Source organism: Lipophrys pholis (genome assembly GCF_963383615.2).
Source record: "Lipophrys pholis genome assembly, chromosome: 19".
Taxonomy (NCBI): domain Eukaryota; kingdom Metazoa; phylum Chordata; class Actinopteri; order Blenniiformes; family Blenniidae; genus Lipophrys; species Lipophrys pholis.
Window position 1 is genome coordinate 1,239,569 of NC_137647.1, and position 72,089 is coordinate 1,311,657.

The following is a 72,089-nucleotide window of genomic DNA, read 5'->3' on the forward strand; positions in this document are numbered from 1 at the left end:
CGTTTTATCGTAGCTGCACAGCCTCTATTTGGGTTTAGCGATTGTTATTGCAGGTTGTCTTTGGTCGTCATGACAACGCCCGTCCACGAACAGGTCGGACGCCCGACTTAGAGCCAAGAAGCCTTCATGAATCAGGCCTGGGTTTTCCAGCACATCCCACAAATGCTGGACTGGATACTGACTGGAAACACGCCACCTCAAACTGGTCGCTTTACTCAATCTACAAAGCAGCACCAGTGTAAAAGCCATCGGAAAAACACACACAACTAGTTAAAAACTAGTTAAAAACTAGTTAAAAACTAGTCTGAAACACAGAACAAAGGCTCCAACACGTTTAAAACCTTCATGCTTCAGCAGGTTAAAAGTTACTGAAGTGAGTTTGTGTTTGAGATTTGATTCGTCATGAGCGTTACTCTCTAGAATGTTCTGCTCACTGACTGCCTGATTTTATCCACAAAGTCATAAATTAGAAAAAAATCGACCCTCGCTGCCACTGACTCTGGGCAAGTGTTGTGTTTTTAAGATGTTTTTTCTCTCTTATCTGTTTTTATCTGTTTTTTACTGTGAAGCACTTTGTGACTCCGCGTCTGTGAAAAGTGCTTTAGAAATAAAATCAGTGGTCTTAATGTAATGGCTGACCAGTGAAACATCAGGTCATAAATGCATGTAAGTGCAAATCAACATGCTGTTTATGTCAACGCAGTGTTTTGGGTAATCAAGCAGTTCTCAGAGCTCATCTACTCCAAATCCTTTTCATGTACTTTGTTTTCAGTACGTCGCCGCGGTAATACTGCAGAAATACTCTAATTACATGTTCCTGATGGCCGGCTGTCAGTTTGGACACACTTTGTTGGTATTATGAACGATGGAAGCTGCAGGACCTGCAGCTTCTTCTTCTCCTTTGTTGTTGTTGTTGTTGTCTCTTCTTGTTTCATTGATTTTGCCAAAAGTATTTGCTCGCCTGCCGTCACACACACATGAACTGCTCCACCTCCCCTGGTTAGACTTCGGCGGGGCTCCGGTTGGAAGTCACTGGGTTCGGTGGATGAACGAGGGACTGATTCATGAATGACTGGTTCAAATAGAAACTATGGATGTAAAAATAGATGAAGTTCATGTTGAGATGAGAAGATCTGCAGCTTCAGAGCCTCTCAGACGTGAAGCCGGACGACAGGAGGTTTTTCTTCGCTGTACGTTGTTTCAGCCCAAACTGCAGCTCCTCCGGAGGAGAAACGGCGAAAATGGAGGCGAAGCTGCGTGGGCAGAGTGACATCAATGGTCTTTCCAAGGACCTCCCAAGGTGAGCGGGTGGGGGTGGAGGTGGGGGTGGGGTGTGTGTGTGTGGGGGGGGGGGGTACCTCCACCATCCGCTCGTCTTCTGCTCCGACCGCAGCCTCTTTAAAAAGCCACCCACAGGGGCAAAAAGACGGACGCCGCGACGCCATTGGCTCCTCCGGTTGCTATGGAAGCGCTCAGTCTCTCTCTCTCTCTCTCTCTCTCTCTCTCTCTCTCTCTCTCTCTCTCTCTCTCTCTCTCTCTCTCTCTCCCTCTTTCCTTTTCTTCCTGGTTTCATCCAGAGGATGTGGTGACGCCTCGACGGGAAGACGGGCAGGTGATTTGTCACATGTGCCTTAAATTAGAGTCTGATTAAAGTTTAATGGATTTTAATGATCTGAGTGAGGAAAGTGGGTCAGACACAAACAGGAGGGAGGATTCCTCACATCTATAAAAACTGCAGGGCTGGAAGTACTCCGGTTCTATTTGGTGAAATGTGCAGATAATTTACAGCGTCAAATCCTGAAATCGTGAAATCGTGAAAACACAACTTTCAGAGTTTCTTGGATGTCTGTTGACACGACGACAAACTTTCTGAAAACGCTGCAGATTTTTCAGTTTACAGTAGTTTACAGTAGTTTACAGTAGTTCTAAAACACGTACAAGAAGTGTATCTTATGTAGTTTCAATTATAATTTAGGATGGGAAACTCTTCGTTATATTTTTAGCCGAGGTTGTACCTGATAGAAATACTTTATTACTCCCAGAGGGAAATTCCTTTAATTCCTTCCTTTAATTCCACAACGAAAACACAACATACTATAATACTATTTCAAAACACAGCAAATACTATTCCTAGGGAGGAGTTATAGAGTCTTATGGCCACAGGAAGGAAGGATCACTTTAGGCTTCTTGTACGGTGGCCTGGAAGTCAAAAAACACGACAAACTTCAAACGACCCTACCAAATGAAAAAACAATTCCAACTCCAAAAAATACCACAAATTAAAGAAACACTACCAAATAGAGAAAAAACTACAAACTAGGGCTGAACGATTAATTGCATTTGCGATAATATTGCGATACGATAAAACAGGATTTTCTAATTGGAAGGGCTGCGATTTGACTGATCACTTGATCTGATCACCTGATCTGGTCATGTGATCTGGTCACACTTTGAAAGACTTCATGTAAAACAGCAGGAGAATTCTGAGAATCCTGCGTCTGAATGACTCTAATTGTTTATTATTTCATGAAACTTCTGCTGCTTCTTGTGGGCGGAGCCTAAACTACAGGAGTCCGCACAGCATCATGGGACATTGTCTCACAGTCAGAACCATTAGCGTTAGTCTGTATTAGAAAAGGTTGGACTCGCCTTCTAAGAGCTTTCTGCATAACAAACAATGAAGGTGCCAATTTAGTCCACAGTGAAACTCACAATGTGCATCGAGGACGCCCTCCAAGTATCCGGATACGTGGAGCTGATTAAAGTGTCCGGCCGGCGGCCTGGCTCCGCCTCTTCACCACGCCGCCGGCGTCAAGCGTGACACAAAACCACGGAGGGGTGAAGGCAGGTTTCAGAAGTGTGCAGACTGCTCCTCACCAAGGGCTCATTTCATCACACGTCAACAAAACACTGATGAAACTGAAACGTTTCATCTGCCAGTGAGGAAATGTTTCTGGACCTGCTGCAGGAGGAACCAAAGGTTTGGGTTCGAAGACACTCAGGTGGTTCTGGAAGGTAGAAAAAGCTCTAAGGGTGGCGGGCGATGGCGGGCGGGGGAGTGAATGAGACTCAAACAGAAGCTGGGGGTCGTCTGCATGTTCTCTCTGAGTGTTTCCATGGAAACGCTGAGAAGAATGAAGTTTCCCCGTTGGGCCACTAGTTGGTGCTGTTGTTAGTCTCAGTACTGAAAACACACACACACACACACACACACACACACACACACACACACACACACACACACACTGAGGGTTTGGTCGTGGAGGAGCTTCGGCCGATCAGAGGAAATAATCATGATTAAAGTCTAAAGATTCGAAGCTGCTCTGCATTCCAGCTCCTCTTTCATCCACCGATCCTCGGTCGCCACCTGCCTTGTAAAGGCTCTCGACTCGAGGTAATCAATCATTCATCACTAGATTCTAATGTAACACCCGAAAGCCCTGTAGCCGCTCGTGCACACACCAGGGCTGCTCACTGTTTCCAGCCCAAACAGGGTGGAGCCCACACACCTCAGGCCTTGGTCCTATCTGGTACTAATTCTGATATTGTTCTACATGCGACTGCTTTGTCATCAACGTGTGACTGACGGCTAAGCACCGGAGGAAGCGGCTCCTCATGTCCTCTAGATTCCGTCGCTCATTTTCAACAACCACTTTAAAATGAATCTACACGCTGACCTGTGTTGCCAGATATGGCGGCATCCCTCAATTGTAGAGCCAAACTCTCTTAACGTTTAACGTTGTTAATTTCATGCGTTTGTGTGTTTATGGCCTGTTCTTTATGACGCAATAGTTTGAGGGTTTGAACGTGATTCCTGAGGTTTGAGCTGGTTCATGCTGAGGTGTGTGGATTTGACCTTGTTTGGGCTGGAAACAGTGACTCACATCTGGCAACCCTGGTTGCTGACCGGCAGGGTTGGGGAGTAACGGACTACATGCAACGGCGTTACGTAATTAGGATACAATTTTTTTTTAACTGTAATCCATTACAGTGCATAAAAATGTGTAATCTCGTTACAGGTATATTAGATAAAAGCTGGGATTACAATAGAAAATCAGATGGTATAAAGTAGAAATGCAGCTGACACATGCGCCTCCACTGGCACTGCGACGCTTCCCGACACTTTCAGGCAGACTGCAGCAACAAACCCACTCCTGAAGCGAGGCGTTGCCATGGATACCGCCTCAGCTGCTCTGGTCATGGCCGTTCCCGGGGAAAGAAACTGACATCATTTTATTTTGAAGTGAGAGAAGACTCTTCACCTCTCTGGACAGTGAGGATTATGTCCCCCAGCAGTGAAGGTGTGTCAACGTCTCACCTGAAGAAACATCAACAGGTCGGAAACAACCCGCTCACTTTCACTGACACACACCTGGACTCTGTCAACTAGTTTTATTAACTCACTAACCTGTCAGTAACCTGCCAGTACCATTACTAGTGTGGATAGTAGTCAGCCATTCTCTAGACCTTTAGAGGAGCTCATGTTTTAGGGATTAATTGGGGCGAAACGCACCAGAACTTTTCTTTAAGTCTGTTAATCGACTCAGTAGAAGGTTGGTCATTTAACACTGAGTACTCCTACACCCAGCAGTTTGTGTACGCTGGTATAAGATCCATCAACACACTGAGCAGACGACACATTCTATTCTTTCTTGTCTTTATTTTTTATGTTTGCTGGTGAAGTAATCCAAAAGTAACTAAAAGTGCTCTGGTACCTTACATTTTTATTTTAGTACTTTTTTTGACAGGTAACTTGTAATTGAAACAGATTACAGTTTTGAAGTAACCTTCCCGACCCTGCTGACCGGCGCACCATGTTTAAATTGCGTCACATCATCTTCTGAGCTCTGGGGCCGGAAAACATCCGGTCCAATCGGGTTCACACGGCAGGTCGTGTTTGAAATGATCACGCCAAAAAAAAAAAATAGGATCTCAGCAAAAAATTGGAATTGAGCATCAGGACCTGCGGAGTGGGCGGAGCCTGTGAGCAGAACATCAGAATTGAGTGGCTTCTCCCTGCAGCGTGAACGAGGCCTCACACACCAATGCTACTGGGACAGTAGCACTACTGGGTCCAGTGTCTCTTCCTTTGATGCACAAGCAGTTCAAGGTGGCGGATCAAACGGTCAAAACTGGTATTTGAAGATAAGCTGCTCTGCGTCCCTACAGGACAGGACTTGGTCCAATGAGGGCCTCTGGCGGCCCGGAGCCCAGTCTTCCATCACCTCCATCACTTCCTGGTCTGAGCTACAATCCAGTTATTGAACACTGCGTGTTTTCACTGTTTCTGACCGGGTTCTAATTAATTTATTACCTCCAGGACCTGGATCAGATCAAGGCTACTAAGCTGTGTGTGTGTGTGTGTGTGAGTGTGTGTGTGTGTGTGTGTGTGTGTGTGTGTGTGTGTGTGTGTGTGTGTGTGTGTGTGTTAGTCCAGTGATGGAGGCTGTAAAGTCCTGGGATCAGCTTCAGCCCTCAGTGATCCTGGCCTGATTAAAGCAGCAGCGGTGGAAGTGTCACTCATCAGGCGGAGAACACCTCACAGGAGAGACGGAGTGGCGTTGACGCCGACTCTGACCTTGTTGGAAACACTGCCGGCACTGTAATAAAGTCACCCTGCACTGTATCAAGCAGCTGGGAGTAAATCATCCGCAGGAACTAAACTCCACCTTGTAATAATCCATTATACGTGTTGATCATCCGCTAATTGGAAAATAAATGTTGCCTAAGACACTGAAGCGGTAAATATGGACGCCGGTGCCATGCATGTGTAATTGATTTCCCGCTCTCAATTTCCAAAGGATAACAGAGGAAATGAATTATTCAGAGAGTCCACACCTCTCAATGGATGGCTGACCTTTAGGAAGGACTTTAGCCACGCTTGTTAGCACCTGCCTGATAAACTCACAGCTTTCAAAAGGGCTCCAAAATTCACCCCCCCCCCCCCCCCCCCCATCACCCCCACCCCCCACCACCCCCCCCAATTCACTTTTGTGGAAACTTCAATTTGTCATGAAAATCTCCATCAGCTAAAGCGACTGATCACATTAGATCGGACCGATTGTAGGCTCATTACGCTCGATGCAGATTGAGTCATGCGGAACGTCGGTTCTGCTCATTTAGTTCTGCTGAAAGTTTCCTTCCACCCGAGGAGGCGGGTCTCCCGGAGCAGACTGCAGAACTGTTCTGGGCGCCTCAGGACCCGTTTATGAGTGAAGAACCTTTTGTTTTCCTAATTTTCTTTTCAGTAAAGTTTTGGGTTTTACACGGCAACGTTATGAAAATGACATTTCCTGTCTCCCAGGGTAGCACTTTTCGAAAACCCTCCGGAGTGGTGGAAACGCTCAAGGCAACTTTTCTGAAACGCTGCGCGTGACCACCGTGCTGGTGGTGAATAATTCTTGGTCCAGTGATTGTTTCACACGTTCATCTTTTTTCAGTGTTTCTGCCGTGTAAACGGACGTCGCTTTCAAAACGTTGCCGTATGAACGCAAAACTTTTCGGAAACAAAAACACAGAAACGATTTGTTTTCACTGTTTCAGGTCAGACTGAGGATGTTCAGATGAAAAGACTCTGATTCTAATAAGCGGCTCGACGTTTTTGTTGAACCTCTATTAAAAACTAAAAGCATCATAATCCCCTGAAGGCTCTGATACTGCAGCTTAATTCTAATCACTTCTTTTCTTTTTTCATTTTCATTTTTATTGTTTCCCTCATATAAGTCCATAACATAGAAACATAAAATACTTTGAAACAAGATTATTTTAACTTCAGGTACAGAAAATAGGTAAGACAAAGGAAACATGACATGGAATGGGAATGCATTAGGGAAGAAACAGTAATAAAAATAATTAAACAAAACAAAATAAAATAAATAAAAAGATTACATTACATTACATCAAACTTAACATCACACCAAAGTGCTGAAATCAGAAGAGTCGCACCTTTAATGACGAAGAAAACCAACAGTTTGTTGATGAAAGAGATTTGTTCTGCTGCTCCTCCGTCTCGATGCGTTCTAACACGAGGAGCGGCGATATTCCCTCCATCAGTCTGAAAGAGAATAAAACATTGGTCCAATACGCATGTTGCTCCTTCCGAGTGTAACTCCCAGCATGCCGCATGTATAAAATCCAACATCGTCTTCTTTTCATGCATTTCTGAGGAGCGGACTGAGATCTAAAGGCCAGCGGTTCTTTCATCGCTCAGCGGTTTGTTTGCCTCTCTGAAGCCCGGTTCTCTATTTTCCCCTGCTTTTCTTTTGAATTGATAAACCATCTGCTCCCGTGACGGCTGAGAGCAGAGTGTCATCAGCCGCGGTGCTCGGATGCTCGCAGATGCTGCTGACAGGCTGCCAGCCGGAGAACCGGAGTGCCGGAGAGCCGGAGAGCCGGAGAACCGGAGGGCTAGAGAGCCGGAGGGCCGGAGAACCGGAGGGCTGGAGGGCCGGAGAACTGGAGAACCGAAGAGCCGGAGGGCTAGAGAGTCAGAGAGCTGGAGAACCTGAGCGCTAGAGGGCCCAGAAAGCTGGAGAACAGGAGAACAGGAGGGCCAGAGAACAGGGGAACCGAAGAGCCGGAGGGCGAGAGAACTAGAGAACCGGAGGGCTAGAGAGCCAGAGAACTGGAGAACCGGAGGGCTGGAGAGCCGGAGGGCCGGAGGGCCCAGAGAACTGGAGAACCGGAGGGCTGGAGAGCCAGAGAACTGGAGAGCCGGAGGGCCGGAGGGCCCAGAGAACTGGAGAACCGGCGGGCCAGAGAACTGAAGAACCAAAGAGCCGGAGGGCGAGAGAGCTGGAGAACCGGAGAGCTGGATACGAGTCCTGCTTCGCACTGGAAGTGATTATTTCCTGGAAAACTTCTGGTGCCGTTTCTCTTTCCTTCTCTGACGTGTTTACTGTCAGAATGTTGGACGATCACCTTTGTTTCTCAGTAAATGCTCATACAGTGGTTTGCTCCGTCAGGTCACAGCAGGACGGTTCTCTGTGTGGACGTCGGCGGTGCAGTGGTGCAGTGGTTTGCTCCGTCAGGTCACAGCAGGACGGTTCTCTGTGTGGACGTCGGCGGTGCAGTGGTTTGTCCCACCGCATGACATTGAGGCCCTGTTTACATTCTGGGTGTCAGATTAACTCGATCGTTTAGCTCTGAAAAAGCATCTTTTTGGAAATGTTTCCACCGTGGAACTTTTTGAAAATGCTCCAAATTCGTCGAAAATGTTTCCAAAATGAAAACGCGTTTTCACTTGAACAGTCGTGTAAACGGCGTCAAAAAGCAAAGTGACTGACTCACTGCTGCCACCTGGGACAGGAAAGTGGAATTACCTCCATCTGAAATACCTTCAAAGCTCTTTCTTTAATACATGACAGCACACGGGTGTAGTTTCATTACAAAAACCACCAACAGCACCAACTAGTGGCCAAACAAGAAAACAGCCCCTCCCACCCGCCATTTTTAATCTACAAGTGCTGCGGCTTTCGTTCTCCCTTTTTGTTTCCTTTCTCTACAGCCACAGATCTACCTCTTTTAATCTTTTATCTTTTTAAATTTGTATTTATTCTGTGTTTTTCACTCGGGAGCTGCCACTCAATCTCATTGTTTCGTTTTTTACGACAACGACAATAAAGGCTTTTGACTATTTGACTGTTTGACTGTTCGACTGTTCGACCGTTCGACTGTTCATTGTTTCTGACAACGTGAGCTGCATCAGTTTTTCCGATGTTTTTTTTAAACATCTTTGAATGCATGTACGCGACACCAAGTGTGTGTCACAGTGGTGAAGTGGTGAGCTCTGTCGCCTCACAGCAGTAACATCCAGGTTCAATTGTGTTACATTTTTTGGAAATTACAATTTAATTACAAGCATCACTTGAGTCTCAACGGGGGTGGGGGGCGCTTCGCTTTAACCACAACAGGTGACATGTTTCAGTTGTGTGTGTGTGTGTGTGTGTGTGTGTGTGTGTGTGTGTGTGTGTGTGTGTGTGTGTGTGTGTCTGTGTGTGTGTGTGTCTGTGTGTGTATAAGACGCGTAATAATCTGATTGTGTGTATTTTGCAACGCTGGCAGCTGATTGGCTCCCTCCTAAGTGAAAAAAAAGAGCTGATCCCACAAAACCTCCTGGAAAACGGGTTCAATGAAGCAGGAAATAGCGGTCAGGTAATTACACATGAAATCATAATTGAAACAACAAATGGCTCTGACCACTAAAAAAAAACAACATTTGTGTTCTTCATGAGCAGTTCTTCAGGAGACGAACTCTGGCAGGGTTTCTGGGTTGTGATGGAGGTTGTGAGGGTGGCCTGTTGTTAGTTTGATGTTTATTTAATTTGGCTGAGGCTACAGACTCCATCTCCTCCCTTCATTATGCAAACCAACACAGAGAATAAGCATATTTTAAACGGCGCACACAGCCCTCTCTTAGCTCGGGAAATTTATTTGCAGGGGAGAAAACAGGATTTTCAAAGCCTCTTGTGCACACGGCTCCTTATATACCTTTTTAAATATTCCATAAAGACTTAGAGGCTTTCTGGTGGAAGCAGCTTGAAGTGAAAATGCGAAGAGACTGCAGACGATCGCCCTCAGCTCTCTGTCTCGCAGTGTAAATAGCTTTTTGGGGAACATCATCATGCTGCAACATGTTTGCTTGAAGTGACAGACGCTAGTTTGGTTGATGAAGAGGCAGACTTGCATGTTGGGGCACGCCGCCAGCTGCGAGGGGCCGAGGCGGCGAAGGAAGCAGCGTGTAAAACACAAAAGCTGCACGGGGAATTCTCCGTTTTGTTCCATTATTCAGCTGCCTTCCTTTGAAATTGGGCTTATGTATGATTGAACAGGGCTTAATTTTAGATTCGGATTTTCTGGGAAGAGCTCTCACTATTTTAAGCCCTGACTTCTGTCATGCTGGCGGAATCTCTGACACGAGGACAGCTGGTAAACGACACGGTTAATATGCACTCTGCATGGTCACCTCGAGAGGAGACGGCAGCCTCTAATGCTGCGGCCGCGGCGGCTAAGCCGCGGCAGGAAGGATCGATGTGGCCCTCAGCACGTGTAAATATTCATGTCAATATAAGTGACATGCACTCGTGGAGAAAACTAGAATACATACTGCAGCAAGAGTGGAAAATCATTTGCTGAAGGTTAAATACAGCCCTGGAAGAGCAACACATTTAGGTCTGCATATAGAAGCGAAGGGAAGAGATTTTCCTGTTTTCTGCAGGACGTGGTCTCTTTTCTCGGCCAAAAACAAAGTCTGCCAGTTTGAAAATGTATAGATGGAGCCACTCCACTGGATCCTCTAGATGGATATTGTTTTGCACAAAACGAGCCTTTGCAGTGGTGTGCGGCGCCGTATAAATGCTGGATGAGGGGCTATAAGTGAAAGTTCAGTATGATAAATGTGGCTCTTTTTAATGTGCAGCACTTCAAACAGACACGGCTCAGCTCTCAGGGAACATCCGCTGTTCCCCAGAGGCCACTCCAAACATATTGACACTCTTCTTTAGTCATTTCCAGACGCAGGCACACACATCCAACATTTGGAATTTTACTTTTCTTCTTATAGTAATATAGTGTCCGAGTTACTTATTGTAGAGTTTCTCCTCAATAGATTCTAGTTTAATGAGGTGATGTCAGGGTGACCCAGTGGAGTAGTGGTTAGTGCTCTCACCTCACAATGGGAATCTAATGGGTTCAAATACCATTTGTGTGTGTGTGTGTGTGTGTGTGTGTGTGTGTATTCTACAATTTCCCGTCCTCTTTATTGAAACGGGGTGAGAGGTTGTGACTTCCCTGTCCTCAAGTTACCGTTGTGTCATTTCTGCTCATAACACGGTGTCACTCTGTTTCTCTGCATGTGAGACGCCGGCCTAACGAAGGATAGCCCTGAAGAAGAGAAGAAGAAATGAGGAGCCGCCGCCGCCGCCGCCGCCGCCGCCGGAGCACAAAGTGCCTCCTCCTCCTCCTCCTCTTCTTCCTCCACTCCTCAGGTAAAACAGAGCAACATATCTGCATGCAGACGGTCTGCCCCCGGCTTAGGAAAAAAACTCAATATTGCTAATTGTTAGTGTGAAACCCCCACAGTGCACGTCTATATTATGTTTGAATTCCATTTTATTATGTTATGTTAGCGGCGGTACAGGGATGAATTCATAATACATTAATCCGGAGGATTACACTGGCCTCCAAGGAAAGGAAAGGAGCTGATGGAGGGATTAGACTCTGAAAGAAGCAAACATACCTGTAGGGTTAAACTGATATATTGCTTTCATTGTGCTTATTTATCTTTGATCTCTCTGGTTCTGGTCTCGGGCCTGTTTAATGAGATATCTTCATCACGGTCCAGCCGCAAGTCTTCATTTCCCTCTAAAATAACTGTTGACTTTCAGTTTATTTCAGGAGAAATGAACAAAAATTTGTGGAGAAATTAATAGAATCAACACTTTGCGGGTTACCGGTTTAATTCCAAGTATAGAGGGCGTCACAGTGGTGTAGTCGTTTGAAGTTTTACCTCATAATAAAGTCTCCGGTTCAACGCCGGGTTAGTCTTTCTCTGTGGCGTTTGCACCTTCCTCCGGTGAGTTTTCTCCGGTCCAGAAGCAGAACGCTCAAGTGATTTGATCTGCGATTTAAGGAAAAATACTCAAATTCCCGGGCGTCGCGGTGATTTAGTGGTGAGCATTTCCAGCGTACAGCGAGAGAAGCTGGGTTTGATCCCGGCTTCCTGTGGGTTTTGCATATCCTGCTAGACTACTGGTCTGGGCGTTTTGGCTTCAGCGCTCTACTGCCGTAACCTTAGTTCAATAGTTGTGGCCTCGGACCCCCGTGGTCCAGCGACAGATCACAGACTTGCCCTGCTCCGACGCTGGATATTTACACATAAATTAAACTAGAGCTACACTCGGTAGAGCACACACCGTCGCCAACGCCACATTTGTTTATGGAACTGAGTTAGCATTGCTAGCATGATAGCAGTTAGCTCATATGCCTGTCAGATGCCTGTCAGGTAGGGTTAGCCATCACCGAGTGAAACACTCAGCAGGGAGCGTCTCCATGGCAACAGACGCTGATCTCCTTTAATTTCCTCCATACTTGGCGGTATTATTTTGACAGCCACCGTTATAACGATCCAACTTGGTGGTTCGTCCACCAGAATGTTCATGTAACGATTTCCTTCTCGCGCTGTCCACGTGTGGAAGTGAGGAGGTGAAGATGCTCGTCAGTTAAATCCGTTGAACTCGTACTTGTTAGATTTAATCTCTTTGAACCTTCTGGCTAAGATAAGCTCCACACAGTAAGAGACGTAAGAATCCTCAGCATCACTCATTAGAAACGTCTTTACCCGGCTGGTTAGTTTCCAACCAGATGAGTATTTGGACTAATCGGGAGCTTGTTTTAATGAGGGAAAGGTGGATGATTAAAGTCTCTCCTTGAAGGGATGCAGGTGGGAGGCGAACACCTGATGAGGCAGACCTGACAAGGTCGTGTTTTCCTCAGACTTGATCTTCATCCCGGCGATAACGCGGCGGTCTGACATCCCATTAGCTCGCGGCGGCGCTCTTCTCCTTTGTCCCGATGCAGCTCGTGGTCAGACGATGTGTTTGTGGTTATTTACTGCCTCCGGAGGAGGGTTTCCTAATGAGTTTCCTGACCCCGCTGACCTCTCCTCTGGCACGCCGGGACTCGGCAGACACAAACAATTGTTGGTTAAATTGTTCTTCATCTCTGCAAGAGTCGGATTTGTTTATATCAATAAGGAGGCAAAGTGGCTGTGATTTGATATTTTCTCTTTCCTCTCTGGTGTTTTCACACGAGATTAAATGTTTTAATCCCATAATAATAAAAAAACCAGTATATCCTGCCTCCATTTGAAGAAATGACTAACGCTGTACATTCCCACTGGCAGTGGTCTTGAGGTGTTGGCTGAAAGCTAAATGGCTGTGGAGATTTGGAGAAACTTGTGTCGACACTCAGGAGGAGGCGGAGCTTAACGTCACAATGCGACGGACGCGTCATATATTCCAATACATGTCCCAATACTTCGATTGACCCAATAACCTTGTAATCCACTGGTTTCCATGGTGACAAATGTGGCGTTGACGAAGGTATGCGCTCTGCCGGGTGCCCGGTCTAGTATTCTAACAAACAAACAAACAAACCCTCGCCTCGTGACCGCTGGAGGGACAGGAAGTCATTCGTGCCGTTGGTGGTTGTTGTGTCTTTTTCCAAGATTCTGATTGGCCGGCGTGGCTTTTTGCTTCCCGTTACACTGCCCCCTATAGGTTTGTCACGCTCATATCAGCTCTTAGCCAGGTTTTTGTGCGGGTTTGTGCAAATGATTTAAACGATGTGGTCTGAACAATGTTATTTTTGAAAACGTAGAGGGGGAAATATCCGTTTTTGTAAATACTCGACTGTGTAAACGTGGCCTGAGAGTTATGTGTTTGTGTATATCCCCCCCCCCCCCCCCCCCACCCCCCCTTTTGGAGGAGTTTGAGTGGTGCCCACCCTCCTTCTCTTTGGAGGAGTTTGAGTGCACCCCCCCCCCCCCCCCCCCCCCCCTGGAGGATGCCCGGGTGCTGGCGTGTTGACAAGAGCAGCTGCCTCAGTCAACCCTGTTCACTGATAAGAAGCAGCACATCTAAAGACTGAATAATGGCCTGCTGTCCCCCCGCCTGCAGATCACTCCCAGGCTGCAGGACGGCGGGGGACAGGCAATCAGCCCTCAATCTGCGGGCATCCAGAGGCGTGGATGATGTGTTTACACTGACATCAGCACAAGCGGGACACCTGTACGACACACACGGTGGCATGTGCTGCCCACAACTGTTGAGCAACGCTGCACTTCATCTTCAGTGCTGCTTACACCTACTGCACATCCTGTAGACTCCCTCCTCTCTGTGATAAATCCTGTGTGTTTCACAATATTGTACTCCCCCCCCATCCACCTGTATCAAAGCCTCCCTTTTTACTTCTTTTGGCAAGAAAGAGTGAAGCCCTTATCTCTGTCCTTCAAATGTCTTGTAAACAGGATTTGATGGACTGAAGCTCGTGGAGGTGTGGAGAGCAGTGATGAGCATCGCTCGCGCTCAGCAGTCCAACAGAAACTTCTCTGTGTGAAACTCGGTCTCTGCACCAGCAGCCTCGCCGGCTGTCTGCCGCCGGCATTATCAGCGGCTGACAGTTTTATAATTCTGCGGGGATAATGAGATTACGCGCTGCAATCTCTGTAACGGCCAGTCTGAATATTGCATTCCAGTATGTCTGTAGCACCGGAGTCACATTAAGTTCCAGCCATTCTCAGATTTAAGGCTCAGTTGTTATACGGGGAATTATACACACTTCTGCTTGCCGACGCGGGTATACCATTCGGCCGTAACATTATGACCACCGGGGGAAAAGTAAATGATCTGGTTGAGATGGAACCTACTAGTGGGAACCGCCTCTAATTAAGGTCACGTTTACATGACGTGTAAAGTGACAACACATTATGCTCACATTTTGAAAACGATGTCCGTTTCTATGGAAATAGCAGAAACGCTGAGGACAGTGTAGTTAGCATGTTGGTCCACTAGTTGGCGCTGTTGTTAGTTTTAGTACTGAAAGCACACACACACACACACACACACACACACACACACACACACACACACACACACACACACACACACACACACACACACACACACACACAGCAGAGCTCTAAACATGAACACTGAGAGAACACAGACATTCTAGTGACCACCAAGTTGGATTGTTCTTACGGTGACTGTCAAAATAAAACTACCAAGTTGGATTGTTATTATGGTGACTGTCAAAATAAAACTACCAAGTTGGATTGTTAATATGGTGACTGTCAAAATAAAACTACCAAGTTGGATTGTTATTATGGTGACTGTCAAAATAAAACTACCAAGTTGGATTGTTAATATGGTGACTGTCAAAATAAAACTACCAAGTTGGATTGTTATTATGGTGACTGTCATAATAAAACTACCAAGTTGGATTGTTATTATGGTGACTGTCAAAATAAAACTACCAAGTTGGATTGTTAATATGGTGACTGTCATAATAAAACTACCAAGTTGGATTGTTATTATGGTGACTGTCAAAATAAAACTACCAAGTTGGATTGTTAATATGGTGACTGTCAAAATAAAACTACCAAGTTGGATTGTTAATATGGTGACTGTCAAAATAAAACTACCAAGTTGGATTGTTATTATGGTGACTGTCATAATAAAACTACCAAGTTGGATTGTTATTATGGTGACTGTCATAATAAAACTTACCACTATGAAAATTTTATGTTTTCACTTAAAAAAACACTGTGGTGTCAACAGGGCCTCATGTTGATGTGTTACAAGCAGAAAATGTGGTAGCATTAATGTTTGTCTGATAAGAACTATATTCAACGAAAGGCCAGAGAACCTGAGAGCATCTCCAAACTCTGCTGTGGTCAGTTTCTATCAAATCAATAAAAGCAGGCTCAAGTTCAAGACACAAGGGCAGGTCATGATAGACTGGCTTCCATCTTATTTTGTAATTCATATTAAATACATTTAGTTCTATTAATGTGTCCTTGAATGACGGATATAAATTTGAGCTCCACTTCTTGTTCTCAGCTGCTTGTGGTCGTCTTCTTACTGAAAGGTTGTGGGTTCGATCCCCAATCAAGCCCTGTGAATGTGACATTTGACACGAAAGCATTAAAGAAATGTCCCATTAACATTCAGCTTTACCATTTCCCTTTTGGATGAAGTAAAATTCACAAGTCACAAGTACGAAAGCTCATTTTCCTGGTGAATATCTTCCATCTGGCTCAGAAAAGGAGACTTCTTGGTCGGTAAATGTGAAAAAAAAAGTGTGAAAACAGCATAAAAACGTAATCTTGGATTAATGCAGCTGTTTACTCCGAACTATACTCTTATAGAGGCAGCAGCTGCACCAGTGTACTGTATGTGTGATATATCTGAAAATCCCCAGCGCAGCATATGGAGAAAATGAGTAAAACCGAGCAGGAAAGTGCCACCAGGAATACTTAAAGAGTTCCCAGAGTTTCCTCCACAAAACTCTGAACTTCCCTCAGAAATGGATTTGAGCTGGAGCTCAGCCACTGTAACCGCCGCGCCGCCGACTCTTATGCACCTTCTTTTTTTTTGGGGGGGAAAAAGGTAATTAACTGAGCCGTAAAAAAGCCCAGACAGTTTATTGGACTGGCAGAAACAAAACGTATTATCTGATGAACTCCTTTCTTGTGACTAACTCTTGCTAGTTGCAAACGGGACTCTTCCTGAATTTTAATTGCAGATATTGCATTCCTGTGGTGGAGCGTTGCCTCCAGAGTCGACTCTGTTGAGGACAAGTTGCACTTTTTGTTCACAAAGAACTCTTTATTTTGGACATTTTGCTAACTCGTGTCTTTGTTTTTGGATTTTGAACGAATTGAATATTAGTCAGAAAATCCAGCAGTTTGGACCTGAGCAGGGACGGGCACCTTTTGCATTTGAACCATTACAGTACCGATACCCAGTACCCGGGAATCGATACCGGCACTCAACGGTACCAATATTCAGTACTTTTGTTTGTTTATGTGGTAATAGATGTTAAATCGTTTAAAAAATTCAATTTAACATATTTATTTCTCAGTATATAAACTTTAAGAAAACATCTGGTGAAGAAAGTTGAATTTGTCTGCAGTGTCCTGAGGCTCTGAAACCCAAGTTACATGACTACTTTTAAGTGAAATCGCTTAATTTTTTGGCGTTTAATTTTTTGGAAAAGTTTCCCTGGAAATGACAGAAACAGTGAAATCAATCAATGTAGTTATCATGTTGGGCCACTAGTTGGTGCTGTTGTTTGTTTTCGTAATGACACCACACACACATGCTGCAGAGAACAATCTGACAGACGACCAGGTCGGATTGCCAACTCTTAAACTACCACGTCATCGTTTTCAAAATGTTGCCTTATAAACCAGAAACGTTTCGGAAACGAAAACCCAATCAGGATTTTTTTGACCCTTTAAAGCTGCCGAAGCAGATCTGGTCCTCCAGTTGACCCAAACAGTTAAAGCTGCACAGGCTCATCTTTAACCCTTTTAAACTTTTCTTTCAAACTAATAATGTATTCATGCCAATCATATAAACCATTATTGAATGTATTATATAGGCAGACTAGCTACAGCAACCTAAAGCCGGGAGACGTTCTCATTGTGTTTTTGAATCTGAAAAGGAACATGATGAATCGAAGCTATAAAAACTCCTCGGCTGATTCCTTTGCCGTCAGTGAAACTTTTTGGACTCTGAAGTGACGTGAGGATGTTTGCTCATTGCAGGAAGCCTTCCTATACAATGCAAACAGCCCCCCCGCCAGCTTCCTGCGGCGCCTCGGAGAGCCGTCTCAGAGGCATCACACGAGCAAAGAAGAAAAAACACACAATCAAACATTGGTGACAAAGTGATTCAGCCTCTGTGGTGATATGTAGCCAGCTGCCACCATGGCTGTTTATCCCTCATGCATAATTCATTGACAATGCATGACCCATAATGCATCCTCTATCCATTAATGAGACAATGCTCATTACTTTCCCCTCTGCTTATCGCGCAGCTTCACAACAAAACAAAATCAATCTGCGTCACCGGCTCCTGTTTAGGTCGGGGGAACAAAAAAAAAGCCAAATATTGCTGAGCAGTGTGTCTTCTGTCTGTGTTTAAGATTCAAAGAGTCCCTTCTGTTCAGAGCAGAAACAACAATCCCAGCAATCAATCTGATTTTTAAACAAAGCCAGGCTGTTTGGAGAAGATGGGTGTCCCCTGTATACTTACCAGAGCCTGCAATGAGGACTGAGATCAATAACAGATACTAAGAGACTCCTGCATCCAAGACAAATGTTGTTCTTCTGCACTGGTAAATAATGAAGCAGGAATAGCTGGATTTATATCTTGTCCAAAGCTGACAGAGAAGTTTGTTGTTTAAAAATCAGCGTCACAGTCCGGCTGACGGAGGAGTCAGCTGCGTCTGAGTCTGCAGGGGAAACTGGCCTCATTACGCCGGAGCGAGAGGCCGTCTTTATGGAGCGACACACCATTCTTTCTCTTTCTTTTCAAGGGATTTACAGACATGTCTCAAATATGATGTGTGAGCAGTTGTGTTGACTGCACGTACCTGCAAAACGGCAACCTGGTCCTGACGCACACCGAGCCCGAGGCCAGGTGGAATCTGTTCACAGCAGAACATACACAATCAATACACAATCAGGTTATCCACTTGTTTCCCCACTGCTGGGTAATTACTACCTTAAACAGCCCGCGGGGCTCTGACATGGGAATTTTTCGTAATCCTCTGGGTGTCTGAAGCCCAGAAATTAAACTCAAAAACAAACTTTTCTCGGCCATAACCAAGATCTGATATGGAGACTAAAACCTTGTTTACACGTTTCAAGTGAAAACACATCGTTTTTGTTTCTAAATACTACGAAACCTTTACATTATCACTTGATCTCAGCGGAGCTTTCAGGGAGCTACAGGGTCATAATCACAGCCACCGTCCACCCAAACCACCTCCTGCCATTAAATACAACCAGGCGTCAACGTTCAGTGGGAAAACTTCAGTAATATAGGAGTTCTTGGAGTCATAATTAGATATCTGCGATTCTCAAAGTAAACCAGATGATAACTTTTGATGCCATTGGGACTGCAGAAGATACAGAATCCGGTTACTAAAGATCAACTTGGTTCCACATGAGCCACTGATAGAATACTGCCAAACACATCAGCTCCTTTGGAAAGGATTTACCTGCAAGGTATGCAAACGTATGCAAAGGGAGCTCAGAAGTGGTAAATTCTACATCCTCAGTTTGAAAAAGATTGAGACAATGTGTGAAATGAAATTTACAAATGATGGCAAAATCTTGTCATCTGTGATAATTTGCTATATGAAAAAACGACCATATGTGAAAATCCTAAAAGCTTCCATTAAAAAACTACAATAACTGGCAATATGATGTTTATTAAAAGTCATTTTGAGAAACACGTGAAGCGGACACGTTTTAAATCAGGATTTGAAAGAATCAAGATGTTTAAGTACATCTATTAACCATGAAGTACTATTACCCCGAAGCTCTGAAAAGACTTCAATGTTCGTGTAAATGTATTTTGCCGAGTGAGAACCGATGGTGGTGAGGTTTGGGTCGTTGACCCGGCACTAAATCTCTCAGAAAGCTCTGGAAGAGTATCAGAACGTCCTCCTGGGAACAGATGTGCCCCCGATCTGAGAGTCCTTCTCGTCACTTCAGCCCCTGGATGAACCGCGACAGCTGCCGCGCCCCCGGCCTCCTGACGGAGCAGAGCCGGGCTGTTGGTGAAGACTGATTTCGTAGGTTGATGATTTCACCAACAGGATTTCGTCCACTGAGCCAGATCACATTCCTCGTTCCAATCCCCTCCCCTGGTGAACGAGTGTGAGGGTGAAGCCGGCTCAGCCCAGGTGAGCACCGTGACGTGGAGGCCGCGGGGTGTTAATTGAAAGTCGGACTGTGTTTCCTGGCTCAGACGTCCGACCAGACCAAATGAAAACCAGAGTTATTTAGTGAAACCTCAGTCTTTGTCGGGGCAACGCCGCTTCCACGGCCGGCGCTTTGCTTCGCTCAAGCACTGTTTGGCATCACAGTTCTACGGCGGCCCAGAAGGGTCACCACCACTCACAGGCTGTTTTGTCAAAGGAATCCGGATCCATCAGACCAGACCACCTTCTTGTGTTGCTCTGAGGTGTGATGCTCCATTGTTGATGATCTGTAGCTTCAAGGCACAACAATCTGCAGACTCACAATAAACATAACAAGTTCCTAGCTCCTCCTTGATTTTCCTCATTTGAATATTGGATCATAGGAGCTGCATTCAGAATCTGCTGTGTCTGTGTGAGCTGGACTGGCTCCGCCCACACATGCCCATCTTGGTTGGGATTGGCTAAACCCCCGATGACACTATATAGGGTTTGATTTCTGATTGGCTGGTTGGAGCAACACACTTTTTAAAACCTGAAACAAGCCAGGGAGAGAGAGGACAGACTGTCTTCACTTCTGGGACGTCAGTCCAGGTATGGGGACGAGTAGTACTGCTGGAGAACCTTTAGAAAGTGGATTTTACAGAATGTGACTCCTTTAAAGTTACACCATGTTGAATTGTTGTCATTCCACTTTGCTGCATTGGGGGGCAGCAGTGAGTCAGTTACGTTGCATTTACACCCCATTTACACCACAACGTTTCAAGTTTCATTACAGAAACAAGCAACAGCACTAACTAGTGGTTCAACATGCTAACTTTTACTGGCCGTGGTGTAAACGGGGCCTGAACCAGAGAAGCTGCTGTTAATGTCAGGACTTGATCATGAGCTTTCTTCTCATCTTGTGCCTGATGTTGTTTCCAGCACACAGAAATCTGTGAGGACCTGAAAAACACATGTGAACTTGAATCTGTGTGAGAGTGCGACGTAGCACATGTTGACCGAGACCATGAACGGCTACAGAAAAACACCCTCAACCAATGAATTGACGAGAAATCAGGATTATCAATCAGCGTATGGTGGATTTCGTCTTTGTGCAGCCTCAGCAGAACGTCGGACCGGCCGGCCTCCGGATTTGAAGTGTGATCGGCGGCGAGGCTGTAATGACGGTCCCCAGGTGTTTCATGCAGATCCGTCTCGTATTCGGCTCCTCTGACGGAGCAGCGCTGCGATTCAGGCTGCAAATTCTGCCGGGGATGATTACGTCCGAGGCAGAAAGGGACAGCTGCCAACCGACGGAGCTTTCAGCCATTCACAGAGCAAATGTGGAGAGTGTTGATAAAAGACCCCCGCACACACACACACACACACACACACACACACACACACACACACACACACACCGGAGTGTGTGTACTTCAGCTTTCCTCCGCTGGACCTGATCATGTGTCCTGTAACATATAGCTGAGACCACAGCTGACGACCATCTTAGACATTGTTTTCCTCCCATTGAGCTGAATAATCACACTTTATTCTTATTTAGCTGGGAGAGTTGTTGATTAGAACACAATGATCACCTCACCTCCAGGAACGCAGCAGAGGGAAGAAAGTCATCTGATGGTTTGAAATCATAAAGAAATTCTATATATTTAAGCTATAGATTCCATAACTAGATGTTCTGTGCTTTTTAATGCAGGTCGCTTCTCTTAAAGTTCCTCCAGCAGAACAACCTTCAACCTGGTCTTCCCATAAAGGAGGTTCTGTCCAGAGAACCAACCAAACCAGAACCTCTCCTCTCATTCCAACCTGCAGGTTCCTCAATCCTTCACACCAAAGTCCAGAAGTTTCCAGACAAACCATCAAACTGTTGATGTTTCCTGACTGACGCCATCTTGGGAAGCCCGCCCCAAGGGATTGTGGGATATCCAAGATGGCGTGGCGGCGGCGATCCAGGGGACAAACCGGATCTTGCTTCAGGAGTTTCTGTGACGTTAGGAAGTCGACAAACCCGGGTATCTTTCGCACAAAATCGAAATGCTGGAGATACCAGTTTGTCTGAGTGTGATGAGGAATTCCCCTCAGAAAGGTTCTGACGACGTTTTAGACATGAACATCAACAAGTACAACTGGATCCCAAATATTTCATTTTTCCCGTGTGGATTCTGGGAGAGGAACTTTAATGTGAAGTGGAAACATCTACATAATTGGCTTCTCACGTATTCATATGGCTTCTCCTCAGCTGAAACCCACAATCACGAGATAAATCAGGACTTCCAGGTCGAGGGGACTTGATTGTGAGTCCGTTCACATGCAAGGACACAGTGGGGATGAAATGCTGCTCCGCTGAGGCCGCTGCTCTCACAATTAACATTCAAGGACGCGGTCAACATGGGGTGCAGAGGCAAACAAAAACAAGGCAGGAGCAGGGGAACTAATATTAATACAAAGAAAGAAGCGTAAAGCGAAAGTATTTCTAGATTCTGATCCCAGAGGTTAATGTTGTGACGCCTCGCTATATGAATTTATTATTGTGATATCAACAAGTGCGTGAGTGATTTGTTATGTTCCCGTGCACTGTGCTTTAATGCTCTGCAGTTCAAAATGACAATATGAAAACAAGGGTCAATAATTACTTGACATGCACCATCTGACGATGTTTTTCTTGATTTATTTTATTTTATTACTGTTATTCATTTATTTATTATTTGAGAGGAAAACTTTGTTGTTAATTTTCTTTTCTTTTTTCTTATTGTTTTCGTATTCGAAATAAACATTTCAATCAGACACGCACCAATACCAGTATCGTATCGGGTCTGGTACTGCACAGAGTACTCGTAAAAGATCCTTAATCCAATTATTACTCGATGTCATGCGTCAGCAACGTCGCCCCCTGGTGGACAACAGAGCCTGAGCGATGTCCACGGTTTGGAGATTCTTTAAAATGAATTAGAATAACAAAAGTACGATGGACTGTAAATTATGTTTTGACAAAATGTCAAGAGGAGGAGAAACATAGTTCATACAACAACAGAAACTTAAATCAGCAGCAGAGTCCGCCCAACGTCGCGCAGTCGTTTACCTGCTCAGTGGATCCAGTTGTGCTAAGCCGCGCTACATGCTACATGCTAAAGAGTTCAGGGCTCACACAGTACCGTTGCTTTAAATTTCTGAAAATTATCGGACAAATAATGTGCTTAATACACCACCTAGTGTCAAGAAGCATTATTACAAGTTCTGAAAAAATCTCTGCAGCACAACACAGAACATTAAAGCTCCTTCAAGGTAACATCACACGTTTTGTTGGTTTTTATTGACGGGTTCAGGTCATTTTAAACTTGCTTTTGTTTTTCTTAAAATGTGCTGCAAATGCCTAAAAAACCACGAGGCGCTTCGCATTGGAAATCGATGTTGTGTACTATTGACTTGGATGTGAGCATGCAAAATAATTCAGCATCAATATCAGCATCAGGGGGACCTCGTCCATGCAATCAAGCAGGTTGCACAGAAGCAACACAAACACACTCCAAGGACACTGTGGCACTCAACATGCATGTGCACAAAGCAGTGGACGCCACTGCACCGATCAGAAGCATTAAATAGTAAATATTTAAATTCAAGAGGCAGTTCATGCTTTTAAAATGTGTTTACTTTGAAATTCAAGTGTTATTTAAACAAAACTTTAAACTAGTTCAAATGATCCTGAATAAACCAGCAAACGTTTATAGGGAATGTGTGTGTGTGGATCATTTGATGTGTGTGTGTGTGTGTGTGTGTGTGTGTGTACCATTTTAAAATAGCAGTGTCTTCTTTACTTCACTGCTGATTCAGTTGATATATGTACTTTTCTCATTAATGGCGAGCTTCGGAGACGCTCAGCAGACAATCTGACACTCCTCTAAATTTATGTCATGTCTGTTTGACACAGATTACGACCAGAATCCTGTTAGAACCGCCTCGCAGATTGTGACACGCAATAAATCTGTGCGATTGCTCTTATCACGGCTTGTAGAGGCTTTTAAGAGGCACACACACACACACTTTCCCTGCCGCTATGAAAACTGTTGACAGCTGGCTTTGGGAATCATCCAGGAGTTACTGAGTCTGTACAAGGAGATTTCACTGCTGATTGTTTAAAATGGGAATAAATCACAGAGATGAATTTGTCCAAACCTGAAAAAGTAAAAGCGATTTATCGGCACTGCTGGAAATTTTTTTTTGAAGTAACACTTGGGAATCGACACGAGACCTGGAACTCTGTTAATCACGTTGCTGTAACGTGTTAAAGAAAGATTTTTAGAGGTGTGTCAGATTTATGTAATTCCACTTTGCTGCTCCGGGGGGCAGCAGTCAGTCGGTTACTTCACTTATAGGCCCTTTATCTACGGCAACGATCCAAGTGAAAACAAACAGTCTTTTGCGTTTACACGGCAACGTTTTGAAAACGGTCTATTTCCATGGAAACGGAAGAAACGCTGAAAATGATGCCGCTGGCGTGCCGGTTCCATGTGTTGGCGCTGTAGTTTGTTTAATGGAGTCAGACGCTCATGCAGCAATACGCTGTAGTGATTGGTCATGCTGGAGAACAACCAAGTGGGATCGTTGTCACGGGCGACCAGTGGCGGCGTTTTCAAAAAGTTGCGTTTCTTCCTCCCGTTTCCATGGAGACAAAATTTGGAGCATTTTCAAAAAGTTCCGCCTTGGAAGCCGTTTTCAAAAAGTTGCATTTTCAGTGGCTCCGGGCACCGTTACCATGGAAACAGTCACTCAAACGCAACCAAAGTTCTGTGTTTCCTCTTCAGTGTGTCTGGGAAGTAGATATTTCCTCTCCCCGGTAATGTTTTCATCTCATTGGTATGATTGGCCTTGTGCATGTGTGAAGGACGCTAAAGAAGAGAGGAATATTAAGGTGAAAGAAACACCGTTTAAATGTTTAAAAGTACAACTGTCTAAAATCACGGCGGGATCAGCTAGCGGTAGCGTCACGTGGAACTCATTTGCTTTAACATATTTGCCATTTTCATGCGATAAATGATAAAATAATAAGCTTCAGCACTAATCGAAAGTAACAAGTGATTTCTGAAGATTGAATATTATTTAAACTCGCTTCACGTTGTTCAGTTATTACTTATGTCAATCAATTTCTATTTAAAATGCGGTTCACGTTGGACGAGCCTCCATTTTATTGTTTCATCGAAACGCGTTCCCTGAACACACAGAGAGAGAACCTGCACAACATCACCCGGACGAGCCCGTTAGCTTTTTAAAAACAATCTGCATGAGGATTATTGAGTTGGTTTAAAGTCGCCCTCCCTGGAAAAATCGTTAGGATTTATGTTCAACAGGTCAGATGACCTGAGCCGTGATGAGAAACCAGGTGAAGGACACACTGCAGATTGTAATTCACTGCTTGCCCTTCCTTCATCCTTGCTTTCTGCTGGCAGGAGAAGTTCAACTATAGAAAGAAAGAAAAAAAAAAAGGAAAGAGAAGCTTTCAGGGGCTTGTTCTCGCAGCCTCGGTGTCCTACTTTAAATTCTCTGTCAGTGCGGCTGGCGTCTTTGCTCCGTGTGCAGTCAGCTGCTGCCGAGCCGGCGCAGCCACGTCAAACACACACTGTGCTAGTCATTAGTGGAACAACGGCCCAGGCTGATGATTAAGCCCGGTTCTGGATTTTCAGAGGAAGTTCTTCAGCCGTTTCTTAGCTTTATGATTAGACGAGGAGTCGGCCCCGCGAGCCGCCGCCTTTCCACGGGGGTAATTTAACTGCTCCACTGATTAATGTCCAACACAGGTGAGGTGATTTGTGAGATGTTTGTTTAAATGCCACACACTTGTTTATCATGGGCTCCGACTGGGGAGGCATACATCAACAGCCCAGACATTGTGGTGAATACTAAAAGCAGGCAGACACACAGCAGAGTAAAAGTTGTCTTTACATTGAAACTGATCGTTGACTCCCGAAACGACCAAAATATGCAAATTAACACGAACGCCGATGACATTTTCTCTCATTTAGGCTTCATAGAGAAACAAACTGATGAAGTGTAACTGCTGGCTTGTATGTGTGCAATCATTTCTCTATAATTGTGGACATTTAAACAGCTTGAATCTTTGTAATTTGTGCCGTAATGATAATGAATTTAGGTGTTCTGGTTCTACCCGTGTCCAGATCTGTGTTGTATCGTGTTACATTTACTACGTTTCATTTGTATAAGGAAGTTTTTTGTTGAATTCTAGTAGTTTTAATGCATCATGTCTTTACTTAGATATGATTCTGAAGCAAAAAATACAACTTTTACTCGATTACTCAATTTATTTTATTTCTATTTTTCTATTTCCTGTTCTCTTTTACCCTTTTATTTGTTCCCCGTCCTCCTTTTTTAAAAAAAATCTTTTTTTCCTTTCTTATCTTAACATTTTCTTTTCTCTTTAAAATTTTTCCTTTTTCCCCGCCTTGTCTGATTTTATAAAAAGAAGGTTTTACATAAAATAATTTGAGAAAAATACAATTTACAGCAAAATTCGTGGAGATAATTTCGCTTCAATATTCTATTTGAAAAGATGTATTTATTTAAAATTCTAAGAAATGCTATATTGCTTCATTGTCCCCAGCAGGGTCCTGGACCCTTCAGTTGAAGCCGTACTGGTCTCCCAGCAGGTGTGGTTCCCACCGTGAGACTGATCCTGGGTAGAAGGTTTCATGTTGTGGTGTCTGCGGGGCTGAACTGGGTATTCCAGTCTGTATGGAATGATGAAGCTGCTGTGTGGGTCTGGCTCCTGTCCAAGGCTGTTAAACCTTTTGTTCCTTCACCTTGTGCAATGGGATCGAGTCGAGAGCTTTTTCCGATTACAGAAGGATCCAGGTCTGCAGAAGGGTCCAGGTGTGCAGAAGGGTCCAGGTCTGCAGAAGGATCCAGGTCTGCAGAAGGATCCAGGTCTGCAGAAGGGTCCAGGTGTGCAGAAGGGTCCAGGTCTGCAGAAGGATCCAGGTCTGCAGAAGGGTCCAGGTGTGCAGAAGGGTCCAGGTCTGCAGAAGGATCCAGGTCTGCAGAAGGGTCCAGGTGTGCAGAAGGATCCAGGTCTGCAGAAGGATCCAGGTGTGCAGAAGGATCCAGGTCTGCAGAAGGGTCCAGGTCTGCAGAAGGGTCCAGGTGTGCAGAAGGATCCAGGTCTGCAGAAGGATCCAGGTGTGCAGAAGGGTCCAGGTCTGCAGAAGGATCCAGGTCTGCAGAAGGATCCAGGTCTGCAGAAGGGTCCAGGTCTGCAGAAGGATCCAGGTCTGCAGAAGGGTCCAGGAGGGTCCAGGTCTGCAGAAGGGTCCAGGTCTGCATGGTGCTGAATTCTTCAGTTGGAACAGTTTTAGTGTCGACAAACCATCTGAACCTTCGTTACTTGTTCAAACTTGTTCTGTGTTTCTCATCATTTCTTCGTCTGCCCCTTTGATTTATTTCTCCCTCCGGCTCGGTTCACACGTCTTCAAGTGAAATCACGAAACTCTCAATGCGATTTGAGGTCTGATTGACATTGACATGAAACTGAAACACAACTTTTTGAAAACAATCCGTCTCCGTCTCCGTTGTCGATGACGGAGACGCTGCAACTGCAGATGAGAACCGCAACCGGAGTAACTCGTCATTCTGCACATGCTCAGTAGCTGTACAATCAGAAAGTTTCCTCCGTTGTGTCATGACTGCCAGTCCATATTCTAATGGGACTTTTATTTTGACAGTCACCGTAATAACAATTCCAAATTCCTATTTTCTGTCCACTAGAATGTCCGCGTTCTCCTGTTAATGTTTAAATTGTTCTCTGCTGTGTGTGTGAGTGGTTTCAGTACTAAAACTAACCACAGCCCCCACTAGTGGCCCAACATGAAACTGCCATTGTATTTTGCAGTTTCTGTGTAAACAGACATCTTTTTCCAAACATTACCGTACAAACGCAAAGTTTTCCGAGACAAAAAAGAGAAAACCGATTCGTTTTCTCCGGTGAGGTGGTTGTATATCCGGGGTCTCAGTGTGCTTTGCCTCCCAGATTGTCTCCGGAGTGTCGGGCTCCGGCTGTGGACTGAACGCCCCATGTAACCCGGAGGTCGGTGTTGAGGTAGTAGTTTAGTCACTGGCTGAATGTGGGACGAATAGATTCCGACGATTCAGCAAAAGATGAAAAGTACAAACGACTTTTGCACGCTCTGGTGTTTGACATCTGTTGAACGTCGCTCCACGTTTTTCCTCACTTGAGCCGAGGATCTGAGGACAGAAGGTGTTTTATATGCTGCGCAGATTGCAAAACCCTTTGAGGCAAAGTTGCGATTTTAGGTCGTATAAATTAAACTGACTGAGCACTTCGGTCAACCCATTGTGCAACTTTCCACCAATCCGCTGCAGAGCGCGATATCATTCTGAGGTTAATTAACTAATGCAGAACAAAGGGAATCCGTGAGGAGACCTGTCTGCCTGCAGTGATCGCCCAGTGACCTCGAATCTGAACTCCCAGCCAACTCCTGCAGAGGGCCACGTCGCATTGTACATCTCCATCGCAGTAATCACATGACATTTAAAACCGAGTGTGAATTACGGCAAACTTGCAGCGAGGCCCGTAATTAATCACGGTAACGTATCGTCCAGTGGAGAGGACTGACTTTTAAGGTTGACTGTTTGGGTTACGTGGCGGCGCCGCGCCGCGGACGCTCTCAGACCTTTCCGTGTCGGAGAAGCCCCTTCAGGTAGTGTCAAAAGATTAGCCAGCCGAGGCACATTAAAATGAACAAAGTGCTCAGCTCCTCCCATTAGCTGGAGAAATTCTTTGAGTCCACGACCCTCTGGGAAGCCTGTCTGAAGAAGAAATAGCTCTCCTAATTAAGTGAAAGGATTGTACGCCGAGTCAAGAGTGGTGAAGCGAGTGGACATAAACTTTGACTAAAAAATAAAAGATTTTGCAGCAGAAGCACTTTTCTTTTATGAAACCCAGGGGTGGGAGAGAACAGAACGGGAGAGTCGTGTCTTGTAACGTCTTATCGTCCACTGACCCCGTCACGTATTCAGAAAGTGCTGGAGTGCACGTCGTTTGACAGCCGCGCTGAGGACCATGGGGAAATGCTGAGGCGGCCACTGCGGCCCCGCAGCTGATTAACTCCAATTGAAGACTCATTAACATTCCTGCCGGATCATCACATGCACAGTTGTTGATGAAAATCAGTACTGACAAGTCTATAATTATAGGACACTTCTGAATTGGTCTGGATGACCGACTCCTTTCGGGATGAGGGCACGATGATGGGAAAAAATAAATAAATAGCAAAGAGTGAGGACGAAAAGTGACATTTGCAGACTTGGGCCTGTTTCCATTGATTGCTTTGTCAACATGTAATCTCAGCATGGCATCACAAAGGGGAAGGTCGTCCAAGCAGGAGCACCCAGGGGGAAGATCTGAATAATGGAGGTGGTCAAAGGGAAACGTAACGCCAGCCACAGAGAGAGGAAACCTATCATGATTTTTTTTTTATTTTTGTCAGTTCCCGTCTCCTCCATCTTTGGTCTTGCTCCAGTGCCCTTGTCGCCTCGTTTCCCTCTGTGCTTCAGCCTGTCCCACTTTCACAATGGGAAAGATTTACCACTTTGCAGACGAGGGGAGCACAATTTCTGTGAGATGAAGGCTATTTATTTTCCCCCCTTCAGCATGTGGCAGATTGAGAGCTTGATATGCAGGTTATCACTGGAGTATCTAGGCTTCCTCCGCTGAGGATCACACTTGCGGCTCCATACTGTACTCTAGCCCAGTTCCATCTGGGGGCTGCGCTGCCTGCATGGCGCCTTCACTCCGCTGATCATTGCTGTGTGACTGCAGATGTGAAGCCAGAAAAGAGAAACATGGAACGCAATAAAATATTCACAAGTGATCAGAAGCGAGCATCGGGGGTTCTTTGAGCTGTCGTCATCTGAGGTGGACACGGAGGAGACGCCGTTCATCGGGCGTCCACGCGTGGCTTCGCTGGCAAGAGAAGAACAGGCTGCCCGGGACTTTGTCCACCTTGGACGTCGGGAAAACACAACCTGTGTGGATCACACAGCGAACTGAACATCTACAGCCTGATAACCGTTGCTTTTGACCACCAGCCCCTCGTGTCTCCTCAGACTGGACCGACGCAAAACCCGTAGGACAGTCCTGCTGTGGAGCTTCTCCGGGACAACATGTCTGATACCGAAAGCTTCAGCTGGACAAACCTCACCCGCCATGTCCAGATATAACTCTGAGTGTCAGAGCAATGATTTCTAATTATCTTTAAGACAGTTTTAAAGATGCACCCGAACCAATACCTGTGGAAATAACACTCTTTTTGTAAAGTATACCCACACAATAGCCCAACTAATTATAAAACTGGATCTTGAAACTTTGACTGCATCGTAACAATTTTATGATCTGTTGCTTCCTGTTAGAAAAATATCACAGATTAAGGAGACAAACAGTGATTTTTTTGGGGGGGGAAATAAATCAGGATTGGAGATCTTTATTATCCCAGAGGAGCAATTTCCTGCAGAGTCAGCAGTAAACCATACAACCACCAGACAACAACAGAAAATGGTCAATAAAAAAAGCCAGCAATCAACCTGAGGGAGGGGAAATATTACATCAGGTAGAGGTTTTTCAAAAGGGCAGTGGGCGTCTAAAAAAATAAAGTTTAGGTCCTTCTGTCTGGTAACTTCGATCTGCAGCTGGATGGAAACAAGACCTCCTCAGAAATAATGCTGAAGGGAAGATTTTCGGTAGGAAGGGCATCCATCCGTCCTTCCATATTTTCTGGTTTGAATCCTCACGTTTATTCCTGTTTGATAGTGGCCACAGTGGAAACGGAGAATTATTGATGCCTGATTATTGATTCAGATCCCATATTGATTTCATCTTTCAGAGCAAGTCGGTTTGAAATGTCTCTTCTACCTCTGACCTGGTTACGTTGCCTAATCTGGGACTTTCAGTAGTCTGTGTATGGCCCAGTGGGGTGCAGGGTACCTCTCCCGCCTAACGGTCAGAATATCCACTTGTGATTACCATGACATACTGAAGACGAGCTTTTCAAATAGTACCTTCGGCTCTTTATTTATCAAAACTGTTTCTTTCAGCTCATATTTTGATCTCTGCAGTAGGAAACATGTTCTTATCCGCCTTGTTATAAAAGGTGAGATGCTCTTTAAACACGGGAGTGTGGATGCAGTGGCTGCAGTGGCTGCAGTGGATGCAGTGGAGGCTCCCCTCCTGGTGACCAAACCTCTCCGCCGTCCACTTCCCTTTCAGTTAGTGAGAAATATGGCCGGACACCAAGACGCTGATGTGATAGATGGCATTCGAGTAGCTTTTATGGGGGAACCGCGGCGGTTTGACAGAAGTGGTACCTCGGGGTGATCTTGTACTTCTGGCAGCTCTGCACAGAGGCGGCGCAGCAGAAATATGGACGTCGTCGTCGTTGGTTGTGCAGCATATCACATTAATAAACCACCTCAATGCATCATTCTGCGGCCCTCTGGCCTGGACCGCTGCCCAGAACAAAGAGATTGAAAGTCATTTGAATCAGGGGTGCAGAGCAGAACTTACATGAAATGAAAGCTACGACTGCACGGCTGCTGAATACCAAGCAGGCTGAGAAGGCCGCCGGAGCAGCTGGACGAGCGCGACAGGAGACCAAGCTTCTGCAGCTCCAGAGGACCTGAGACAAATCCCCCCAAAAGATGTATTCCTGTTTTTCACCTGCTTTCATCCAACCATTGGTGGCTAAAGGTGGCGCTGTGTACGTCAGCTGACTCAGATTAAAATCAGTAAAACCTCGAGACGTCGCAAGAAAAATAAAGAGTCATACAAATGCACGAAGTCTAAAATAAGGGAGGAAGGCCGCACACTCAAGCGTTCGTACCACTAGAGTTGATACGTCATCACTTTTTCAAAGCACTGAATTATAAGTTGGGTTTCCCACTCGAACACTTCATCTTTAAAGTTTTTGAGGATTCATCAGAAAGTTGTGAAAAAAAAGGAAACGGTAACTGCATGTTCTGCACATTTCAGGAGATGACAGGCACCAGCAGAAGGTGTAAACAGATGCTTGTTCTTTTGAGGATCTGAGCACATGAAACCGCCGGTCCTTCAAAGGAGCGCGTGGAGAATCAGCTGAGATGAATGAGACTGCTGTTTATTCGAGTAGAGTATTTAACTTTACGTAGAACTATTGTGACGATCAAAGCATCGTTGCTGCAGACCTGGAGCCTCCACAGTGTGCAGTGATTGACCTGATCAATGCATCGGCTGACAGATTGATTAGAAATCTGGCAGATAATAATTCAGAGCATTTCACATTGTACCTTATTCTCATGTGACCATCGACATTCTACAAACTGTAAAACTGTAAAACTGTCCCTCTGTCCGTCCGTCCGTCGTTCTGTTCTGGGGGTTCGTTTACGTAACAACAGTGCTCGGAGTCACTGAAAACACAAGTTTTTGGAAACGGATTGCAAAGCGGAACTGTGGAAGTATTGCTGCTGCTGCTGGTCACCGCGGGCGTAGTAACTAGTATATTTCTGAACATGCTCAGGAGCTGGACAATCAGAACAATTAAAACTCTGGTGGTGTCATGAATCCACTTAGTGGTAAAAAAAAAAAAAAATCTACATTTCACATGATCGGATTCTTCCAGATAACAGTTGAGGTATGTTGGCGGCCATATTGGAATTTTGGCGGCCATATTGGAATTTTTGCCGGCCCCAGAGCTTATTTTAAAGAGCATGTCTCAAAGTACCAGAATTCACAGAGGAAACCTTGAATGGAAAAACTGGCCGTTGTTTCCTGTCCTGGACCTGTCGAATACAGAAAAGATGCTCAGAGACACTGAAAACACAACTTTTTGAAAACACTCCGTCTCTTTGTAAACGGGGGGGAAATCGTTACTTTTCTGAAATGTTGCTTCTGCACATGCTCAGTAGAGACAATCAGATCAAAGTTTCCTCTGTCGTGCCATGACTCCCAGTCCAGATTCTCCTGGGACTTGGTTTCTTTTATTTTGACAGTCATCATAATAACAATTCAACTTGGTGGTCTGTCCACTAGAATGTCCGTGTTCTCCCAGTGTTCATGTTTAGATCCTGTTGTTCTCTGCTACGTGTGTGTGTGTGTGTGTGTGTGTGTGTGTGTGTGTGTGTGTGTGTGTGTGTGTGTGTGTGTGTGTGTGTGCTTTCAGTACTAAAACAAGGTTGTTTTCAGTGTTTGTGCTGTTGCCCTGTGCAAACATCGTTTGCTGTGTGATCGTAAAACCTTTCTGAATTGCTAACGTGAAAACAAAGTGTTTTCACAGGAACCGTGAACGTTGGTTAAAAAAAACCCAAACTAAATCCCTGTAACGGAGACAGCTGGCCATGTATGGAAACCATTACCGCTACTAATAAATTAGATTTCCTGAGTTTAGTTGCTCAGTGTGTCGTCGCCGTTGTGCGTCAGACCCTCAATCTTCAGGAAGCCACTCCACCTGCTGGAGCTTCAGCCCAAAATAAAAGTTCCTGAAGCTGAGGTTGATATAGAGCACATCCAGCGCTCTCCTCACGCCGCCGTTGTCTTATCCGTCTCGTCATCGACTCCCACAACAACGCTCTGGAGGAGATGAAGTGCACTTTTCCGACTGCGCGAGTACCCTGAAGAGTAAGTAAGTAACTTCTGTGGAGCTAATTGCTCCGCGAGGTCCGAGGAATAATGGCTGCTTCAGCACACACCGCCTCACCCTAATAGGCCCATTCTGACATGCATTAGAAACAAGCAGTAATTAATTACACTGGAAACTCGGGCCACGCGCTCCTGTTTTTCTATTCTGGATTTTTCCCTGAGATTTATTCATTCGCCGTTTTCAGCACTTCACTCCCCCCCGTCACAGTTTCCCTCCACATTTTTCCTCCTCCAGCTCCGTCTGACAGCAGCCACATATTTAATTTAGCAGGAGTCTCGGAGGAGCAGTTAAAAGAGGAGAAGAAGGAGAAAAAGGTGTTTGTTTACACATGCCGAGACCCAAACAGCTGTTTGTCGAGTAAATAACGTGTCGGGAAACACTGACAACCTCATCCAAATAAGAAAGAGCTTAATTAACCTAATGTACACTCAATGGCTCCGGCGCTTCTGCTCCGCCGCTGCTTTCTGATCGATTTCTCAGCCCTGCTGGAATGAGATGAAGCCGTCATCTTGGAAACGTGAAGAATCACATGGCGGTAGCTGGCTGGAGAAGCCGTTCATCACAGGGTTAATGAGCAAACGTCCGCAGGCGTGTGGAATTAACCCTCGATAAGGAGAAGCTTTCCAGTGAAACAGGAAGGAAACGGGTCAAGATGGTGCTTCAGTATCTATCTATCTATCTATCTATCTATCTATCTATCTATCTATCTATCTATCTATCTATCTATCTATCTATCTATCTATCTATCTATCTATCTATCTATCTATCTATCTATCTATCTATCTATCTATCTATCTATCTATCTATCTATCTATCTATCTATCTATCTATCCATCCATCCATCCATCCATCCATCCATCCATCCATCCATCCATCCATCCATCCATCCATCCATCCATCCATCCATCCATCCATCCATCCATCCATCCATCCATCCATCCATCCATCCATCCATCCATCCATCATTTTTCTGTAAATGAAAACCAAAAAACCCGCTGTGTTTTCAATTGAAGTGTTTTTGTTAAACGTTAATTTAAAATGTTAAATGTTAAACGGGGCCCAAACGTGTTTTTGTTTAGCGGTTTTGGGGCATTGTTTTGGGGGGGGGGGGGCAGTTAAAATGCTCCTGAGGCGTCGGAGATAGTTTCCGCCTTTCAGCTGATTGTGTTTCTGCTTTTGTCGGTTCCTCGACACGCCGCCGCTCTGAAGTCTCTCCGGCCGCCCGCTGTGCTTCCTCCTCTGATTTGATATCACGGCGAGAGGATCCCAAAATCACACCAGCTCTTATTTATTTGTTTACCCCCTCTCTCTCTCTCTCTCTCTCTCTCTCTCTCTCTCTCTCTCTCTCTCTCTGCCCCTTCTTCCATGCTGTTGCTTTGTTTGCCCAAACTGACAAACGTATTAGGACTAATTGAACATGACCCACTGACAGCTGTCTGAAATAATGAAGCCTCTTTTCCTCACATTTTCTCCCCCAGGACGGCCTCTCTCTCTCTCTCTCTCTCTCTCTCTCTCTCTCTCTCTCTCTCTCTCTCTCTCTCTCCCCCCCCCCCTCTCTGCACTCCGTCCACATCAAAGTGCCTTATCAGTGAGGAATCTGGGGCTGAAGGAATTATTGATCACACTGAGAGCTCAGACCTCCATATTTACTGCCTGTGCGCCCGGGGAGTCGCGGTATCACGGAGCCATGCTTTCAGAGTCGGGAGACAATAGTTGTCCACTGCAGGTTCTTTTGATTTTTTTTGTCTGTTATTTCAGATAACAATCGGGGTGCATGGAAGGGATTTGAAAAGCTGAACTAAACACAGTGATCAGTGGCGGAGTATATTTCTGTTGTACTTGCATGTACACCAGGTATATGGAATATCGGAATGATCTCAGGTCGTATGAAATACCGCGAGGAGTTCATGCTAGCAGATAAATGAAGTTAAAGCACTAATATTTATGTCTATATATGCATTGTAGACTGTTCTTTATGATTCCAAATCAAATTCTTCAAGATGTTTTTTTCTTAATTTTGCATTAAAATCTGTGAGAACTAAGTACTTTGACTTTTTTGATCAACAAAGAGTGAAGATCTATTTGTGATTTTACTTTCGTTCCTCCTGATTATCTGAAGCCACTGTATAGTGCCGCCGCCGCTGGCGGAGCAGCCAGCCGCCGACATTCCGCCTGTTGGTCACGTTGCTTTGTGGACACCTTCGGTTCTATTGAGAATTTTTAATGACTCTGGGGACAATCGGTACAGGAAGGCGCCGGCTGGACGAGCCGCTCATAAAGAGCTGCAGACCTTCACCACGATAACACCACCATTAACATCTCAATGCACGCACACATTGGACCAGAACTCTGAAAGGATTTTCATTCACTCCGTTTATCAACACTTGTTGCAAAGATTCATGGATAAAAAGTGAATATTTAAGGTCTCCGGAGGATAATTCAGCACGCCGCGAAGACCTGGCTTGTAAATATGAGGGGAGCTGTCAGAGTGAAGCTCAGGTTCTCCTGAGGGTCAACCATTCTCTTCATGAGCACTCCTTTTTCTACCTCCTGTGTAACCCAGACTAATGAATCTGTTTCTATATCAGCGGCTCTTTAAAAGGCAGTGTGACCCCCATCTGCTCAGTGGCAGGAATCCTCCCGGGATCATCCGCTACCTTTTAAATGTGGATTTAATTTGGATGTATGAAATCCAGCTAATTGAAAGTATTTCATGCCTTTTTTAAAACACATATATATTTATAGTAAATGTGCGGCTTGGGAGGAGAAATCCTGAGTTACACAGCAGACTTCAGCTCCGGGGTCACTGCGATGTTCATAATGAGGCCAGCTGATGCTTCCCTGTGCGCTGGATTCTCGGGCCTGGCGTCACTTGTTTATGAGTGGAGAGCCGCAGAAGAGGCCCCTTGATGCCATCCATAGTAATAAAAATGTAAATCTCTCTGTGATTAGCCGTACTGCTCTGTGACAACAGATTATAATTGCCTTTGGGTTATAATGAGGGCATGTTAATATAGCTCCCTATAGCAAACACTTATCCCTTTATCTGCAATTTACTCCTCTGATTATCAGACGAGCACAATTAGCATGTTTAGACTCGACGTGTTTCAAAGAAAACGTCTTCAAAGTCGTCATGTCACTCGCTGCTCAGCGCTTTGATGTGATTCAGGTCCTCTTCAACGTTTTTTTAAATTAATCCATTATTACTTTGTATGTATTTTACCAAGTTTTCGCAAAAACTTCTCACCCTGAATTGCGTTAAATTTTCCGTGATGATTTGTCATCATCTAAGGATCAATCCAGTAGATTTTCGGACGTTAACCTTTAACCGTTTCCGAGTTAATCCCACAGAACTGTAGAAAAACTGTCCCATGTAAAGTGGATGAGAGAGGCACCTCATGGTGGAGGTCAATGGAGATCAGCGTCTGTTGCCATGGAGACGCTTCCTGCTCAGTGTTTCACAGTGATGTAGCTACCTGACAGGCTAGTTAGCGTCAATATGAGCTAACGGCTATCACGATTTGGCCTCCGTATTCCCCCGATCTCCAGTCTGTGTGCCGTGCTGGACCTAGAAGACCCTGAGCCCGGCTGATCAGTAATATCCTAAGAAGGGTATTTTACTCGTGGGGTATTTTGTCCAGTATTCATGCAGAAAACTTAACATTTATATCATAATCATCCAGTTTAGTTTGTCACTTATTCTTGCACTATTCCTCTCTGGTTTTCATTCTTTTGTTTCCTGCACAGGAACCTTTTTTTTTTTTTTTGTTCTCATACATTTCCGAGCCAGACCCCCCCCCCCCCCCCCCCCCCCCCAGCCGAGGTCTCCGCCCTCTCGCTGTTTCAATGCCACACCGGTAACCCGTCTCTCACCGCGCCGCCTCTCGTCCTGTGGACTGAACATGCATTTGCATTTTAAGATGTGCTTTATTTCATAAAACATTCATGAGGCCGGGCGGAGGATTCACACAAAACTCAGCAGAACCCCGAGATCGGTCCCGCATCAGCCGGCCCACACGTTTTATCCACATCACACTTTTAATACGACTCACATCAGAAACACATCTGGATTCAGGACATGGCGCGCAAATGAAGAAAATATCCAGGAAGTGTCAAACGCCACTTCTGTTATATATAAGTACATTATTTATGGGGAAAATACAACCTCCTTCATTACTTGTGAGAGTTGAGGCCGTGATGCCGAGTCACTTCGAGGAAACCTGACTGACCATGAGGAGCGTCGGCATAAACTGCTTTCTCATATTCTCTCTTACTTTATTGATTAATAAAACAAATGGTCGCTTTTCCATTTCAGGGATGGAGGGATGGAGGGATGGAGGGATGGAGGGATGAAGGGAAGAATATCATCCAGTGATGAACACTAGTGAGCCCCGTCAGAGCCCGATATATAACAACGACCCAATTTGTTATTAAATATAATGTAAAGAAACCGGAAATGGAATAATTCAATTTAATTCAATGCAACTTTATTTATATAGAAACACATACAACACAGTCATTTCTCTTTGTTTTTAACAGAGAAACAAAACAAAAGTGCTAAGCCCAAAATGTAATATACATATATATATATATATATATATATTTTTTTTTTTTTATAAAACCCCAAATGTAATAACTGGTCAATAATGTAAAAAGATTTAATAATTTATATGTGATGTTAATATGTTTTAGGCTCACACATTATTTTATACAGGTGACTGGAGGAATAGATTACAGATTATAGAGAACAGAAGACAATACCATAAACTTTATAAAGACGTACAGTATGTATAAACAAACTGAAGCAGTCTAAGCTCCACTTCAATCCATAAATCATTGACTCACTTTTTTATGTAATAAAAGTAATGTAATATTCATTTTTTAAGTTTTGGAGTCGGCGTCTTGTTATATTATTGACCAGTTGTTACATTTAGTATTTTTTTTCCATTATATTTGATCACAGTTTGGTTTGTTTTTACATTTTGGGTTGTTGTTCCATATTGTTCTCTAATCAGCCCAAAGAAGGAAAGAAACCCTGAGAGAAATGTTTCAGTCTCTCCAGAGACCAGAAGCTGAACCGGCTCCAGTAAAGAGTCCGTGGAACCTGGAGCAGAAGAACAGATCCTCCGGTTCCCGTCGTCGCTCTGCGAGTCTCTTTCCCCTCTGGGAGGCGTGAGCGTCTGTTTGTGGAGCGCATGTCAGCAAACATGGCAGTGAACTTTAAGAGTAATTTATTCAGCAGACGGGAGTCGAGGAAGATTGATGTTCATATTTCATCCATCAATGGTTTTCATAATTCACCAGCCTGGTGGACGGCTGCTAGTCAGAGCTCGTCAGGCGAGCGGCGGCGAGTATATTCTCAATTCAGTCGGCTTATTGATAATCTGATGTGGCCAGCCAGGATGTCGTGGGGTTGGTGATGATCTGAGCAAAGGGCCGTAATCTGGGGGGGGAAGCAGCTCCAGTACCCCGGTCCTCCACGTCCCGCCCCGCCGCCAACAAACATCCCCAGTGATCAATCCAAAGTTTCATTGAATGCATAAATAAACAATAAGGTCAGTTCAATTCGCCTTAATAATTCAAAGTGAGTTGAAATTCACTCAATGACACTTCCCATTTCTGCTGCTCGTTATATAATTACTGGAGTTGTCCTTAATGCCCCCGGGGGCTTTCCGAGGAGTCGCTGGTTCAGTTCATATTTAAGAGATCGGAGTCTCACCTGCGAATCTCAACAAGAAGACGTGGCTGAGCCGCAGCCGAGTCTGGGAACTGCTGGGAAAACTTCTGAAAGGCTTTAATCTGAAACACTCCAGATTAGACCTGACCGCTCTCACTGCAAACCACCAGACAACCAGTAAAGGCGTCAAAGGAATTTACTCTGAAATCTTTGGTTTAGCTTTACTTTGAAAATGTAGTGTACTCTTTTAAATTACTTTAAATATTGTATCTCAATCCCACTTGTTCTGACAGTTGACTTTGTGGATTATTACAAATATGAAGGAACTAGTTTAGAGGAGGAAGATGCTCTATACTCTGGATGTTAGAGGGGGAAGATGCTTTATAATCTGATGTTAGAGGAGGAAGATGCTCTATAATCGGATGTTACAGGAGGAAGATGCTTTATAATCTGATGTTAGAGGAGGAAGTTGCTCTATAATCTGGATGTTACAGGAGGAAGATGCTCTATAATATGATGTTAGAGGAGGACGATGCTCTATAATCGGATGTTAAAGGGGGAGATGCTCTATAATCTGATGCTACAGGAGGAAGATGCTCTATTAATCTGGATGTCACAGGAGGAAGATGCTCTATAATCTGATGTTAGAGGGGGTGCTCTATAATCTGATGTTAGAGGGGGAGGATGCTCTATAATCTGGATGTTGGTGCAGGAAGATGCTCTATAATGTAGATGCTACAGAAATTATTTTATAAAAATCTATAACATCAGTAACGTTATATTACTAGAATCAAACCTATAAAGGCATGAAGATATATGAAAGTACACATTGTAAGAATCTGTGGTATTTGTACACAAATCATTCAGCTCCGTCGCCCAAAACAACTAATTAAAACATTTGCATTATTTTTAATGCCGTGATTGCATAAAGAAAAAACCCTCTGCACATTTGTGCCAATCACGTTGCATTGAGGTATGAGCAATTAACTGTCCTGAATATTAAAGCCAAGTATTATTTATGTATCTATAATTAAGCGCTGGAGCGACCCTGTTGGTGTCCCTCCGTCCATCACCAAGCACAAACTGGGCTCCAGAGTCACAAAACAACCATTCCAGTGAATTATAGAGCCGTTATAATTCAGAAAACGTCTAATTGATCGTCCTCCGCTTTTTCAATTTGCATAATTTGAAACGGTCTAATCGACATTCTGTAGGCCGACCTAACCTGCCAGCCATAAATAATTATATAGATATAAGAAAACAATCAAAATGCAAGGAGGCACAGGCCTGTCAGTTAATATTTAATGAGCAATATGCAGCTTGCGGAAGACGAAAATGGAATTACTGATGGAATTGTTTCCCCCCTCTGCTCCGGTTTTATTTTCATAAAGGCCAAAGAAAAGGGAGAAAAACTCCACCTGGACTTTAATTCACGACAAGGAGGAAAGTTCAGGGGAACTTTTCAACTCCGTTCCAGCCGCAGCTGATCTGAGCCGCGCTTCACGTGTCCGCCAGCAGGGGGTCCGGCTTCCCCGGGGTTCCTCGCTCTCGATGTCTTCGTCCCCGACGTTACAGGACTAAGTTCCTCCCAGATGTTCTGCCGAGACGTCGCTTCCATTTGTCGCCGTGTCGACAAGTTCGCCCTGCTGACGGCTCAGTGACGAAGACAAACACCAACAGAACCCTCTTCTTCTTCTTCTTCTTCTTCTTCTCTTCTTCTTCTTCTTCTTCTTCTTCTTCTTCTTCTTCTTCTTCTCTTCTTCTTCTTCTTCTTCTTCTTCTTCTTCTTCTTCTTCTTCTTCTTCTTCTTCTTCTTCTTCTTCTTCTTCTTCTTCTTCTTCTTCTTCTCTTCTTCTTCTTCTTCTTCTTCTTCTTCTTCTTCTTCTTCTTCTTCTTCTTCTTCTTCTTCTTCTTCTTCTTCTTCTTCTTCTTCTTCTTCTTCTTCTTCTTCTTCTTCTTCTTCTCTTCTTCTTCTTCTTCTTCTTCTTCTTCTTCTTCTTCTTCTTCTTCTTCTTCTTCTTCTTCTTCTTCTTCTTCTTCTTCTTCTTCTTCTTCTTCTTCTTCTTCTTCTTCTTCTTCTTCTTCTTCTTCTTCTTCTTCTTCTTCTTCTTCTTCTTCTTCTTCTTCTTCTTCTTCTTCTTCTTCTTCTTCTTCTTCTTCTTCTTCTTCTTCTTCTTCTTCTTCTTCTTCTTCTTCTTCTTCTTCTTCTTCTTCTTCTTCTTCTTCTTCTTCTTCTTCTTCTTCTTCTTCTCTTCTTCTTCTTCTCTTCTTCTTCTTCTTCATCATCATCATCATCATCATCATCATCATCATCATCATCATCAGAACTCGGAGGTATTTTTGAAACTATGTTTAAAACAACCACTAAAAAATAAAGGAAATTCTGGTAAAACTGACTATTTTCCATGACTTTAATAAATCACTACAAATTAAGACCTAATTTACACGACAACATTAAAGTGACAACAGACAACTTTGGTTGCAGGTTTGAGAGACGAGTCAACTTGTTGAAAATGCCCCGACTGTCTCCTTGGAAATGGAGTAAAGGCAACTTGAAACACAACTTGTTGAAAATGCTCCGTCTCTGCCTCCCTCTCCATGTAAACAACTTGTTGAAAATGCTCCGTCTCTGCCTCCCTCTCCATGTAAACAACTTTTTGAAAATGCTCCATCTCTGTGGGAAAAGGGAAAACACAACTTTTTCAGAATGCCCCGTGGGAAAAGGGAAAACAGAACTTTTGAAAATGCCCCGACTCCTTCTTGGAAACAGAGTTAATGCAAACTCTCAAAAACACAACTTTGCGAAAAGGTTCTAACTTTGTCTCCTTGGAAATGGGGAAAATGCAACTTTTTGAAAATGGTCCATCTCTGTGGGAATGGTGAAAACTCAACTTTATGAAACGCTCTCAACTCTGTGGAAAACTGAGTAAAAGCAACTTTTCGTAAATGCAACCACTCTGCCTCTGTGGAAATGGGTAACGTGCAACTTTGTGAAATCACCCCGTCTCCTTGGAAACTGGGTAAAAACGTTTTTAAACGCTCCAATTCCGTCAGTGTGAAATTTTGGTAAAATGAAACTTTTTGATAACGCTCCCAATCCATCTCCATGGAAGTGGGGGAAGTACAACTTTTCAGAAACGCTACAGCTTTGTACATGTTTGTTTGTTAGACTAATCCCTGAAAGCCAGCAGTCAAATAGAAAGATCTGATGTAGAGTTTTGTTCAGGATGTGAAAAATGAGCTCCTTTTCATTTTTAAACGATCTTTAACAGTCAAACTGGGAGGAAACCACATTCTGCTTCAACACAAACACATAATCCTCCCGCTCAGGATTCTTACTCCCGATTAAACCCAGAGAAGATAAGACGGGAAATTCTCAGAGGAACTCCAATTAAACTGATTCCTGCCAGAGCTCACAGCCGAAGCCTCCTGAGACGTCCCGGTTGAAGTTTTTAAAACGGCTCCAGCACATTTTCCATGTTTTTAACGTCTTCATGATAACGGAAGGAAAAACTTTTCGTCAGTAAGTGTAGTATTAAATATCAGTGAAGCAAACAACAATGCAATAAATCCGGGCAAATCTTAAATGTAATAAAGTCAATAATGTATTTAAATAATCAAACATTACTTTACAACAGTAACTGAGTATCATAAGTATCCTATTACTGATGAGTTCATGTGACAGGATCCAATGAAAACACATCGTTTTAGAAAAGATCCTGTTTTTTACACTAACGACTTAAAAAGGACGTTGGTTTGGCCACTAGTGGGTGCTGTTGTTAGTTCTAGTACTGAACACACACACACACACACACACACACACACACACACACACACACACACACACACACACACACACACACACACACACACACACACACACACACACACACACACACACACACACACACACACACACACACACACACACACACCAAGTTGTTATTACGGTGACTGTCAAAATAAAACCACCAAGATGGATTGTTTTTACGGGGACTGTCAAAATAAAACTCCATCTGTATGTATAATACGTTGTTCTATTTGAAAGTGCCTTGATATGAGTTTGTTGTCATTGGTGCTCTATCTCTTATTCTAATTACAGTTATCATATTGATTATAATTAATTATACTAATTACAGTTGTTATAATAATTATAATATTATAATTAATACTACTACTACTAATAATAATAATAATAATTACAGTTACAGTCGGTCTTTGAACACATTAATCTCTTGCAACGATGCAATTTCTCCTTCTTCTGTTATTTAGAGAAAGAAACAGTGTGAATGTTCACAAGATGTAATAAAGCTTTTAAATGCTCAGGTGTTGAGGAGAAGTGTTTGTGTTTGCTGATCTCCTTCCTGCTTCACACGGAGGAGTGAGGGAGTGAAGGAGTGAAGGAGTGAAGGAGTGAAGGAGTGAGGAGGTGAACCTGCAGCGACGACGGACCGCTGGAGCTCCTCCAGGACACGGAGCCTCACCCAGGACCTGCAGCCACGTCTCCCAGCCTAATCCGCACATTAATTCTTGCTGACAAGCGTACAGATAGCCGATGAGAAAATTAACCCGGTGCTTTTCCTAATAAGCCGCAAGCGTGTAAAAAATACCAGAAAAGAAAAAAAAGACGAGGTAATGGGATATCGGTGCATCACAAACACTTTCATTCAGAAACAAGTTCACACTTTATCTCCAGACGAGGTCAGTGAATGGGAAAAGAGGTCAAATGCAAATCTGATGTATAGAAAACTAAAATAGCCCAGCGTGGGTTTGTCTGGAGTATTTTATGGATTTAGGGAGAGGTGAATAAATAATCTGTTCATTAGTTATCTTTAGAGAAAATGTCCCATCAAAATACACAGAAACACTGAAAACCAGCTTTAATGATCTTTTGGTTCTTTTTTATGACCTTTATTTTTTCCATAAATGTTTCTTTTTAAAGTGCGTCTGATCGCTTATCAGATCTTTTTCCAACTTCCTCCATTCAAATACCAAGAAAGAGTGTTATTTATTTAAATGTCTTCCCCTCTTTCCTCTTTAATCTGGAACCAATTTATACACAGAGACACATATTGTGTTAGCCGCTCATCACGCCCACACACAGCTCATTCATAATTAAGCTGCATATCTCAATAGCAGCAGTTGAACTGTCTCACTTCACTGTGTGCAGCTTTTATAACGGGGGGGGGGGGGGGGGGGGGGGGGCTTTCATGTTTTATCAATATTAACATGTTTAATGACTTCTGGTCGCTTCGCGAGGCACAGAAAGACACAGAAAGGTGAATGGAGCTGTAAATATTCACGGAAAGCTTCTAAATCACTGCTCCTGTTTCAGCTTGGCTCAGAATTCTGAATTAAAGACGCGTTCTAGAATCCAATCAAGAAATCCAAAGAAAGTTCCCCGTGTCCACTTTGTGAGAATATCCTGAAAACGTGTGGCGGTGGAGGAGTTTCTGTCTGGAGTTTGTGGCTTCTGCCAGGAAGGAGATCAGCAAACACAAACACTTCTCCTCAACACCTGAGCATTTAAAAGCTTTATTACATCTTGTGAACATTCACACTGTTTCTTTCTCTAAATAACAGAAGAAGGAGAAATTGCATCGTTGCAAGAGATTAATGTGTTCAAAGATCGACTGTAACTGTAATTATTATTATTAGTAGTAGTAGTAGTATTAATTATAATATTATAATTATTATAACAACTGTAATTAGTATAATTAATTATAATCAATATGATAACTGTAATTAAAATAAGAGATAGAGCACCAATGACAACAAACTCATATCAAGGCACTTTCAAATAGAACAACGTATTATACATACAGGTGGAGTTTTATTTTGACAGTCCCCATAAAAACAATCCAACTTGGTGGTTTTATTTTGACAGTCACTGTAATAACAACTTGGTGTGTGTGTGTGTGTGTGTGTGTGTGTGTGTGTGTGTGTGTGTGTGTGTGTGTGTGTGTGTGCAGACAGTCAGTTCCTGCTGACCTGAAAACCCTGACAACAATAACAAAGTTAACCTCATGGTCGTCCAGTCTTCCTTGTTATGTTAGAATATGTGAAGCTCCTGAATGAATGAAGGTGGAGCTCCAGCTGCTGAAGCAAACCTCCACTCTTTCCATTACCAGCCTTTGTCTGCTTCATCCAAACTTTCCTTTGAGTTTCTACGCGTGGAATCAGTTCTGGTCTCCAGCTTCTCGACAGCTTCATCCCACCGCCTGAAGGCCGCCGATAGTCGGGAATGACGTAACGGAGCGGTAAGAAAGGAACGTTGATCTGTCGGCCTGTTATCAGTCGGAGGAAGTTGCCCTTCAGAGCTGTCGGAGGGTGAAGCCGGGAAGATAAGGCCTGTCAGCCCACGTCCATCACGGCGTGACGGCCGGGAGCAGGGAGGAACAAAGATGGATGAGCTCTCCGGGTTTCCAGAGAGACGCTGTTGCAGAAGATAGGAGGACTGCTCGGTCTCCTCCAGGTGTGTTTACTCCACCTGTCCTGCTGGCGTGAGCACTGGGAAGTGGGAAAGTCCCACTGCTGGTGGGAGAAATCCGTCAAAAGGCCATTAAACTGGAATCTTCGGGAAGTTGGACGTCCTCTGTGCAGCTCCGTGAGTCAGAACGAGGAGCGTCTTCACAGCGTCGCTCCTGAAACGAGATGGAGCTCGGAGCTGCTGCTCCAGTTTGAGGTGTAATTCTGCATCCCGTGTCCGACCTGGCAGACTTTTTGTTCTCGTCACGGGAGGCGGCCGGCGGCCGGCGGCCGGCGGCGTGAGGGCCTTTGGCCCGATGTTGGTGATTCGTCACAATCGGCTTCGTGTCCGCTTCACGCGCCGACGTCGCGTAAAGGAAACCAAGAGGAAACGTACTCGGAATAACGAGGTCCGCTCATTCTGCCCGGCAACTAATCCAAGTGTGCAATCTTATCCGAAGCTCTCCAGCAGAGACGAGGAGAGATTACCTGTATGATGAGCGTTTAAAGGTGGAGGAGGAAGAGTCTGAATCACGTCTGGAGGATCCTCAGGAGTTCCTGCTTCGGTCTGTGTGAATCCTCCGACGAGTCTTCAAGCTTCTTTGTGTTTCTGTCTCTTTATAACGCAACGGAGCTCAGCCACGCAAAATCCACATTTTTGAAGACGGCTTCCGAGGAAGAAGTTGAAGAAGTGAAAACACGTCTATTCTGTCTCAGTGGAAATGGGTGAAAACACAACTTTTTGAAACACTGCTACTGCTCATGCACCCCACGACCGTTTGTTGTGCACATGCTCAGCAGACGGACAATAAGAACAATGATTATCTCTGCATCATCGCACCTGTAGCTGCTCCGACACGCCGACCGCTTCAGGTGCAAAACTTTCATTACAATTTGGTTTCTCTGCGCAACTGAAGATGCAAGTTTTTGAAAAACAGCTCCCAAGGCGGAACTTTATGAAAGTGCTTGGGCTCCGTCGCTGTGTAGATCGGCGAGAACGACACTTTCTGGAAACGATCGGCTCTCGTATACGATGAAAAAACGCTCCACAGCCATGGTAACGAGTTCTTCTGCACATGCTCAGTAGAGACATTCAGAACCATGTTTCCTCCGTGGTGTCATGACTCCCAGTCCAGATTCTCCTGGACTTGGTAGTTTTATTTTGATAGTCACCGTAATAACAATCCAGCTTGGTGGTTTTATTTTGACAGCCACCGTAATAACAGTCCAGCTTGGTAGTTTTATTTTGACAGCCACCGTAATAACAATCCAGCTTGGTAGTTTTATTTTGACAGCCACCGTAATAACAATCCAGCTTGGTAGTTTTATTTTGACAGCCACCGTAATAACAATCCAGCTTGGTAGTTTTATTTTGACAGCCACCGTAATAACAATCCAGCTTGGTAGTTTTATTTTGACAGCCACCGTAATAACAATCCAGCTTGGTAGTTTTATTTTGACAGCCACCGTAATAACAATCCAGCTTGGTAGTTTTATTTTGACAGCCACCGTAATAACAATCCAGCTTGGTAGTTTTATTTTGACAGCCACCGTAATAACAATCCAGCTTGGTAGTTTTATTTTGACAGCCACCGTAATAACAATCCAGCTTGGTAGTTTTATTTAGACAGCCACCGTAATAACAATCCAACTTGGTAGTTTTATTTTGATAGTCACCGTAATAACATTCCAGCCTGGTAGTTTTGTTTTGACAGTCACTAATAATAACAGTCCAGCTTGATGGTCAGTCCGCTGGAACGTTCTCCCAGTGTTCCTGTTTAGAGCTCACTGTTCTCTGCTGCATGTGTGCGTGTGTGGCTTCAGGACTAAAACAAACAACAGCGCCAACTCCTGGCCTGGCGGGCTAACTGCATTTCTGCCGTCTCGACGAAAACATTTTCAAAACATCATGTTAAACGCGAAACTTTTCAGAAGTGAAAACACAAAAACGAAACGTTTTCCCTTGAAATGTCACGTAAGTGAGACCTGAGAGAAATCTAAATATCTTTATCTTCATCCTCATTGGTCCAGATACTGATCACCTGCCTCAGACAAATAAAATACTGTGCGAGACGTTTCCTGTTAGAAACCCCCTGATTGGATGAGCTCGATGCTGAGCCATGTGAGGCACGCAGGCTCGACTCCATTAGAATCACACTGATGAACGATGTTTTAGAAGCTCCCTGTTTGAAGCCTCCTCATTCAGGTGAAAGGCTCATTATCAGGCGTCTGCAGAGTTTCTCCAGGTACATAAACAGCATCATCCAACTCTGTTTACCTCTAATAAATGTTCCGATTAGATCTCATTTCACATGTGGCACCGATACATCCGACTTTAGAAAAAGGAAAAAAATAGAAATGACTGTTGTGTCTGCTGGTGAGAACAAAGCCGTGTGCGAGAGCGTGTCCACGTCCCGGGCTAATAATAATGAGAATGCATCAGTAGTGATAAGCTGCTTTCTGTCCACAGAACATCTGGCCTGACCTTGTCGTGCGGGGCCAACGAAATAAGACTGAATGATAATGATGTTTTCACTGGCCCCGGTCCCCACATTAATCTCCCTGAGCAGGTGTTCACACAGCCAGCCTGTGTTTACCTGGCCGTGTTAGCGCTGTGCTCGTCATCTCGCCGCCGTCTTCGGGGAGCGTTGTTTATTCTCTCCACATAATACACCGTGAGCGCTGGAACCAGCGGAACAACACACGGGAAAGAAAGTGGTTGCGGAGCTGTGGCTGCTTCCTGTCCACTGTGGGGGGACCAGACGGTCCCGGCACAGATAAACCCGTTTGTAAGATCCGTTTACTGGAGATGCATCAATGACACTTTTTTAAAAAAGACGAGTACGAGTACGAGTACACACAAGTTACTCTTGTGTTTTCACTGGAAAATATCATGTAAATGGGATCCGGATGAAGTTGCTGTGGCTGTCTCAATCTTCAGCCTGGGAATGTTTGAAAATTAATAAATGAGCATATTAAACTTGGTTCTGGAGCTTCAGCTGAGAACCCGAATGGACTTTTCTCAGACGTGTTCATTATTTAGTTTGTTTGGACGGAAGAGCCTGTTTGCTGCCAAAAGAACCGGGAGCTCTGGAGTCGAGTCGAGTCGGGTCGGGTCGGATCGAGTCGAGTGGAGTCAAGTCGAGTCAGGTCGGATCGAGTCGAGTCGAGTCGAGTCAGGTCGGATCGGGTCGGGTCGATTCGAGTCAGGTCGGATTGAGTCGATTCAAGTCGAGTCAGGTCGGATCGAGTCGAGTCGATTAGAGTCAGGTCGGATCGAGTCGATTAGAGTCGAGTCAGGTCGGATCGAGTCGATTAGAGTCGAGTCAGGTCGGATCGAGTCGGGTCGAGTTGATTCGAGTCAGGTCGGATCGAGTCGATTCGAGTCGAGTCAGGTCGGATCGAGTCGAGTCGAGTCGAGTCAGGTCGATTCGAGTCAGGTCGGATCGAGTCGAGTCGAGTCGAGTCAGTTCGGATCGAGTCGAGTCAGGTCGGATCGAGTCGAGTCAGGTCGGATCGAGTCGAGTCGATTCGAGTCAGGTCGGATCGAGTCGAGTCGAGTCGAGTCGAGTCAAACTGAAAGGAACTGGGCCGGGCGAAGTTAAACACCAAGCTGAACCGAGCCGAGCCGAGCCGAAGGCCCGGCTGGAGGTCTGCGTCTGTTTCTGCCAGCTCACTCTCCAGAGGTTAGCAAAGCAACGTTAAAGTTCCTCCACCAGAATCCACTGGGAACAATGGAAGATTCAGGATCCAGGTGTAGTTGTTGACGTCCATCTCTAATAAAAACCTTCCTGGAGGCGATTCCTCGTCACACTGAGACACCGAGTGCCGTCTTCGTTATCCCGGGAGATTTCCTGAAGATGGCGTGAGTCAGGAAACATAAACGGTTTGATGGATCCAGATTGAGGTTTGTCTGTAAACATCTGGACTTTGGTGTGAAGGATTTAGGAAACTGCAGATTGAAATGAGACGAGAGGTTCTGGTTCGGTTTGTTGTTCTGTTCTCTGGGCAGAAGACAGACTTTTTATGGGAAATGGATTTCAAAGATTTGCTCTGGTAGAGCAACGTTAACCGACCGCATACAGAGGAGACTCCAGAATTAAACCAGAATCCTCCTATTTTGACTGAGGAGGGGTGACGACCCCCCCCGCTGGAAAACCTCGTCCCAGAGAAGCTCTCAACCCGGGGTCAAAGGTCACTTCACATCAAACCTGCTGAGCATGTGCCGCTTCTAGAAGGGTCAAAAGAATTCAGTGTGGAAAGTTAATTAAAGTGAAATGAATCTATCACAGCGGCTTTAGTCGGATCAGAGCCACACGCCTGCAGAACTGTGTTCACACCGGCTGGCTCTTATTGATCGGCTATCGATTGGAGGCTGGAGACACATCTCCACCCTGAACCCGGGACTTTCTTCTCAGCAGCAGATCAGATCGTGCCGTTGGAGGGTGAGCCGGGGAGATCACCCAGCGAGGAGGCATTCTGCACGGCTGGCGCCGAGGTTCTGCTCTCGGCCCGCCGTCGCTCCGGATGGAGCTCCTCGGCCCGTCAGGCTGACGGAGACTGTGGCTGCTGGTCAGACTGTCCTAAACCAGGACGTGTTGGCAGGTGAGAGAGGACGAGAGCTTCAGGAGACAAAGGATGGCCAGCGAGGGCGTCGCCAGGGGAGAAACTGATAATCACCAGTTGGTGACACCAGACGATCAGCCACAACATTACAACCACCGACTGGGGAAGAGAACAGTCATGTTACTGCGTTAAGCCACGTTTACACGCCAACGATCTCAATTAGTTCTTCTGCACATGCTCAGTAGAGCCAAGTGTGTGTGTGTTTTTACTGCAAAAACAAACAACAGCCAACGCCAACTAGTGGCCAGACATGCTAACTGCATTGTTTTCAGTGTGTGAAACATTTTTGAAATGAAAATACAAAAAAGATTCATTTTCCCATTGAAAGGTGGTGTAAACGGTGCCTCCGTCTTCAGAGTTGATTGTAGAAACATAAAAGAGATTCTCAGTGACCTCCGTCCACCTCTGAACTGGACGACTCGCAGAAGGCGGTCTGGGTTCCATATAATCTGACCCTGATATCATCTGAGAAGCCTTCACTGATTAGAATGACAGAAGCCTGTTTGCATGCAAATGAACACAAACATAAGCAGCTGATTGGCAGTCGTGACGATGACCTTTTCTTTGACCTCATGTGATCGATTAGTCCTCCACCTCTAATTTCCTGGTCTGACCAATCACACGTCAGGACGGCTACAGGCCTTTTCTCATGGCTTCCCACAGGCCAGGTATAGTCCATAGCATCTTCCTCCTCGAACATCAGATTATAGAGCATCTTCTTCTACGATCAGATTATAGAGCATCTTCCTCCTCGAACATCAGATTATAGAGCATCTCCTTCTTCCAAAATCAGATTATAGAGCATCTTCTTCTTCCAACATCAGATTATAGAGAATCTTCTTCTTCTTCTACCATCAGATTATAGAGCACCTTCCCCCTCTAACATCAGATTATAGAGCATCTTATTCTTCCAACATCAGATTATAGAGCATCTTCTTCTACCATCAGATTATAGAGCACCTTCTTCTTATACCATCAGACTATAGAGCATCTTCCTCCTCTACCATCAGATTATAGAGCATCTTCTTCTTCTACCATCAGATTATAGAGCACCTCCCCCTCTAACATCAGATTATAGAGCATCTTCTTCTAACATCAGATTATAGAGCATCTTCTTCTTCCAACATCAGATTATAGAGCATCGTCCTCCCCTACCATCAGATTATAGAGCCCCTTCTTCCTCTAACATCAGATTATAGAGCATCTTATTCTTCTAACATCAGATTATAGAGCATCGTCCTCCTCTAACATCAGATTATAGAGCACCTTCTTCGTCTACCATCAGATTATAGAGCATCTTCCTCCTCTACCATCAGATTATAGAGCATCTTCTTCTTCTACCATCAGATTATAGAGCACCTTCCTGCACTAGCTGATGTTGGGTTTTAATGTGGAGAATTCTGTCGCTGGACGTTTGGATTCGTCGGTTGAACTGAATCTTAATTTGAAGGAGAAGCGCCGCTCTGTTTCGACGCCATGCCAGGAACACGAACCGTCGACGAGAAGCGTCATGTGGAAATATTTCAGCGGCCGTCTGTTCAAATATGATAAGCAGACATTTTTTTGACTGTTTAAATCAACGAGCTTGTCCCGTTATCAATTCTAATTGTCTGACTCCAACACCTCGAAGCCATAAAAAGCGACGGGACGAGCTCGCTGATTAATTTACAACAACGGAGTCAACAAAGGCGAGAGGATATTGTTTATCACCGCGTCCCGACAAGATGAGTGCCAGCGCTGAATTATATTGTAGAGATGCAAACACAGATGGATGGATCACCTCTGTTCCCAAACGCTGAAAGAAAATGCAGCAGATTCACCTCCACTTCCTCCTGCAAAACTTTTCCCCTCTTGATTTATTTATTTATTTATTTATTTATTTCCCTCCCGATGGAGCAGGCAGCAGGGTGCAATAATAAATCGTCCTCTTTGGTGGTTGGTTAAGACTCATTAAAAACCTCGGTGAAGCGCCGGAGCCAGCCGAGGCTTGCGTACCGTGCGAACAGCCTGCAAAGTAAATATTGTGCCTCGGCCATATTTTCTCTTTCAGGGATTTACATTAATAAGGTGGTGGGTGTGCAGTAATCAGCTAATGGCAAGGCTGGCCACGCGGGGCTAATGGCGGCGAGGTTGTGCTACAATTAGCCGGTGATTGCAGGCAGCAGCTGAGACTCCCGACTCCTTCTGAGGAGGATCAAGACTTTCCTGTAATGAGAAACCACTTCTTTTTTTAAAGGACGGCTATGCTTTAGAAAAAAACTAAGAAAATGATGCGATGCTCTTTACCTAGTTTGTACGAAAGAACGCAGCCCGCGGTGCAATTTGCAGGCAGCGTGATCCCCGACTGATCCGGCTCTCCGCAGCTACGACTCCATTTAAAGTAGGAGCGAGATGTCTGAGAGTCCTGTCGGCGCCGACGAGCGAATCAAACGCTCCGTCACATGTCGCGGCGAAGAAAAGCCAGACAGGGAACGTGAGCAGAGGACCTGACCCAGTTAGAGAAGACATAAGAACATGGACATCCTGGTCAAACTCCTCTGGTGTTGAGTTGTCACAGTTCTCTGGACCTGAAGCTGAAAGGTTCTGATCGGGTTCTGATCAGGTTCTGATCGATGAGCAGCTGGAAGGTTGTTTCACCAGCCGATGAAGGAATTTAACTTTTATGTGTTTTAACTTTCACTTCATGTCATTTAGTTCACACAACGTTCTGCGTGAAAAGGTTCATGTTTACATAGAGATGTTCTGTAGAACCAGACTCACAGGAGAACCTGCAGAACCAGACTCAGAGGTAGAGGAACCTGCAGAACCACACTCACAGGAGGAGAACCTGCAGAACCAGACTCACAGGAGGAGGAACCTGCAGAACCAGTCTCAGAGGAGAACCTGCAGAACCAGACTCACAGGAGGAGGAACCTGCAGAACCAGACTCAGAGGTAGAGGAACCTGCAGATCCAGACTCAGAGGTGGAGGAACCTGCAGAACCAGACTCACAGGAGGAGGAACCTGCAGATCCAGACTCAGAGGTGGAGGAACCTGCAGAACCAGACTCAGAGGTAGAGGAACCTGCAGAAACAGACTCATAGGAGGAGGAACCTGCAGAACCAGACTCAGAGGAGAACCTGCAGAACCAGTCTCAGAGGTGGAGGAACCTGCAGAACCAGACTCACAGGAGGAGGAACCTGCAGATCCAGACTCAAAGGAGGAGGAACCTGCAGATCCAGACCCAGAGGTGGAGGAACCTGCAGAACCAGACTCAGAGGAGAACCTGCAGAACCAGTCTCAGAGGTGGAGGAACCTGCAGAGCCAGACCCAGAGGTGGAGGAACCTGCAGAACCAGACTCACAGGAGGAGGAACCTGCAGAACCAGACTCGGAGGTGGAAACTTTCCTCAGATCAAAGGTTCTCCTGTCTGGTTTCTTTCCTTTGTCTTGTTCCTCCTCAGAAACGACAGATTGTAAAACGCCGTCTGCAAAAGTGTGTTTTCTGAGCGAACAAACACAAACGGCCTCGTGCATCAAGGCGACGCCTGCAGGTGAGTGGAGGAGGAAGAGAAGCAGCCGAGACAGAAGGACACGCAGGTACAGAGACAGAGAACATGAAGGGAAAACACAAGTTTGCATCTGTTCTCAGGACACACACACACACACACACACACACACACACACACACACACACACACACACACACACACACACACACACACACACACACACACACACACACACACACACACACACACACACACACACACACACACACACACACACACACACACACACACACACACACACACACACACACACCCTGGGACTTGACTTAAAGACCTTTTGGACCCAGCGTCTTCAGACCCCCACATTAATGCTGAGCAGGAGGACTGCTTGAGAAAACCGCTTCCTATTAATACTATAAGTGCATAAGAACGTGTCTTAATGACGATCTGAGCCTGCAGAGTTATGGATTATATAAATTTATAACCTGGACGTCTGCGTCTCTTTACTCCCGACGGTAATTGAGGGCAAGACAGAGCCGTTTAGTGCCAGACCTCCGAGTCACTCGGGGGGAATCCAATCCACTAGTTTGCATACATAAATTATTAAATGGTTAAGTTCACTTTCAAATGTGCGACTGTGCTTTTCAGATGCACCGGAATTAAAACTCTGACCCTTAAAGACTTTGAGGCGACGTGTCAAATCTCTTTTTGGAGATGGAAGAAACACGTCACAGAGTTCACCGCCTGGCAGGCAGGGTTGACCTGAGAGACAGTTTCTTTCTCACATTGGCGTTGTGGAAAAGTTAAGCGTGTGTTCTGATCGCGATCGGTGTGCAAACAAGAACGCAGAGTTTGGATACGAGGTGGTGGTCTTGTTCAGAAGTGGACAGAGCCCCATTACATGATGTTTTCGAGTTAAAACCCTGAACCTTTGTTGGGTTTTAGGGTCTGTTTATACGACAACGATGCTCAGAGACCAAGTTTTTGTAAATGGCTCCCAAGGTGGAAGGTTTTGAGAATACCCCGACTCCGTCACCGTGGAAATGAGGGAAAACATAACTGGAGTAACTTTAATGAGTGATATCGGTGTATCGCTGATGTTAAAGTCATCGTCATATCCTCCATCATTTCACCTCCTCCTCCTCCTGCTCTCCTCCTCCTCCTGTTCTCCTCCTCCTCCTGCTCTCCTCCTCCTCCTCCTGCTCCTCCTCCTCCTCCTGTTCTCCTCCTCCTCCTCCTGTTCTCCTCCTCCTGTTCTCCTCCTCCTCCTGTTCTCCTCCTCCTCCTCCTGTTCTCCTCCTCCTCCTCCTCCTCCTGTTCTCCTCCTCCTCCTCCTCCTCCTGTTCTCCTCCTCCTCCTGTTCTCCTCCTCCTCCTCCTGTTCTCCTCCTCCTCCTCCTCCTCCTCCTCCTGTTCTCCTCCTCCTCCTCCTGTTCTCCTCCTCCTCCTCCTGTTCACCTCCTCCTCCTGTTCTCCTCCTCCTCCTCCTCCTGGTCTGGTCGGTCCAGAAACCTTCAGTATTCTAAGTTTCTAGCTCCTCCTTGATTTTCCTCATTTGAATATTGGATCATAGGAGCTACATTCAGAATCTGCTGTGTCTGTGTGAGCTGGACTGGCTCCGCCCACACATGCCCGTCTTGGGAAGAGGAGGATGTACTTCCTCCCGTGGTGCCATGTGCCAGAGCAGAGCTGCCTAATTGTGGGAGGAGTCAAAGGGAGGGCCTACCTTGATTGGGATTGGCTGAACCCCCGATGACACTATATAGGGTTTGATTTCTGATTGGCTGCTTGGAGCAACACACTTTTTAAAACCTGAAACAAGCCAGGGACAGAGAGGACAGACTGTCTTCACTTCTGGGACGTCAGTCCAGGTATGGGGACGATTAGTACTGCTGGAGAACCTTTAGGAAGTGGATTTTTCATAATAAGAGCCCTCTATCACATCGCGGCGTCCTTCCGACCTCCGACCTCGTTCACAACTCGCTCCCATCGCAGCATCGAACATCAGCCCACATCAGACGACAGTGACAAGACGCCGTCCTTCCCTCAGTTTCCTTTACGGCGGATTAATGATTTATTGCTCCGGCTTCTCCCTCTTCTCATCTTGCCGGGAAGAGGGGGCAGTTTAACAAGCATGCTCATCTTCTCGTTCAGAAAGTCCTCAGTCACAGAGGAAATGTGTCACGGTGCCACAGTGTGCAGCACAGCTGTGACCCAGTTCAGAGACTTTCTCAGCCTCAGCGGGGAGCCGAGGCAGTGAACCCGACGGGCTCGGCTCGATCTGCTCGCCGCCGCCGCCGCCGCCGCACCGCCGGCTTCGTCTGCTGTGATCACGGCCGGGCTGCATGCTGGCAGGAGGAAATAATGTAAACACTTTAAGGAAAATAAACCCGGCCGTCCTTTGATGTGAGGCTTCGGTCACTGAAACACGCGTGACGATCCCAAAAAAAGGAAGCAAGTTTCATTCTTCACAACTGTTTGAGTGAATTACAAATGACGCCCGGACGAGGTCCGACATTCGGCGCCGCAAAAGACAGAGAGTGAAGATGAACTAGCAACACGCGGACAGATGAAGAAAGCTAACTGAGCAAGCTGCAGTCGCTCCTCCAGGAAACAGGAGTTCAACCAAATAGACGCCACTTTGGCCAGAGCTAATGGCTAACACCGTGAGACAGCAGGTGCAGTAATACTGCTGAGTTGGCGGCGTCTCAGGCCGCACGCTCAAGTAAAGGCGCATCGTTTAACATCGTTCTTCTACACAGAAACAACACAAACATTGATAATGATGTAGTCACACACACACACACACACACACACACACACACACACACACACACACACACACACACACACACACACACACACACACACACACACACACACACACACACACACACACACACACACACACACACACACACACACACACACACACACACACACACACACACACACACACACACACACACACACACACACACCAGAGAACAATGAGCTCTAAACATGAACACTGGGAGAACACAGACGTTCTAGTGGACAGACCACCAAGTTGGATTGTTATTACGGTGACTGTCAAAATAAAAGGACCAGGTCGCAGGAGAACAAGGACTGGGAGTCATGACACCACGGAGGAAACCAATTGGCTCTACTGAGCATGTGCAGAACTACTACTTACTACCATGAAGCACAGAATCAGTAGCAGCGTTTTGGAAAATATGCGTTTTCCTGTTGTGGTGTAAACAGTCTCCCAGAAGACGACAAAGGTTTTCCGTTTCTACTGGAGAACGTTGCGTAACCTGGTCTCAGTAAGTCGGCGGAGCAGCAAAGCTGAACTACTTCCTCTTTCCGCCCCTCCTGCAAATTGCAACTGACTCCTCCTTTCTTTGCCTTGTCGTGTCTCTGGAAGGATTTTTCACGTCCATTACTCTGTTTTGTCTTCTTTTCCAACTCCATATTTTCACATGAGTCATTTTGCATTTACATTTGGACTCGGTGGGTCTTCTGAACTAAATGTGTTATGAAACTTATCTGGGTGAACTGAAAAAGAAGCTGCTCAGTGCGGTTTGCTCTCTTTCCATCTCACCTGTATTTATCACATTTACACAAGTTTATTTTTTTATTTTACTACTTAGGAGAAAACTTTGAGGAGCACACCCACCGAGCTCTGCCTCCATTGTGTTTAAAGCTGCAATAACCTTCAGGATGTTCTCTGTGATTATGGGCGCCTTGGTGCCGCACCAACATCAGCGCCATAATCCCGGAGAAGAACACCCTCCTGGGTGTTTTTGCTGGTGGCAATAACAAACGAGTAATCGATACAGTTTGAGTTTACACTGCTTAGTTGCCTGTCAGGCGATACTAGAAGTATATGCATCGACTTTCAGATGGCCAACGTGTCTTTATCTCGCCCCTGCTGCAAATGTACCACATCTTTTTTCAAATGCATATATGCATGGCTTTAACCCTTCACTAGCCACTTGTTGAAGTGGCTGAAACGACATTTAAAAAAGAATGTAAGGTATAGGGAAGGATATAATCACCCTATATGATATTTACACACATTCAAATCTGTTGTAAAATAAACCAAAATGATATTTTATTGTGATCTATAGCCGAGGTGTTGAATATGTTTTAGTTCAAGGAGAACATCCAGTCCAATTTTATCCCGAGAGGGACAGACTGGTAATAATGGTACCAAAATAGACTTTTAAATTAGGATTTGCAGTTTTTCTTTGTTGTGGTGAGTATATGTGATGAAAGTGTCAATATTTTCACAAAAATCAAACAATTACTTCAGAAAATGACTCCAATTTCAACATAAAGCCAATTTTATGACGCAAAATACAGTAAAATGTCCAAAAACCCTTCTCCTCTCATTCTGGGTGTTTTTTTTACAAACTCCCCCTGACAACATGACAGAATAGAACAGAATAGAATAGAATAGAATAGTCCTTTATTGTCACTCTGTAGCCATGTTGAAACCCAGTGTTCGCAGCAGTGAAATGTCGTGACAGCAATAAAAAACACAAGAGTATAATAATAATACTAAAATATTAAGTATTAAATAGTAAAAACCAAGACTAGGAGAAACACACAAAAGTATTTAGAAAAGTAGTGCAAAATGTTTTCTTAGAGATTTCGACCCTTTTCTTGGCGGTTTGGCCGGATTGGAAGATGTAGTTGATATCTCACGTTGTCATCACGGGATTTGAGTGAATGTCTTTGATAATAAAGGTTTTCTTGTTTGATTACATTAAATACCAAAGTGCTTTGGTACCAAGGATATTAGAATGACCTCCCGCTCAGTCTATTTGTTCCTCTTTAAGTGTTTGAAGTCACTGCGGCTGATAACGTCTTAATCCTTCTGGATCGTCACATCGAAATCAATCGACTCTAAATGAGCTCCGTATCTTCCTGTATCGCACACACACACACACACACACACACACACACACACACACACACACACACACACACACACACACACACACACACACACACACACACACACACACACACACACACACACACACACACACACACACACACACACACACACACACACACACACACACACACACAGCAGCCTCTGCAGGAAGCCTGACGAGGAGCCGATCGTTCCGATCAGGTGTGTTAAAGTGAGGCGAGGTTGAAGCCGTGCAGGAAGGCGACACTCCAGCTCCAGGAGAGGCTTTCCTGACTGACACGCTGAAGGTATTTACCTCGATTTCCAATATTTGTGCGTTTGTCTTCAAACTTCAAGACACATTGATCGGGCAGGATTAAGAAGAAAAGCTGAACGTTCCTTCCTTTATGGAGTTTTTAACTGAAGCTTTGCGGTTTGTTGCTTTATTAACCTGCAGGATGAATTACACTCTTTTTTTATTTCTGTTTCGCTGGAGCTCAACGGTTTATTCCAGTGACTCCTGTTTGAAAAGACTGATGACGTCCTCGTCGGCCTGCAGGTTTACTCTGTTGGCTTTGCCGACTTGGACCATGTAGATGGTGTTCGCAGTAAACACGTTATCTGTCAGCAGCAGCTTCTAGTCACAACTATGGAGACAAACGTTCAGAATGTTTGAGATTCTCCTCCAAGAGTTTATTAGAAATACAAAGAGATTGAGAGAGAGAGCAGCTTTTTCCAGCTGCTTCACGTTTGAGAAGTGGAACGAGCCCACCGAGGCTGCCTTAACGCAGCGTTTTCGTGTGAAAACACAAAACTTCCGTAGCGTTTTGGTCGTCTGTTTACGCGGCGGACATTTAAACGGATGAAAACACAAGTATTGGAAAACGGCTCCCAGGGTGGAACTTTCTTAAAAAGCTCCGTATCCGTGGAAACGGAGGGAAGCTGAGCTTCTCTATTATTTCCATGGTGTAGATCAATAAAGCTCCTGAGAGATGTGGTAAACAATGTAGAGAGATATAACCAGCAGGTGGCGGTAATGTAACTTTAACGATGCAAACTGCCTTGATAAAGATATTCTTTAAAGGTTGAGGATAAATGGCCGATTATTCTTGTCATTGTCTCGATGTAATATGTGATATATTTCTATTATTCTTGTTGTTTTATAAATTCAAAACTGTAATCTTCTGGTAAATGACCTCAAAGTGTCTGCCGAAGTCAGTTTTTGTTCTGAAATGTCTTGCGGCTATAACGGAGAAACACATTTAAAAAAAAAAAAAGAGGCATGTGGGATGTAAACAAAGAAGACAGCCGAGAGGGTTCGTGGAAGCAGATTAGTTGATGCGGCTTTGCAAAGTGAAGGTAAAAATCTCCGAGGTGTGTTTCTGCGATCTCCGCCCCCCCCCCCAGCTGGGTTACTGGCCCGCTGGAGTCCCGGCCGGGACGCTCGCTCTGCCGAATCAAGCTGGTCAAACACAGAGGGGATAAAAAGCCCCCGGCTGCAGATAGAGCTGTTTACGTGGCTGTTGCACGCAGGCGGCCCACCTGGGAGCGGCGCCATCAGCGCGGGATGTCCTGGTTAGGATTCCTGTTCAATCACAGCCGCTGGCTGCCCGTCGTGTTGCCTGTGGCATTTTGATTGAATGTTTTCTATTCGCACACGGAGCTCCCTTCTAATGGCTCTTTTCATGTGACAGTGATCTATATGCAGGTAATTGCGATTGGCTATGATGGATAGTGCCGTCAGATTTACCATGATTATCCTCAGATTAAACATGTTTCAGAAATTCAAAATGTCAGAAACTATTACGAGGTCACCGGGGGACTTGGCCTTCCACTTCTGCAGATGATGATTTGTCTGAAATGACCTGCATGCAGGGGTAAAACCTCCACAGCTCCTCGCAGCTCCGGCTCGCACCCTGTTGAAGACGACGAGATCTCGCTGAATCTTTGAACACAGTCAGTCCATGTCTAGTCGGAAACGTTTCCTCAGGCAGTTTGAGTGACTGAGCAGTTCCGGGAAGGCAGTAGAGGACTGACAGAACTGAAAGTTTCACTACAGAGAATAAACCACGGATCAAATATCCAGTCAATCACATGACCATTCACACAAACAGAAGAGTGACTCATAGATCCAGAAGAGACTGAACGTAAAAGTTAGTTCAGGTTACACTAAAGTTGTTTTTGTTTGTTTTGTTTTTATAAAAACAGGCCGATTGGATTACTGCAGTAAACAAATTAGTCAGTAAAAGTTAAAACAAAGTTGGACATTTTGCTGACAGACATCACAAGACAATAGTTACTGATCAAGTTAAGTTAAACATCAGATTCAGGCTCCGTTTCCACGACAACGAATACGAGTGTATCTGCAAAACGTTCTTCACTTTGGGGGTTCTGTTTACACGACACCAGTGTTCTGATCCACTGAATCCATGAAGTTTTTAATCCGGCTCCCAAGGAGGAAAGATTCTTTCACGGTCTCTGTTCCCTCCTGCAGAGACTGACGGAGGCTACAGAGCCTGTTACTGCTCATCTCCCCCCCCCCCCCCCTCCTTCCTGCTCATCCAGTTGTAAACAAACATGGCGGCCGTGTAGTGGTACGACGTGTAGTGGTACGACGTGTAGTGGTACGACGCGTAGTGGTACGACGCGTAGTGGTACGACCCGTAGTGGTTCGACCCGTAGTGGTTCGACCCGTAGCGGTACGACCCGTAGCGGTACGACCCGTAGTGGTACGACCCGTAGCGGTACGACCCGCGGTCCAGATTCTAGTTTTATGGTCCAGCTCAGCAGTTTAATAGTTGAGACTCTCTGATATCATCTGGTTCCTCATCAGTCCATACGGATGTCAGGTTCTCTCCATCTTCTTCACCTTTATAGTGTTTTGTTCTCTGCACACGTCTGTGTAGTTTCATTACAAAATCAAACAACAGCGCCCTCGTCTGGCCTGGCAGACTAACTACATCGTTGTCTGTGTCAGCTGCTGCAGTGGAAACACTTTTTTTTAACGGATTAGGTGTTGTCATGTGAAACGTTGTCGTGGAAACGGGGCCATAGAATGAAAACACATTGTTTCTGAAAAGATTCCAGTTACATGGCAAAATTTGGAAAACGATGAAGTTTTCATGTTGGTTCACTGGTTGGTGCTGTTGTTCGTTTTAGTACTGAAACCACACACACACACACACACACACACACACACACACACACACACACACACACACACACACACACACACACACACACACACACACACACACACACACACACACACACACACACACACATGCTTTCTGAGCATTTTTCAAAAAGTTCCACCTCTGAGCACCTTCGTTGTGTAAAGGGACGAAACGAAAGTTTTGTGTTTTCACATGAAATCGTTTTCCGTAAACTACGCTCTGCACACACTCGCACGCGGGAATGAAACGACCACAAAAGCGAGATTCTGCTACTGTGGTTTGTAAACTGAATTACATCACAAACATCCTGCAGAGCGACACGAGCGTTTCTCCTTTTTACATCCCACACTTATTGTTTTTAAACTGAATTTCAACTGGTTGGTTCCCTCCAAGCGAACATTAAATCTAATCTGCTGATTACAGTCACACACACATAGCAGCTTCACATTCTAGATTGTTCATCTATATTGCAGAAGTGTTGCCCTGCGCTGGAGTCCAGCAGTGTGACAGACAGAAAACTGGAACGTGATGAAGCAGAAGTGTTTCCTGTCCTGGATTCACACAGTGAACTGAGCGGTTGTCCGTCTGAGCGTCTCCAGCAGGACGCTCACATCTCGCCGCTCCCCCCCGAACCCCAGACTGAATCTCCACCCGCCTCATTCTGCCCACTTTATGGTGCAGCACCACCTGCCAGCAGACTTTATCACCTCCATCACTCCACTTAATCACAAGACGAGCTGCCGACTCGTCTAATCAGACCAATTAGACTGTGAGGCTCCTTCGTCTCAAGTTCAGGGAAGTCTTCGGCTGGCGGCGGCCCAGCGGAGCTTCTGGAGGACAAACCTCGACTTTAGAGATAAGTTTAATACATCAGGCGAACTTTATTTATTAGAGAAGGTCGAAGGTCGGGTCCAACTTTTGCAATAAAGACAAACAACAACTTTTCTAAAGCGCGGCTGCTGCGACTGGTTCTGATCGCCACGTTGGTAGTCACTAGTTCTTCTGCACATGCTCAGTAGAGCCAAGCAGAACAATGTGTCCTCTGTAGTGTCATGACTCCCCTGGACTTGGTAGTTTTATTTTGACAGTCCCTGTAATAACAGTCCAACTTGGTGATTTTATTTTGACAGTCCCTGTAATAACAGTCCAACTTGGTAGTTTTATTTTGACAGTCCCTGTAATAACAGTCCAACTTGGTAGTTTTATTCTGACAGTCACCATAATAACAATCCAGTGTGTGTGTGTGTGTGTAGTTTCAGTACTAAAACTAACAACAGCACCTACTAGTGGCCTGGCAGGCTAACTACATTGTTTTCAATGTTTCTGCAGTTTCTGTGTAAACAAACAAACATTTTCCCAACATTGCAGTGTAAACACCAAACCTTTCTGAAACAAGAACACAATATCGAAGCTTTTAATCGAAATGAAAGGAAAGCAAGCAGAAAGGCTCCACAGCTCAGAGCTCCACAGCTCAGAGCTCCACAGCTCAGAGCTCCACAGCTCAGAGCTCCACAGCTCAGAGCTCCACAGCTCAGAGCTCCACAGCTCAGAGCGTCGCAGCGCCATTTCAGCAGCAGAACAGAGAAATCACACCCGGCGGAGACACGACTGTCAATTACACCAGATGAACTGTGTCTTATTACACATGTGAAACACGTCACGTGATGTTCACCGTCTGAGCTCTGATCCCGAAGCTCCTCGTACACAGGAAGAAGAATGACAGAGTGTGCAGGCCTGAAACATCAGCAGCAGGTTTTCAGGACTGAGGAGTAATAAATGTAGAGGAACACGTTTCACTACGGATGAGATCATGAACCACAGCTCAACACAAGACACTTTCACATCGGATTTACCAGGGAGGTACCGACACCAGTGAACGGATTTATAAACAAAAGTAATGAGCCCATTGAAATTCCAGTGATTGTAAAAAAAACTGCACCGCTGAAGTAAAATGATGAAGTGAAGTCGGTGAGCAGGACGGAGAAAGAAAATCACTCAAACATAACGAACCACTGGAGCTTCAGACTGTCACTAATTGGTAATGGTAACTGAGTAAACTGGGCCGAATGAGAGGAGCTCGTTACCCTCAGCATGTCACTCATGACTCTGACAACCCCCCCCCCCCCCCCGCCAACCCCACACCTCCACCCCCCCACCCCCGCTGGGTGGGATGCCATTATTTCTGTTCAGGAGGCTTTACAGTATCTGGGAAGGATTACTGCTGCTCCTCCGTCCCCCGTGTTGCTCCTTGTTGTTGTTGTTGTTGTTGTTGTTCTCCGCAGTGATGTCGCTGCCTCGGCTTCGCAGGTAAACACCGAGTCCATTCAGTCGGTGGCAGCCAATCAATAACAGGCTGTGTGTGTGTGTGTGTGTGTGTGTGTGTGTGTGTGTGTGTGTGTGTGTGTGTGTAAACCAGGCTGCCTCCCTCTTTCCAGTCTTCACTTCTTTGTCAAGGGGGGAACGGAGGGGGCGGGGCATGCGGTGGGGGTGGGGGCTGGGCTACAACACCAAACAACCATCAACAACACAGAAAACGGAAAAATCCTTTCTCCACGGCTTGATCCCCTCCTCTTCCTCCTCCTCCTCCTCTTCCTCCTCCTCCTCACCCCCCCAAGAGGAGTGTTGTTAAATTGCAGCTGCATACTAACAGCTTCCTCTGAATCAATTACCATTTGGATATAAATGTCAGAGCTTTGGAAAGTGTCACCGGGCAGAGACTGAGAGGAAGGCAGCGCTTTATTAAGGACGGCAGAGCGACTCAGGGTTTCGTAAACACACATTCTAGTAAGTGAGGGTTGAAATAAAAAAAAAAAAGAAGATATTTCCAATTAAACTATCATCTTACTCTCGGGTACACGAGGCAGAAAGGAGGAAATGTCTTCTGCACACAGTGTGGCCTACAGCTTCTCCGCATGTTTGCGCTTCATATAAATCCCTTCGCACGCTGTGAAGTGTGTGAGTTTCATGGTCCTCCACGGTGGGGAAACCACATCTGGCTGTGACCTTTTGTGAGCTTGGAGTGGAACTGAAACAAGAAGTCCGGGGAAACCTCTCGGAGAGGCAAACGCTCGGCGTCTCACCGAAAGCAATAAGGCTCGTCACTGAAATGTCAATATAACGTTTACTTTTAATAACCACGAGGCAATAAGGACACGGCGCCGATTATGAGGGAAAGAGTCTCCTCTGCTGAATGGGTGAGTGGACAGTTTGTTACAGGGAGGAGGAGGAGGAAGAGGAGAGGAGGAAGAAAGAGGAGAGGAAAGAAAACCAACAAGATTTTGGAGAATGAAGGACAAAAAAAAGGAAGAACAGAAATCATTAAGGAGGAAAAACAGAACTTCAGCTGACATCCAGATTACAGAGCATCTTCCTCCACTAACATCAGATTATAGAGCATCTTCCTCCACTAACATCAGATTACAGAGCATCTTCTTCCACTAACATCAGATTACAGAGCATCTTCCTCCACTAACATCAGATTACAGAGCTTCTTCCTCCACTAACATCCGATTACAGAGCATCTTCCTCCACTAACATCAGATTATAGAGCATCTTCCTCCTCTAACATCAGATTATAGAGCATCTTCCTCCACTAACATCAGATTACAGAGCATCTTCCTCCTCGAACATCAGATTATAGAGCATCTTCCTCCACTAACACCAGATTACAGAGCATCTTCCTCCACTAACATCAGATTATAGAGCATCTTCCTCCACTAACATCAGATTACAGAGCAGGGGTGTCACCTCTCAGATCCTGGAGGTGCACCCCTGCATGTTCTCCATGTCTCCCTTCTTTAACACACCTGAATAATCCTGACGGTTCATCACCACGTTCAGAGCAGAGCCAGATCACTGCAATCAGCTCTGGGCCCTCCAGGATGTGAGTGTGACACCCCTGTTATAGAGCATCTTCCTCCTCTAAATGATCTCATACTGTCCCGTTCAGTATTCATTCCTTGATATTCAGTTATTTAAACATGCCGAGAGAACCCCGGTCATACTTTAATCTATATTACAGTACAAAATCATTTCCAAGGTGATGAGTTACTTAGATTTTTAGTAACTAGTAAAACCAGAAGTAACCGATTCGACACCCGATGGGAGGAAATGAAGCGGTGATTGGCTGTTGAATACGAGCTCTAGAAGGTGTGAGCTCATTGTGATCTTCTTCATATAAAAGCCACCAAAAACCCTTAAAGAGGCCAAATGGAGCATCAGAGCAACGAGAGAGCGGCGCAGAGCGCCAACATTCAGCTGCACGCCGGCTTAGATCAGAGGTGACATGAGTTTAGCATCGTACCGTTAGCTCGGCAAGACCAAACCCCCCTCCTCCTCCTCCTCCTCCTCCTCCTCCTCCTCCTCGTGCGATGAAATGAAGCCATCGCTTGTAAGGCCTCTGGCTCCTTTCATTACACTCCGTTTTCCCCCACAGAGTCGTGCGAAGTAAACACGATAAGGATGCAGCATTGTGACAGAACTTTCTCCCTCACGACAAGAATGAGTTTTTATTGCATTAGCGCTTTTTAATTGCGCTGCGAGGATCCTCGAGAGCTCGCTCTTAAAACTGCGTTCGTCTCACCGACGGCCAGATGTCTCCTCACAAATGTGCGTCAGTAAACAGCTGCGATGGCGAACGTCCAAAAACCTGCTGCTCCACTTTTTATTTTGACGATTACTAGGGATTCTCTGATACGGTGACGAGTAGAAGTACTGACCTTCTGCTGATACCGAATACCAATACGAGTACTTAATAAGTGACAAAGTGTAATTTAAACTCCACACACAAACGATACGCGAAGGCTACGTGTTGCTGCATACGGCCTTCGCACTGACATCATTTATAGTTCGTCTTACTTTTGTTCTTCTCATTAATATTAAAGAAACAATGATGTCACCTACTTCTCACCGGGTTGGATCAGGGAGTTTTTCCCGACTACGATCTTATCGTACCTGATACCTGATACTGGTATTGCTGTATCCCTAGTATTTGCCTTACACTCATTGATTTCCTCCTCCTCCTCCCAGAGAAGCTGTACAGTTTTCCTCCCTTCTCGCTCGCTGGCTCTTCACCTCCAGTCCATACCTCGCTTTTATGGCATATGGAAAGCGCAGAAGAAAGAAGGTAAAACTTTTAATTTCCCTCGACCCTACTTTGCATTCTTTAAGAATTCATTAAGAATTCTTTAAGGTGCGCCTCACCTGGTTGCCCGGGTCCAAATTAGGAGCTTTATTGTGGAATATAATCTCCCTTCTATGCACCATAGAGCAGTGAGGTGTGTCAAATTGAAACAAATTAGGGGATTCCACATGCCAGCGGGTCTCTGTGGCTGTGCAGCTTTAATGTGGGGGGGGGGGGGGCAACAACAACAACACAGCTCCTTGAACTGGATCTTTATTTATCCGTTCTGATGATTGCTCCCTTGTTATTTTTAACCCCGCCGTTACGTGAGGTTCGTTCATCCGAAGAGCTTTTCCTCCCCGTTTGATTTCATCTGCTCGGATCCCAGCTAAGCCACTCGATCTTTGACAAACCAGTAATGAGGGAACTTGGTGGAAACTGTTGAGTTTCAGTGGGCCCCATCCTAGAGCTGCTGTCTCCCGCATCCCAAACCAGCTACCGTGCTATCGGGACATGGTGAGGTCTGGCGGAGGTCGGTGAGGTTATGGAGGAGGTATTTATTGATCTACATCAGTTGTCTGTCAAAAGTGACGTTTAAAATGTGCCTCGTGTGACTTTATCAGACAAGAGATGAGACAGTTTCCAGGTTTTCGTCCCAGAGTCTCTCTTTATGGACTCAGAGTCACTCTGAAACAGTCATCCTGAGCTGAGCTCCTGAAACACGTCGATGCTGCCTGGCTCATTAACAAAGGCAGCAGAACGGACCCGGGAACAGGGCTTGTGTCAGAGGAGAGCAATTCCCCTCTGCACCGGAACTGGGGCAGACATTTTGGTTGGTGCTCTGAGCTATGCCGAATCAAGACCCACATAAAGAATAAAAAAAATCCCTGATTGAAAAGACAAAATATAGACCATGTGGATACTAGAGAGACAGAATGTGGGGCAAATGACCGTCATCCTCTTCAGCATGACAATCGTGAGGTGAACCTAAAGCTTCAGTTCGCTCTGAGATCTCCACTGTTTCTGTATCCTCACTCTCTCTCTCTTCTCAATATGACAGAATGACCAGTGGCCCAAATCACCTGCAGGAGCTAGAACCTCGTACGACGTTCTCATTGTGCTTTTAAAGTAACATCACGTGTTAAAACTGTGGCTGTAAAAGACTGTCTGAAGGCTACACGCCAACACATACATAAATTTACAGGCGGCAAACTGGAGGCTAACAAGTTCCTAACAAGCGTCCAATAAGAAAAAAGACCAACAAGCTCCTAACAAGGGGCTAACAGGCTACTAGATGGCTAACGGGATGCTACAACAGGTTGACAAAAAAGGTTGATAGACTACAAAAGAAGGCTAACAGATGCTAATCAGGCTCCTAGCAGAGGCCTAGCAGGAGGATGACAAAGGACTTCCAGGCCACTGATGACGAGCTGCTCACAGCAGCTAATTGGCAGCTAGCATGCTTTTAGTAGCTGGCTAACGGCAGCAAAAACGCAACAAAGCAGGAGGCTAAAAGATTGCTGACAGAACGCTAACAAGGCTAACACACTCCTATTAGATGAGTAACACGCTGTTAGCATGCAGCTAACTCCGCCTCGAGCTGCTTCCTGGAGCGTCGCGTCGCGTCGCGTCGCGTCGCGTCGCGTCGCGTCGCGTCGCCTCCGACTGGAGCCTGACAGTTTGGTTTAGGAAGGTTTGATGTTCTGGGCGGTTCCAAACCTTCCGGACTCCCTCCCGTGATGCGCGGGACTGTCGTACGTCCCCGGTGTGATCGGTTTGTGCGCGTGGGTGTGAAAATCCACCTCCAAGCTGGAGGTCTCACTGATGTCATTTATTATTTCATTCTCCCGTTGAAGTGAGCGCTCATTATTCTTCAGCCAAATGCCGACCCTGTCGTTACCTGTCAGCGCTTTTCGCTGAGACCAGCTTTGCGCACTTGAAGCTGTTTAACACTAATGGACAATCCCTCTTGCTCCCGCGCTCAACGTGCCATCCCATGTGCCACTCTGACTGACAGAGGAGCGGCGGGCCAATTTGCAAACGCCGTGTACCAGAGCATCCGCGGCGGGAAGACATTCATCAAAGGCGCCGTGGCCCTTTTTCTTGTCTTGTTGTCATATTTTCTGTACAGTGCTGTCAGGGGCTCTGCGGAGTTAATCACACTTTATTTCAGTCGGTCCGTCTCGGTAGCTCACTTCAATATGGACGACAATTAAAGTCCACTTCCTTTATACTCCCATAGATGATTGGAAGTTATCCGTTTGAGCTAAAACTCTTTGTTGCGCTTTCATTGAACTTATGTCTACTGGAGGAGGAGGAGCTTCATTCACGTCGAACTCTCTTCTCCAGATGTCGGACTGGATGGAACGTCAGCATGTCCACAGCAGCAACGGTTAGCATTAGCAGCCTTAAGGTTCGTTTCTCTTGCGAGTTAATCTCAATCAAAACAAAGAGAAACACGAACGTTTAAATTTCAGGTTATTACAGCACCTTTTCACTGGATGTGGCCACGGAACTAAAACGTGTTTGACACTTCTAATTTAGAGCATCTTCCTCGGTGACATCTAGAGGTCACAGATAGCATGTACCATATATTTTAGTATACAAGTCATATGAGCAGCCAATTAACAAAAAAGTGTGACTTAAAGTCCAAACATATGATACATATATTCCTGTAAAGAGTATATAGATAGTCTCCCTCTTTAGAAGCCGTTTCTTTGTCCTGTTAAGTTTTTATACCTGTGAAGTTGTTGAGGTGAAATGAAGGTGGTGTTGATTCATGAACATGTCGCAGCTGCATAAACAGACAATACTAGGGATATACCGATACCAGTATGGAGTCTGATACTAGTACTTGTAAAAGTGGTATCATTGCATCCCGAGAAAAATGCCACATAGCATTCTACTTCTGTCACAAAATACTAAATCCTTCATTTTTCTTTGTACGACAACGTGGACGGTTCACGCCGCGAGCCCTTTAATCTTTCCTCGGTGAAGCAGTCGGAACGTTGTCGGCAGATACTCGATCGACTGGAAACACCTCCGAGATCCTCAGGGTTCCTAAAACGAATGTTTATAGCGAGGTGCTCCTCGATACTTAAACAGCCACAAAGCTTATCAGCCTCATAACGCCGGCGTATTAAAACTTGCAGAGGAGCCCAATAAATAAAATCAGCGAGGAGGTGACGTGGAGCCCCGCTGCAGTAAAAGTAATAACGGCAGACCTTGGTCAAACAGCGGTCACCTTGGTCCAATAGCGCTCGGGCCGGCGAGAACAAATAGATCCTGGCAGCACCGTTGGTCGGTGCACCAGATGGATGGGCTCCGACATGCGGGACGAAAACATGTCCAACGAGGACGGTGGACTTTTGGGCAGTGACGGCAAAGTATTCTGAAAGTCAATTTGACACGGCTTCCTCTTCCTGTCAAATTACCCGTCGGCGTGTTTTAATGTGGTCATTTTCACCATCTGGTGCAGCAGGTTTCACCAGATTAAAAAGCATTCCTGAATACCATTAAAGGTGGCAAAGACTATTCTTTATTAATGCGCCTAGCCTTCCTCCCGCTGCCGGGATTTCTCCTTGACGCGTCTTTGTTGCATTAGCCGGCGCTTTGAATTCCCCACGTCGTAATTACCTGCTTCAAAGACGTCCAACAAGAAAGACGCGTTTAATGATCGTCTGGAGGAAATCTTCCTCCGACGGTCCCGTGCATGTTAAACTGGGCAAAGTTTACTTTTTACCTTCAATGTTTGAACACTGGAAAGTCATGAAAGTGCAAATTGATCGATTCAATTTTTGTGATTCGAGGGAAGTTTGATTTTTAAAATTTTTTGTTCAGATAGAAGTGACTTTTTGTTTCAGAGAGTGAAATGTCACAAATTCCTTCACTTGAGCTTTCAGCACTCTGAAGGTCAGTTTAATGATTCATTTACTCATTAAGTTCATCTGAAGTTACAGGAGTTAGTGGATTAAGATGGGCTATAATCTGGATGTTAAAGGAGGAACATTCTCTATAATCTGGATGTTAAAGGAGGAAGATGCTTTGTAATCTGATGTTAGAGGAGGATGATGCTCTATAATCTGATGTTAGAGGAGGAAGATGTTGTATAATCTGATGTTAGTGGAGGAAGATGCTCTATAATCTGATGTTAGTGGAGGACGATGCTCTATAATCTGATGTTAGAGGAGGACGATGCTCTATAATCTGATGTTAGTGGAGGACGATGCTCTATAATCTGATGTTAGTGGAGGAAGATGTTGTATAATCTGATGTTAGGAGGACGATGCTCTATAATCTGATGTTAGTGGAGGAAGATGCTGTATAATCTGATTTTAAAGGAGGAACATAGTCTATAATCTGGATGTTAAAGGAGGAAGATGCTCTATAATCTGATGTTAGAGGAGGAAGATGCTGTATAATCTGATGTTAGAGGAGGAAGATGCTGTATAATCTGATGTTAGAGGATCCTGGATACCTTCGTTATAAACCAACGGCATGCAGCACTTTGTTTGTCAAACAGTAAAATGCAAAGATGACAAACAAACAGAATAAACATTAAAATCACAAATCTCCAAAATGTGCACCTGTTTTGTTTGTTTGTTTGTTTAAGTAAAGATGTTGTAGTTTAGGTTCTGGACTTTGATTAAAAACGTTCTAATATCTGATGATGTGGTTCTCGTTTCCACTGCAGGATGTTTCCACCTGACTGAGACTTCGGGGATTATTCCAACGTCTCACTGCTCGTGTTTGAGAAGAAGTCGTTCTTTTCTCAGAGATTCTTTAGAATAAATGTGAATCTATATGTTCTTGGTTTCTCCTCACATCACTGACAGCAGCTCTGCAGTGCTCCAGTGATATAGTGGTTTGTAATCCCATCTCACAGCTGGAAGACCCCCTGTTCGAGTCCAGAGTAGTTGTTCTCTATGAAAACCAGCTTCTTGTGTTGGTTGGTGACTCTCAAGTGCCCAAAGTGTGACCTGCCTTCACTCGGCATGGGATCCGATCATCCATCAGAGTTGGATCGTCGTGGAAAATATGGACAGAATGTGATATTAATGAAAAGGAGGAATGTGAAAGTAACGTGTGTTTCTATGTTCTTTACATCTTCTCTCTCCATGCATTTTCACCATTTTATCGAAAGTCCAATGCGGCTTTTCCTTTTCCACTTAGATGGTGTTTTTTCGGAGTAAATCATGTTTCCACCCTCCCCCCCCCCCCCCCCCACCCCCCAAACACACACACACACACACACACACACACACACCCCAGTGCGCGCAGCGAGCGCAACCATGCGTAAACGTACACCAGCAGAAGCGCCTCGCCTCCCGCAGACAACTTTTAATACACCGTTATCTTTCTGTGTTTTATTTTCTCTCCTCCAACCACCGAGTTATCGAGTGAAGCAGAGAGGAAGAGGAGGATGAAGGAGGGAGGG